This window comes from Eptatretus burgeri, chromosome 10 (genome assembly GCF_056783735.1).
Source record: "Eptatretus burgeri isolate ZD-2024b chromosome 10, Ebu_testis_v1, whole genome shotgun sequence".
NCBI lineage: Eukaryota > Metazoa > Chordata > Myxini > Myxiniformes > Myxinidae > Eptatretus > Eptatretus burgeri.
In genome coordinates this window covers 80847384-80906952 of record NC_140970.1, presented here as the reverse complement: position 1 = coordinate 80906952, position 59569 = coordinate 80847384, and the positions used below count along the sequence as shown (strand labels likewise).

Genomic DNA, 59569 nt, shown 5'->3' with positions numbered 1-59569 from the left:
TTGAGATACATCTCAATATAGGACTCATGTTGATGAGATTGAGATACATCTCAATATAGGACTCATATTGATGAGACTGAGATACATCTCAATACATGACTCATGTTGATGAGATTGAGATACATCTCAATATAGGACTCATGTTGATGAGATTGAGATACATCTCAATATCGGACTCATGTTGATGAGACTGAGATACATCTCAATGTAGGACTCATGTTGATGAGACTGAGATACATCTCAATACAGGACTCATGTTGATGAGACTGAGATACATCTCAATGCAGGACTCATGTTGATGAGACAGATACATCTCAATACAGGTCTCATGTTGATGAGATTGAGATGCATCTCAATACAGGACTCATGTTGATGAGACTGAGATACATCTCAATACAGGACTCTTGTTGATGAGACTGAGATACATCTCAATACAGGACTCATGTTGATGAGATTGAGATACATCTCAATATAGGACTCATGTTGATGAGATAGAGATACATCTCAATACAGGACTCATGTTGATGAGACTGAGATACATCTCAATACAGGACTCATTTGATGAGTTTGAGATACATCTCAATATAGGACTCATGTTGATGAGATTGAGATACATCTCAATATAGGACTCATGTTGATGAGATTGAGATACATCTCAACACAGGACTCATGTTAATGAGATTGAGATACATCTCAATATAGGACTCATGTTGATGAGATTGAGATACATCTCAATATAGGACTCATATTGATGAGACTGAGATACATCCCAATACATGACTCATGTTCATGAGACTGAGATACATCTCAATATAGGACTCATGTTGATGAGATTGAGATACATCTCAATATAGGACTCATGTTAATGAGATTGAGATACATCTCAATGTAGGACTCATGTTGATGAGACTGAGATACATCTCAATACAGGACTCATGTTGATGAGATTGAGATACATCTCAATATAGGACTCATGTTGATGAGATTGAGATACATCTCAATATAGGACTCATGTTGATGAGACTGAGATACATCTCAATGTAGGACTCATGTTGATGAGACTGAGATACATCTCAATACAGGACTCATGTTGATGAGACTGAGATACATCTCAATGCAGGACTCATGTTGATGAGACTGAGATACATCTCAATACAGGTCTCATGTTGATGAGATTGAGATGCATCTCAATACAGGACTCATGTTGATGAGACTGAGATACATCTCAATACAGGACTCATGTTGATGAGACTGAGATACATCTCAATATAGGACTCATGTTGATGAGACTGAGATACATCTCAATACAGGACTCATGTTGATGAGATTGAGATACATCTCAATACAGGACTCATGTTGATGAGATTGAGATACATCTCAATACAGGACTCATGTTGATGAGATTGAGATACATCTCAATGCAGGACTCATGTTGATGAGATTGAGATACATCTCAATATAGGACTCATGTTGATGAGATTGAGATACATCTCAATATCGGACTCATGTTGATGAGACTGAGATACATCTCAATGTAGGACTCATGTTGATGAGACTGAGATACATCTCAATACAGGACTCATGTTGATGAGACTGAGATACATCTCAATGCAGGACTCATGTTGATGAGACAGATACATCTCAATACAGGTCTCATGTTGATGAGATTGAGATGCATCTCAATACAGGACTCATGTTGATGAGACTGAGATACATCTCAATACAGGACTCATGTTGATGAGACTGAGATACATCTCAATACAGGACTCATGTTGATGAGATTGAGATACATCTCAATATAGGACTCATGTTGATGAGATAGAGATACATCTCAATATAGGACTCATGTTGATGAGACTGAGATACATCTCAATACAGGACTCATTTGATGAGTTTGAGATACATCTCAATATAGGACTCATGTTGATGAGATTGAGATACATCTCAATATAGGACTCATGTTGATGAGATTGAGATACATCTCAATACAGGACTCATGTTGATGAGACTGAGATACATCTCAATACAGGACTCATGTTGATGAGACTGAGATACATCTCAATGCAGGACTCATGTTGATGAGACTGAGATACATCTCAATACAGGACTCATGTTGATGAGACTGAGGTACATCTCAATAATGGACTCATGTTGATGAGACTGAGATACATCTCAATGCAGGATTCATGTTGATGAGATTGAGATACATCTCAATGCAGGACTCATGTTGATGAGATTGAGATACATCTCAATACAGGACTCATGTTGATGAGACTGAGATACATCTCAATACTGGACTCATGTTGATGAGAATGAGGTAGATCTCAATATTGGACTCATGTTAAGGAGATTGAGATACATCTCAATGTAGGACTCATGTTGATGAGATTGAGATACATCTCAATACAGGACTCATGTTAATGAGATTGAGATACATCTCAATATAGGACTCATGTTGATGAGATTGAGATACATCTCAATATAGGACTCATATTGATGAGACTGAGATACATCTCAATACATGACTCATGTTGATGAGATTGAGATACATCTCAATATAGGACTCATGTTGATGAGATTGAGGTACATCTCAATATAGGACTCATGTTGATGAGACTGAGATACATCTCAATGTCGGACTCATGTTGATGAGATTGAGATACATCTCAATATAGGACTCATGTTGATGAGACTGAGATACATCTCAATAGAGGAGTCATGTTGCTGAGACTCCATCTTCAGGATGTTATTTCCATGGGGGAAGGGTAAGGCCACGGGAAGGATGAGGGATAAAATCCCTTTTTGATTCCTCATGGTTCTTAAGGAAGGTGTTCTGATCTCGCTCCAAAAGAAACTCAGAGGGAGTAGATCATTCCCGAATCTTCACAGAAAAATGGGGGAAAGATTCAATCTCAGAACGGTGGGAGCGTTTTTCAGCTTCGACAAGAAGGTCGTGACTGCTCACCACTCGGATGAGTAACTCGACTGCACGTCTTATGTGTCCTAAACGCGGACGTCGGAGGAGACACTTCCTTTCGATCCCAACGTTGTGTTTTCTTTCCTTTTCCCGCTTTCTCACCTTCCCTCCATTCAGTGTATCACCGAGCCCGCGTGAGTTTCCCTCGTTGCGGACTTCCTCGTGCAATCTCCTCAAAGAAACATTTGAATTACTTTTCTTTATTTATCTTCCAACAACCTCAAAAGCTGTTAAAATCACAACTCAAATCAGCAATTTAATTCCTCGAAGGTATTCTCACCCCATTCCTTCCTCTCGATCAAACTACCTCCGTTTACAAATTAATGTAGGTTCGTCGTGTTTGTCGTTTAAAATGACGACACAGCTCAAATATCAGCATTTCGACGTTTGTGTGTTCTTATTTATTGAATTCGAGTCATCAATGAACGCAACTGAGCGAGGGGCGTGGCTTATCGGTTTCCAGGAAGCCCACGCGGCCTTGACGACAACCAGAGGGTGGGTCCAACTCCCAAAGCCAAAGCAGACACCAACGGCTTGCGAGTACGGAGACCATAACTTGGGAACCACTTGTCCGATTAATTTCAAACCTTGAAAACGCACATCCTCGGGTCCCAGCAATATACCTGGGAAGTTTCAAGTAGATCGGACCAGTGGTTGTCGAGAAACAGCGGTCGCAGACAAACATGCCACAGACAAACATGCACACAGACAAACATGCACACAGACAAACATGCACACAGAGATCTTACGTTCAATGAAAAAAGTGGGTGGGACAATCGATATGTTATCCCCCCCTTGATAAAAAGTTGGGGGGGGGGAGGACATGTCCCCCACTAATCGACGTCCATATGCCATTGTATTGAAAAGAAAAAAAAAGAAAGAGATGGAGGTTCCACTGGGGATCAAACCCAGGACCTTCTGCGTGTAAAGCAGATGTGATGACCACTACACTATAGAACCAACTGACAGTAGAGTTTCTGTGTTATCTATCTATAATTCCAGCAATGCGTGTGTGTGTGTGTGTGTGTGTGTGTGTGTGTGTGTGTGTGTGTGTGTGTGTGTGTGTGTCTGTGTGTGTGTGTGTGTGTGTGTGTGTGTCTTGTGTGTGTGTGTGTGTGTGTGTGTGTGTGTGTGTGTGTGTGTGTGTGTGTGTGTGTGTGTGTGTGTGTCTGTGTGTGTGTGTGTGTGTGTGTGCGCGCGACCGCCGTTTCCCGACAACCACTGGTCCGACGTAATTGAAACTTGCCAGGATTATTGCTGGGGACCCGAGGATGTGCCTTTTCAAGGTTTTATGTTAATCGGACAAGCGGTTCCCAAGTCACGGCCATTTATTTGCCAACCAATGACAGGACACGGTGCTATGACATCACGAATGACATCAAAAAAATTTTTTTTGCACGATTGACGTCACAATTCTTTTCTTCTTCGTTTGATATGATGTCACAATTGACACTGGGGACCTGACTGTGTGCCTTTTCAAGGTTTGGTATCGTTCTTCATCCGTTTCAGCTGTTTCTCAAGTGTTTCCCAAGGTTTGAATTAATTGTTCAACTTATTAATTAATCCCAAGGTTTGAATTTTTCCCAAGGGAAACAGCTGTTTCCCAAGGGTTTGAAAGCTGTTTTTTCCCAAGGTTTAAATTAATTGTTGTGCTTGGTAGACATTTGTGAATACATTTGCAGAGAGAAGGCGGAGAGAGGAGGGGAGAGAGAGGGGGGAAAGAGAGGGAGGGCATCACAATTCAAGAGAGGGGAGAGAGGAGTGGCGAGGGGGGCGAGAGGGGTGTGAGAGTGGGGGCGAGAGAGAGGGGCGAGAGAGGAGGGGGAGAGAGGGAGGTAAGATAGGGGGCGAGAGGGGGGGCGAGAGAGAGGGGGCGTCACAATTCTTCTTCTTCTTTGTTTGATATGACGTTACAATTGACGCTGGGGACCTGAGTATGTGCCTTTTCAAGGTTTGATATCGTTCTTCATCCATTTCAGCTGCTTCCCAAGTGTTTCCCAAGGTTTGAAGCTATTTTTTTCCCAACGTTTGAATTAGTTGTTCAAATTATTAATTGATCCCAAGGTTTGAATTTTCCCATGGGAAACAGCTGCTTCCCAAGGGTTTGAAAGCTGTTTTTTTCCAATGTTTGAATTAATTGTTCAAATTATTAATTAATCCCAAGGTTTAAATTTTCCCAAGGGAAAGAGCTGTTTGAATTTTTTTATTTTTTTTTCATTTTTGCATGTACGGCCACACATGAACGGGCACGCACGTACGGGTCTGTGGGTCTGTGTGTTTGTCTGCGACCGCTGTTTCTCGACAACCACTGGTCCGATCTACTTGAAACTTCCCAGGTATATTGCTGGGGCCCGAGGATGTGCGTTTTCAAGGTTTGAAATTAATCGGACAAGTGGTTCCCAAGTTATGGTCTCCGTACTCGCAATCCGTTCGTGTCTGCTTTGGCTTTGGGAGTTGGACCCACCCTCTGGTTGTCGTCAAGGCCGCGTGGGCTTCCTGGAAACCGATAAGCCACGCCCCTCGCTCAGTTGCGTTCATTGATGACTCGAATTCAATAAATTAGAACAACATACAAACGTCGAAATGCTGATATTTGAGCTGTGTCGTCATTTTAAACGACAAACACGACGAACCTACATTAATTTGTAAACGGAGGTAGTTTGATCGAGAGGAAGTAACGGGGTGAGAATACCTTCGAGGAATTAAATTGCTGATTTGAGTTGTGATTTTAACAGCTTTTGAGGTTGTTGGAAGATAAATAAAGAAAAGTAATTCAAATGTTTCTTTGAGGAGATTGCACGAGGAAGTCCGCAACGAGGGAAACTCACGCGGGCTCGGTGATACACTGAATGGAGGGAAGGTGAGAAAGCGGGAAAAGGAAAGAAAACACAACGTTGGGATCGAAAGGAAGTGTCTCCTCCGACGTCCGCGTTTAGGACACATAAGACGTGCAGTCGAGTTACTCGTCCGAGTGGTGAGCAGTCACGACCTTCTTGTCGAAGCTGTTAAAACGCTCCCACCGTTCTGAGATTGAACCTTTCCCCCATTTTTCTGTGAAGATTCGGGAATGATCTACTCCCTCTGAGTTTCTTTTGGAGCGAGATCAGAACACCTTCCTTAAGAACCATGAGGAATCAAAAAGGGATTTTATCCCTCATCCTTCCTGTGGCCTTATCCTTCCCCCATGGAAATAACATCCTGAAGATGGAGTCTCAGCAACATGAGTCCTGCATTGAGATGGATCTCAGTCTCATCAACATGAGTCCTGTATTGAGATGTATCTGAGTCTCATCAACATGAGTCCTATATTGAGATGTATCTCAATCTCATCAACATGAGTCCTGTATTGAGATGTAGCTCAATCTCATCAACATGAGTCCTGTATTGAGATGTATCTGAGTCTCATCAACATGAGTCCTATATTGAGATGTATCTCAATCTCATCAACATGAGTCCGATCTAATTGAAACTTGCCACGTATATTGTTGGGGCCCTGTGGATGTGCCTTTTCAAGGATTGATATTAATCGGCCAAGTGGTTCCCAAGTTACGGCCATTTATTTGCCAACTAATGACAGGACACGGTGCTATGACATCACTATTGACGTCACACTTAATGTTTTTTTGCACGTACGGGCACCCACCTATGGGCAAGTGGTTCCCAAGTTATGGCCATTTATTTACCAAACCAATGACAGGACACGGGGCTATGAAGAGAGAATTGACGTCACACTTGTTGTTTTTTTTATTATTATCATTTTTTTGCACGTACGGGCCCGGTTTCTAGTATTGGTGATGGTCACGTACTAGTATTGGTGTATTGGTCACGTACTAGTATTGGTGATGACTGGATGTTTGACATTTGAAACGATGCTGACAAGGCATTACAAAATGTCTTCATGATCTCACTGTTGTGGCCAATTAAAACAACTTTCTCTCCTTGGATCTAAATGTCTGTTTTTCTTGCGGAGAGAAAATGAAGTTATACACAAACCTTGTTCAGTTTTTCCAGCAACCTTAACTCTTCAAGACTCAGATTAATAAATCTCTTTTGTTCACCCTTACTCACCTGAAATTTTAGTCCACCTTATCAGGAGCTGAGGCCACTTCCATGACAATGAATTTGACCGCTCCACTGAAAATGAGGCAAAAAAACCCACCAAATTTATGGGACTCATGTTGATGAGACTGAGATCCATCTCAATACAGAACTCATGTTGATGAGACTCAGATACATCTCAATACAGGACTCATGTTGATGAGACTGAGATACATCTCAATACAGGACTCATGTTGGTGAGACTCAGATACATCTCAATACAGGATTAATGTTCATGAGACTGAGATACATCTCAATATAGAACTCATGTTGATGAGACTGAGATACATCTCAATACAGGACTCATGTTGATGAGACTGAGGTACATCTCAATACTGGACTCATGTTGATGAGACTGAGATACATCTCAATGCAGGATTCATGTTGATGAGATTGAGATACATCTCAATGCAGGACTCATGTTGACAAGATTGAGATACATCTCAATACAGGACTCATGTTGATGAGACTGAGATACATCTCAATACTGGACTCATGTTGATGAGAGTGAGGTACATCTGAATATTGGACTCATGTTGATGAGATTGAGATACATCTCAATGTAGGACTCATGTTGATGAGATTGAGATACATCTCAATGCAGGACTCATGTTGATGAGACTGAGATACATCTCAATACAGGACTCATGTTGATGAGACTGAGATACATCTCAATGTAGGACTCATGTTGATGAGATTGAGACACATCTCAATGCAGGACTCATGGTGATGAGATTGAGATACATCTCAATACAGGACTCATGTTGATGAGATTGAGATACATCTCAATACAGGACTCATGTTGATGAGATTGAGATGCATCTCAATACAGGACTCATGTTGATGAGACTGAGATACATCTCAATACAGGACTCATGTTGATGAGACTGAGATACATCTCAATACAGGACTCATGTTGATGAGATTGAGATACATCTCAATGCAGGACTCATGTTGATGAGATTGAGATACATCTCAATACAGGACTCATGTTGATGAGATTGAGATACATCTCAATACAGGACTCATGTTGATGAGATTGAGATACATCTCAATACAGGACTCATGTTGATGAGACTGAGATACATCTCAATACAGGACTCATGTTCATGAGACTGAGATACATCTCAATATAGGACTCATGTTGATGAGATTGAGATACATCTCAATATAGGACTCATGTTAATGAGATTGAGATACATCTCAATGTAGGACTCATGTTGATGAGACTGAGATACATCTCAATACAGGACTCATGTTGATGAGATTGAGATACATCTCAATATAGGACTCATGTTGATGAGATTGAGATACATCTCAATATAGGACTCATGTTGATGAGACTGAGATACATCTCAATGTAGGACTCATGTTGATGAGACTGAGATACATCTCAATACAGGACTCATGTTGATGAGACTGAGATACATCTCAATGCAGGACTCATGTTGATGAGACTGAGATACATCTCAATGCAGGTCTCATGTTGATGAGATTGAGATGCATCTCAATACAGGACTCATGTTGATGAGACTGAGATACATCTCAATACAGGACTCATGTTGATGAGACTGAGATACATCTCAATATAGGACTCATGTTGATGAGACTGAGATACATCTCAATACAGGACTCATGTTGATGAGATTGAGATACATCTCAATACAGGACTCATGTTGATGAGATTGAGATACATCTCAATACAGGACTCATGTTGATGAGATTGAGATACATCTCAATACAGGACTCATGTTGATGAGATTGAGATACATCTCAATATAGGACTCATGTTGATGAGATTGAGATACATCTCAATATCGGACTCATGTTGATGAGACTGAGATACATCTCAATGTAGGACTCATCTTGATGAGACTGAGATACATCTCAATACAGGACTCATGTTGATGAGACTGAGATACATCTCAATGCAGGACTCATGTTGATGAGACAGATACATCTCAATACAGGTCTCATGTTGATGAGATTGAGATGCATCTCAATACAGGACTCATGTTGATGAGACTGAGATACATCTCAATACAGGACTCTTGTTGATGAGACTGAGATACATCTCAATACAGGACTCATGTTGATGAGATTGAGATACATCTCAATATAGGACTCATGTTGATGAGATAGAGATACATCTCAATACAGGACTCATGTTGATGAGACTGAGATACATCTCAATACAGGACTCATTTGATGAGTTTGAGATACATCTCAATATAGGAATCATGTTGATGAGATTGAGATACATCTCAATATAGGACTCATGTTGATGAGATTGAGATGCATCTCAATACAGGACTCATGTTGATGAGACGGAGATACATCTCAATACAGGACTCATGTTGATGAGACTGAGATACATCTCAATATAGGACTCATGTTGATGAGACTGAGATACATCTCAATACAGGACTCATGTTGATGAGATTGAGATACATCTCAATACAGGACTCATGTTGATGAGATTGAGATACATCTCAATACAGGACTCATGTTGATGAGATTGAGATACATCTCAATGCAGGACTCATGTTGATGAGATTGAGATACATCTCAATATAGGACTCATGTTGATGAGATTGAGATACATCTCAATATCGGACTCATGTTGATGAGACTGAGATACATCTCAATGTAGGACTCATGTTGATGAGACTGAGATACATCTCAATACAGGACTCATGTTGATGAGACTGAGATACATCTCAATGCAGGACTCATGTTGATGAGACAGATACATCTCAATACAGGTCTCATGTTGATGAGATTGAGATGCATCTCAATACAGGACTCATGTTGATGAGACTGAGATACATCTCAATACAGGACTCATGTTGATGAGACTGAGATACATCTCAATACAGGACTCATGTTGATGAGATTGAGATACATCTCAATATAGGACTCATGTTGATGAGATAGAGATACATCTCAATATAGGACTCATGTTGATGAGACTGAGATACATCTCAATACAGGACTCATTTGATGAGTTTGAGATACATCTCAATATAGGACTCATGTTGATGAGATTGAGATACATCTCAATATAGGACTCATGTTGATGAGATTGAGATACATCTCAATACAGGACTCATGTTGATGAGACTGAGATACATCTCAATACAGGACTCATGTTGATGAGACTGAGATACATCTCAATGCAGGACTCATGTTGATGAGACTGAGATACATCTCAATACAGGACTCATGTTGATGAGACTGAGGTACATCTCAATAATGGACTCATGTTGATGAGACTGAGATACATCTCAATGCAGGATTCATGTTGATGAGATTGAGATACATCTCAATGCAGGACTCATGTTGATGAGATTGAGATACATCTCAACACAGGACTCATGTTGATGAGACTGAGATACATCTCAATACTGGACTCATGTTGATGAGAGTGAGGTAGATCTCAATATTGGACTCATGTTAATGAGATTGAGATACATCTCAATGTAGGACTCATGTTGATGAGATTGAGATACATCTCAATACAGGACTCATGTTAATGAGATTGAGATACATCTCAATATAGGACTCATGTTGATGAGATTGAGATACATCTCAATATAGGACTCATATTGATGAGACTGAGATACATCTCAATACATGACTCATGTTGATGAGATTGAGATACATCTCAATATAGGACTCATGTTGATGAGATTGAGGTACATCTCAATATAGGACTCATGTTGATGAGACTGAGATACATCTCAATGTAGGACTCATGTTGATGAGATTGAGATACATCTCAATATAGGACTCATGTTGATGAGACTGAGATACATCTCAATAGAGGAGTCATGTTGCTGAGACTCCATCTTCAGGATGTTATTTCCATGGGGGAAGGGTAAGGCCACGGGAAGGATGAGGGATAAAATCCCTTTTTGATTCCTCATGGTTCTTAAGGAAGGTGTTCTGATCTCGCTCCAAAAGAAACTCAGAGGGAGTAGATCATTCCCGAATCTTCACAGAAAAATGGGGGAAAGATTCAATCTCAGAACGGTGGGAGCGTTTTTCAGCTTCGACAAGAAGGTCGTGACTGCTCACCACTCGGATGAGTAACTCGACTGCACGTCTTATGTGTCCTAAACGCGGACGTCGGAGGAGACACTTCCTTTCGATCCCAACGTTGTGTTTTCTTTCCTTTTCCCGCTTTCTCACCTTCCCTCCATTCAGTGTCTCACCGAGCCCGCGTGAGTTTCCCTCGTTGCGGACTTCCTCGTGCAATCTCCTCAAAGAAACATTTGAATTACTTTTCTTTATTTATCTTCCAACAACCTCAAAAGTTGTTAAAATCACAACTCAAATCAGAAATTTAATTCCTTGAAGGTATTCTCACCCCATTCCTTCCTCTCGATCAAACTACCTCCGTTTACAAATTAATGTAGGTTCGTCGTGTTTGTCGTTTAAAATGACGACACAGCTCAAATATCAGCATTTCGACGTTTGTCTGTTGTTCTTATTTATTGAATTCGAGTCATCAATGAACGCAACTGAGCGAGGGGCGTGGCTTATCGGTTTCCAGGAAGCCCACTCGGCCTTGACGACAACCAGAGGGTGAGAGGGATTGACAAACGTAAGTGAGCGAGGGGCGTGGCTTACCGGTTTCCAGGAAGCCCACGCGGCCTTGACGACAACCAGAGGGTGGGTCCAACTCCCAAAGCCAAAGCAGACACCAACGGCTTGCGAGTACGGAGACCATAACTTGGGAACCACTTGTCCGATTAATTTCAAACCTTGAAAACGCACATCCTCGGGTCCCAGCAATATACCTGGGAAGTTTCAAGTAGATCGGACCAGTGGTTGTCGAGAAACAGCGGTCGCAGACAAACATGCCACAGACAAACATGCACACAGACAAACATGCCCACAGACAAACATGCACACAGACAAACATGCACACAGAGATCTTACGTTCAATGAAAAAAGTGGGTGGGACAATCGATATGTTATCCCCCCCCTTGATAAAAAGTTGGGGGGGGGGAGGACATGTCCCCCACCAATCGACGTCCATATTCCATTGTATTGAAAAGAAAAGAAAAGAAACAAAAGAGATGGTTCCACTGGGGATCGAACTCAGGACCTTCTGCGTGTAAAGCAGATGTGATAACCACTACACTATAGAACCAACTGACAGTGGAGTTTCTGTGTTATCTATCTATAATTCCAGTAATGTGTGTGTGTGTGTGTGTGTGTGTGTGTGTGTGTGTGTGTGTGTGTGTGTGTGTGTGTGTGTGTGTGTGTGTGTGTGTGTGTGTGTGTGTGTGTGTGTGTGTGCGCGCGCGACCGCCGTTTCCCGACAACCACTGGTCCGATGTAATTGAAACTTGCCAGGATTATTGCTGGGGACCCGAGGATGTGCCTTTTCAAGGTTTTATGTTAATCGGACAAGCGGTTCCCACGTCACGGCCATTTATTTGCCAACCAATGACAGGACACGGTGCTATGACATCACGAATGACGTCAAAAAATTTTTTTTTGCACGATTGACGTCACAATTCTTTTCTTCTTCGTTTGATATGATGTCACAATTGACACTGGGGACCTGACTGTGTGCCTTTTCAAGGTTTGATATCGTTCTTCATCCGTTTCAGCTGTTTCTCAAGTGTTTCCCAAGGTTTGAATTAATTGTTCAAATTATTAATTAATCCCAAGGTTTGAATTTTTCCCAAGGGAAACAGCTGTTTCCCAAGGGTTTGAAAGCTGTTTTTTCCCAAGGTTTGAATTAATTGTTGTGCTTGGTAGACATTTGTGAATACATTTGCAGAGAGAAGGGGGAGAGAGGAGGGGAGAGAGAGGGGGGCAAGAGAGGGAGGGCATCACAATTCAAGAGAGGGGGAGAGAGGAGTGGCGAGGAGGGGCGAGAGGGGGTGTGAGAGTGGGGGCGAGAGAGAGGGGCGAGTGAGGAGGCGGGAGAGAGGGAGGTAAGATAGGGGGCGAGAGGGGGGGCGAGAGAGAGGAGGCGTCACAATTCTTCTTCTTCTTTGTTTGATGACGTTACAATTGACGCTGGGGACCTGAGTATGTGCCTTTTCAAGGTTTGATATCGTTCTTCATCCATTTCAGCTGCTTCCCAAGTGTTTCCCAAGGTTTGAAGCTGTTTTTTTCCCAACGTTTGAATTAGTTGTTCAAATTATTAATTGATCCCAAGGTTTGAATTTTCCCATGGGAAACAGCTGCTTCCCAAGGGTTTGAAAGCTGTTTTTTTCCAATGTTTGAATTAATTGTTCAAGTTATGAATTAATCCCAAGGTTTAAATTTTCCCAAGGGAAACAGCTGTTTGAATTTTTTTTTATTTTCTTATTTTTGCATGTACGGCCACACATGAAAGGGCACGCACGTACGGGTCTGTGGGTCTGTGTGTTTGTCTGCGACCGCTGTTTCTCGACAACCACTGGTCCGATCTAATTGAAACTTGCCACGTATATTGCTGGGGCCCTGTGGATGTGCCTTTTCAAGGATTGATATTAATCGGCCAAGTGGTTCCCAAGTTACGGCCATTTATTTGCCAACTAATGACAGGACACGGTGCTATGAAGAGAGAATTGACGTCACACTTGTTGTTTTTTTATTATTATCATTTTTTTTGCACGTACGGGCCCGCACTAGTATTGGTGATGACTGGATGTTTGACATTTGAAACGATGCTGACAAGGCATTACAAAATGTCTTCATGATCTCACTGTTGTGGCCAATGAAAACAACTTTCTCTCCTTGGATCCAAATGTCTGTTTTTGTTGCGGAGAGAAAATGAAGTTATACACAAACCTTGTTCAGTTTTTCCAGCAACCTTAACTCTTCAAGACTCAGATTAATAAATCTCTTTTGTTCACCCTTACTCACCTGAAATTTTAGTCCACCTTATCAGGAGCTGAGGCCACTTCCATGACAATGAATTTGACCGCTCCACTGAAAATGAGGCAAAAAAAACCCACCAAATTTATGGGACTCATGTTGATGAGACTGAGATACATCTCAATACAGGACTCATGTTGATGAGACTGAGATACATCTCAATATAGGACTCATGTTGATGAGACTGAGATACATCTCAATACAGGACTCATGTTCATGAGACTGAGATACATCTCAATATCGGACTCATGTTGATGAGATTGAGATACATCTCAATATAGGACTCATGTTGATGAGATTGAGATACATCTCAATATAGGACTCATGTTGATGAGATTGAGATACATCTCAATATAGGACTCATGTTGATGAGATTGAGATACATCTCAATATAGGACTCATGTTGATGAGATAGAGATACATCTCAATATAGGACTCATGTTGATGAGACTGAGATACATCTCAATACAGGACTCATTTTGATGAGACTGAGATACATCTCAATACAGGACTCATGTTGATGAGACTGAGATACATCTCAATACAGGACTCATGTTGATGAGACTGAGGTACATCTCAATACTGGACTCATGTTGATGAGACTGAGATACATCTCAATACTGGACTCATGTTGATGAGATTGAGATACATCTCAATGCAGGACTCATGTTGATGAGATTGAGATACATCTCAATACTGGACTGATGTTGATGAGAGTGAGGTACATCTCAATATTGGACTCATGTTGATGAGACTGAGATACATCTCAATACTGGACTGATATTGATGAGAGTGAGGTACATCTCAATACAGGACTCATGTTGATGAGATTGAGATACATCTCAATACAGGACTCATGTTGATGAGATTGAGATACATCTCAATACAGGACTCATGATGATGAGACTGAGATACATCTCAATACAGGACTCATGTTGATGAGATTGAGATACATCTCAATACAGGACTCATGTTGATGAGATTGAGATACATCTCAATACAGGACTCATGTTGATGAGATTGAGATACATCTCAATACAGGACTCATGTTGATGAGACTGAGATACATCTCAATACAGGACTCATGTTGATGAGACTGAGATACATCTCAATATAGGACTCATGTTGATGACATTGAGATACATCTCAATATAGGACTCATGTTGATGAGATTGAGATACATCTCAATGTAGGACTCATGTTGATGAGATTGAGATACATCTCAACATAGGACTCATGTTGATGAGATTGAGATACATCTCAATACAGGACTCATGTTGATGAGACTGAGATACATCTCAATACAGGACTCATGTTGATGAGACTGAGATACATCTCAATACATGACTCATGTTGATGAGATTGAGATACATCTCAATATAGGACTCATGTTGATGAGACTGAGATACATCTCAATACAGGACTCATGTTGATGAGATTGAGATTCATCTCAATATAGGACTCATGTTCATGAGACTGAGATACATCTCAATACAGGACTCATGTTGATGAGACTGAGATACATCTCAATGCAGGACTCATGTTGATGAGATTGAGATACATCTCAATACAGGACTCATGTTGATGAGACTGAGATACATCTCAATACAGGACTCATGTTGATGAGACTGAGATACATCTCAATACAGGACTCATGTTGATGAGACTGAGATACATCTCAATACAGGACTCATGTTGATGAGACTGAGATACATCTCAATACATGACTCATGTTGATGAGATTGAGATACATCTCAATATAGGACTCATGTTGATGAGACTGAGATACATCTCAATACAGGACTCATGTTGATGAGATTGAGATTCATCTCAATATAGGACTCATGTTCATGAGACTGAGATACATCTCAATACAGGACTCATGTTGATGAGACTGAGATACATCTCAATGCAGGACTCATGTTGATGAGATTGAGATACATCTCAATACAGGACTCATGTTGATGAGACTGAGATACATCTCAATACAGGACTCATGTTGATGAGACTGAGATACATCTCAATACAGGACTCATGTTGATGAGACTGAGATACATCTCAATACAGGACTCATGTTGATGAGATTGAGATCCATCTCAATGCAGGACTCATGTTGATGAGACTGAGATACATCTCAATACAGGACTCATGTTGATGAGACTGAGATCCATCTCAATGCAGGACTCATGTTGCTGAGACTCCATCTTCAGGATGTTATTTCCATGGGGGAAGGGAAAGGCCACGGGAAGGATGAGGGATAAAATCCCTTTTTGATTCCTCATGTTTCTTAAGGAAGGTGTTCTGATCTCACTCCAAAAGAAACTCAGAGGGAGTAGATCATTCCTGAATCTTCACAGAAAAATGGGGGAAAGGTTCAATCTCAGAACGGTGGGAGCGTTTTAACAGCTTCGACAAGAAGGTCGTGACTGCTCACCACTCGGACGAGTAACTCGACTGCACGTCGTATGTGTCCTAAACGCGGACGTCGGAGGAGACACTTCCTTTCGATCCCAACGTTGTGTTTTCTTTCCTTTTCCCGCTTTCTCACCTTCCCTCCATTCAGTGTCTCACCGAGCCCGCGTGAGTTTCCCTCGTTGCGGACTTCCTCGTGCAATCTCCTCAAAGAAACATTTGAATTACTTTTCTTTCTTTATCTTCCAACAACCTCAAAAGCTGTTAAAATCACAACTCAAATCAGCAATTTAATTCCTCGAAGGTATTCTCACCCCATTCCTTCCTCTCGATCAAACTACCTCCGTTTACAAATTAATGTAGGTTCGTCGTGTTTGTCGTTTAAAATGACGACACAGCTCAAATATCAGCATTTCGACGTTTGTATGTTGTTATAATTTATTTGATTCGAGTCATCAATGAACGCAACTGAGCGAGGGGCGTGGCTTATCGGTTTCCAGGAAGCCCACGCGGCATTAACGACAACCAGAGGGTGGGTCCAACTCCCAAAGCCAAAGCAGACACGAACGGATTGCGAGTACGGAGACCATAACTTGGGAACCACTTGTCCGATTAATTTCAAACCTTGAAAACGCACATCCTCGGGTCCCAGCAATATACCTGGGAAGTTTCAAGTAGATCGGACCAGTGGTTGTCGAGAAACAGCGGTCGCAGACAAACATGCCACAGACAAACATGCACACAGACAAACATGCCCACAGACAAACATGCACACAGACAAACATGCACACAGAGATCTTACGTTCAATGAAAAAAGTGGGTGGGACAATCGATATGTTATCCCCCCCTTGATAAAAAGTTGGGGGGGGGGGAGGACATGTCCCCCACCAATCGACGTCCATATGCCATTGTATTGAAAAGAAAAGAAAAGAAACGAAAGAGATGGTTCCACTGGGGATCGAACCCAGGACCTTCTGCATGTAAAGCAGATGTGATAACCACTACACTATAGAACCAACTGACAGTAGAGTTTCTGTGTTATCTATCTATAATTCCAGTAATGTGTGTGTATGTGTGTGTGTGTGTGTGTGTGTGTGTGTGTGTGTGTGTGTGTGTGTGTGTGTGTGTGTGTGTGTGTGTGTGTGTGTGTGTGTGTGCGACCGCCGTTTCCCGACAACCACTGGTCCGATGTAATTGAAACTTGCCAGGATTATTGCTGGGGACCCGAGGATGTGCCTTTTCAAGGTTTTATGTTAATCGGACAAGCGGTTCCCAAGTCACGGCCATTTATTTGCCAACCAATGACAGGACACGGTGCTATGACATCACGAATGACGTCAAAAAATTTTTTTGCACGATTGACGTCACAATTCTTTTCTTCTTCGTTTGATATGATGTCACAATTGACACTGGGGACCTGACTGTGTGCCTTTTCAAGGTTTGATATCGTTCTTCATCCGTTTCAGCTGTTTCTCAAGTGTTTCCCAAGGTTTGAATTAATTGTTCAAATTATTAATTAATCCCAAGGTTTGAATTTTTCCCAAGGGAAACAGCTGTTTCCCAAGGGTTTGAAAGCTGTTTTTTCCCAAGGTTTGAATTAATTGTTGTGCTTGGTAGACATTTGTGAATACATTTGCAGAGAGAAGGGGGAGAGAGGAGGGGAGAGAGAGGGGGGCAAGAGAGGGAGGGCATCACAATTCAAGAGAGGGGGAGAGAGGAGTGGCGAGGAGGGGCGAGAGGGGTGTGAGAGTGGGGGCGAGAGAGAGGGGCGAGAGAGGAGGGGGGAGAGAGGGAGGTAAGATAGGGGGCGAGAGGGGGGGCGAGAGAGAGGAGGCGTCACAATTCTTCTTCTTCTTTGTTTGATATGACGTTACAATTGACGCTGGGGACCTGAGTATGTGCCTTTTCAAGGTTTGATATCGTTCTTCATCCATTTCAGCTGCTTCCCAAGTGTTTCCCAAGGTTTGAAGCTGTTTTTTTCCCAACGTTTGAATTAGTTGTTCAAATTATTAATTGATCCCAAGGTTTGAATTTTCCCATGGGAAACAGCTGCTTCCCAAGGGTTTGAAAGCTGTTTTTTTCCAATGTTTGAATTAATTGTTCAAGTTATGAATTAATCCCAAGGGTTAAATTTTCCCAAGGGAAACAGCTGTTTGAATTTTTTTTTATTTTCTTATTTTTGCATGTACGGCCACATATGAAAGGGCACGCACGTACGGGTCTGTGGGTCTGTGTGTTTGTCTGCGACCGCTGTTTCTCGACAACCACTGGTCCGATCTAATTGAAACTTGTCACGTATATTGCTGGGGCCCTGTGGAAGTGCCTTTTCAAGGATTGATATTAATCGGCCAAGTGGTTCCCAAGTTACGGCCATTTATTTGCCAACTAATGACAGGACACGGTGCTCTGAAGAGAGAATTGACGTCACACTTGTTGTTTTTTTATTATTATCATTTTTGTTGCACGTACGGGCCCGCACTAGTATTGGTGATGACTGGATGTTTGACATTTGAAACGATGCTGACAAGGCATTACAAAATGTCTTCATGATCTCACTGTTGTGGCCAATGAAAACAACTTTCTCTCTTTGGATCCAAATGTCTGTTTTTGTTGCGGAGAGAAAATGAAGTTATACACAAACCTTGTTCAATTTTTCCAGCAACCTTAACTCTTCAAGACTCAGATTAATAAATCTCTTTTGTTCACCCTTATTAACCTGAAATTTTAGTCCACCTTATCAGGAGCTGAGGCCACTTCCATGACAATGAATTTAACCGCTCCACTGAAAATGAGGCAAAAAAAACCCACCAAATTTATGGGACTCATGTTGATGAGACTGAGATACATCTCAATACAGGACTCATGTTGATGAGACTGAGATACATCTCAATATAGGACTCATGTTGATGAGACTGAGATACATCTCAATACAGGACTCATGTTCATGAGACTGAGATACATCTCAATATCGGACTCATGTTGATGAGATTGAGATACATCTCAATATCGGACTCATGTTGATGAGATTGAGATACATCTCAATATAGGACTCATGTTGATGAGATTGAGACACATCTCAATATAGGACTCATGTTGATGAGATTGAGATACATCTCAATGCAGGACTCATGTTGATGAGACAGATACATCTCAATACAGGTCTCATGTTGATGAGATTGAGATGCATCTCAATACAGGACTCATGTTGATGAGACTGAGATACATCTCAATACAGGACTCTTGTTGATGAGACTGAGATACATCTCAATACAGGACTCATGTTGATGAGATTGAGATACATCTCAATATAGGACTCATGTTGATGAGATAGAGATACATCTCAATACAGGACTCATGTTGATGAGACTGAGATACATCTCAATACAGGACTCATTTGATGAGTTTGAGATACATCTCAATATAGGACTCATGTTGATGAGATTGAGATACATCTCAACACAGGACTCATGTTAATGAGATTGAGATACATCTCAATATAGGACTCATGTTGATGAGATTGAGATACATCTCAATATAGGACTCATATTGATGAGACTGAGATACATCTCAATACATGACTCATGTTGATGAGACTGAGATACATCTCAATACAGGACTCATGTTCATGAGACTGAGATACATCTCAATATAGGACTCATGTTGATGAGACTGAGATACATCTCAATACAGGACTCATTTTGATGAGACTGAGATACATCTCAATACAGGACTCATGTTGATGAGACTGAGATACATCTCAATACAGGACTCATGTTGATGAGACTGAGGTACATCTCAATACTGGACTCATGTTGATGAGACTGAGATACATCTCAATACTGGACTCATGTTGATGAGATTGAGATACATCTCAATGCAGGACTCATGTTGATGAGATTGAGATACATCTCAATACTGGACTGATGTTGATGAGAGTGAGGTACATCTCAATATTGGACTCATGTTGATGAGACTGAGATACATCTCAATACTGGACTGATATTGATGAGAGTGAGGTACATCTCAATACAGGACTCATGTTGATGAGATTGAGATACATCTCAATACAGGACTCATGTTGATGAGATTGAGATACATCTCAATACAGGACTCATGTTGATGAGACTGAGATACATCTCAATACAGGACTCATGTTGATGAGATTGAGATACATCTCAATACAGGACTCATGTTGATGAGATTGAGATACATCTCAATACAGGACTCATGTTGATGAGATTGAGATACATCTCAATACAGGACTCATGTTGATGAGACTGAGATACATCTCAATACAGGACTCATGTTGATGAGACTGAGATACATCTCAATACATGACTCATGTTGATGAGATTGAGATACATCTCAATATAGGACTCATGTTGATGAGACTGAGATACATCTCAATACAGGACTCATGTTGATGAGATTGAGATTCATCTCAATATAGGACTCATGTTCATGAGACTGAGATACATCTCAATACAGGACTCATGTTGATGAGACTGAGATACATCTCAATGCAGGACTCATGTTGATGAGATTGAGATACATCTCAATACAGGACTCATGTTGATGAGACTGAGATACATCTCAATACAGGACTCATGTTGATGAGACTGAGATACATCTCAATACAGGACTCATATTGATGAGACTGAGATACATCTCAATACAGGACTCATGTTGATGAGACTGAGATACATCTCAATACAGGACTCATGTTGATGAGATTGAGATACATCTCAATACAGGACTCATGTTGATGAGATTGAGATACATCTCAATACAGGACTAATGTTGATGAGATTGAGATACATCTCAATGCAGGACTAATGTTGATGAGATTGAGATACATCTCAATACAGGACTCATGTTGATGAGATTGAGATACATCTCAATACAGGACTCATGTTGATGAAATTGAGATACATCTCAATACAGGACTCATGTTGATGAGATTGAGATACATCTCAATATAGGACTCATGTTAATGAGATTGAGATACATCTCAATGTAGGACTCATGTTGATGAGACTCAGATACATCTCAATACAGGACTCATGTTGATGAGATTGAGATACATCTCAATATAGGACTCATGTTGATGAGACTGAGATACATCTCAATGTGGGACTCATGTTGATGAGACTGAGATACATCTCAATGTGGGACTCATGTTGATGAGACTGAGATACATCTCAATGTAGGACTCATGTTGATGAGACTGAGATACATCTCAATACAGGACTCATGTTGATGAGACTGAGATACATCTCAATACAGGACTCATGTTGATGAGATTGAGATACATCTCAATATAGGACTCATTTTGATGAGACTGAGATACATCTCAATACTGGACTCATGTTGATGAGAGTGAGGTAGATCTCAATATTGGACTCATGTTAATGAGATTGAGATACATCTCAATGTTGGACTCATGTTGATGAGATTGAGATACATCTCAATACAGGACTCATGTTAATGAGATTGAGATACATCTCAATATAGGACTCATGTTGATGAGATTGAGATACATCTCAATATAGGACTCATATTGATGAGACTGAGATACATCTCAATACATGACTCATGTTGATGAGATTGAGATACATCTCAATACAGGACTCATGTTGATGAGATTGAGATACATCTCAATACAGGACTCATGTTGATGAGACTGAGATACATCTCAATACAGGACTCATGTTGATGAGACTGAGATACATCTCAATATAGGACTCATGTTGATGAGATTGAGATACATCTCAATACAGGACTCATGTTGATGAGATTGAGATACATCTCAATGTCGGACTCATGTTGATGAGATTGAGATACATCTCAACATAGGACTCATGTTGATGAGATTGAGATACATCTCAATACAGGACTCATGTTGATGAGACTGAGATACATCTCAATACAGGACTCATGTTGATGAGACTGAGATACATCTCAATACATGACTCATGTTGATGAGATTGAGATACATCTCAATATAGGACTCATGTTGATGAGACTGAGATACATCTCAATACAGGACTCATGTTGATGAGATTGAGATTCATCTCAATATAGGACTCATGTTCATGAGACTGAGATACATCTCAATACAGGACTCATGTTGATGAGACTGAGATACATCTCAATGCAGGACTCATGTTGATGAGATTGAGATACATCTCAATACAGGACTCATGTTGATGAGACTGAGATACATCTCAATACAGGACTCATGTTGATGAGACTGAGATACATCTCAATACAGGACTCATGTTGATGAGACTGAGATACATCTCAATACAGGACTCATGTTGATGAGACTGAGATACATCTCAATACAGGACTCATGTTGATGAGATTGAGATACATCTCAATACAGGACTCATGTTGATGAGATTGAGATACATCTCAATACAGGACTAATGTTGATGAGATTGAGATACATCTCAATGCAGGACTAATGTTGATGAGATTGAGATACATCTCAATACAGGACTCATGTTGATGAGATTGAGATACATCTCAATACAGAACTCATGTTGATGAAATTGAGATACATCTCAATACAGGACTCATGTTGATGAGATTGAGATACATCTCAATATAGGACTCATGTTAATGAGATTGAGATACATCTCAATGTAGGACTCATGTTGATGAGACTCAGATACATCTCAATACAGGACTCATGTTGATGAGATTGAGATACATCTCAATATAGGACTCATGTTGATGAGACTGAGATACATCTCAATGTGGGACTCATGTTGATGAGACTGAGATACATCTCAATGTGGGACTCATGTTGATGAGACTGAGATACATCTCAATGTAGGACTCATGTTGATGAGACTGAGATACATCTCAATACAGGACTCATGTTGATGAGACTGAGATACATCTCAATACAGGACTCATGTTGATGAGATTGAGATACATCTCAATATAGGACTCATTTTGATGAGACTGAGATACATCTCAATACAGGACTCATGTTGATGAGACTGAGATACATCTCAATACAGGACTCATGTTGATGAGATTGAGATCCATCTCAATGCAGGACTCATGTTGATGAGACTGAGATACATCTCAATACAGGACTCATGTTGATGAGACTGAGATCCATCTCAATGCAGGACTCATGTTGCTGAGACTCCATCTTCAGGATGTTATTTCCATGGGGGAAGGGTAAGGCCACGGGAAGGATGAGGGATAAAATCCCTTTTTGATTCCTCATGGTTCTTAAGGAAGGTGTTCTGATCTCGCTCCAAAAGAAACTCAGAGGGAGTAGATCATTCCCGAATCTTCACAGAAAAATGGGGGAAAGGTTCAATCTCAGAACGGTGGGAGCGTTTTAACAGCTTCGACAAGAAGGTCGTGACTGCTCACCACTCGGACGAGTAACTCGACTGCACGTCTTATGTGTCCTAAACGCGGACGTCGGAGGAGACACTTCCTTTCGATCCCAACGTTGTGTTTTCTTTCCTTTTCCCGCTTTCTCACCTTCCCTCCATTCAGTGTCTCACCGAGCCCGCGTGAGTTTCCCTCGTTGCGGACTTCCTCGTGCAATCTCCTCAAAGAAACATTTGAATTACTTTTCTTTCTTTATCTTCCAACAACCTCAAAAGCTGTTAAAATCACAACTCATATCAGAAATTTAATTCCTCGAAGGTATTCTCACCCCATTCCTTCCTCTCGATCAAACTACCTCCGTTTACAAATCAATGTAGGTTCGTCGTGTTTGTCGTTTAAAATGACGACACAGCTCAAATATCAGCATTTCGACGTTTGTATGTTGTTATAATTTATTGAGTTCGAGTCATCAATGAACGCAACTGAGCGAGGGGCGTGGCTTATCGGTTTCCAGGAAGCCCACGCGGCATTAACGACAACCAGAGGGTGGGTCCAACTCCCAAAGCCAAAGCAGACACGAACGGATTGCGAGTACGGAGACCATAACTTGGGAACCACTTGTCCGATTAATTTCAAACCTTGAAAACGCACATCCTCGGGTCCCAGCAATATACCTGGGAAGTTTCAAGTAGATCGGACCAGTGGTTGTCGAGAAACAGCGGTCGCAGACAAACATGCCACAGACAAACATGCACACAGACAAACATGCCCACAGACAAACATGCACACAGACAAACATGCACACAGAGATCTTACGTTCAATGAAAAAAGTGGGTGGGACAATCGATATGTTATCCCCCCCTTGATAAAAAGTTGGGGGGGGGGGGAGGACATGTCCCCTACCAATCGACGTCCATATGCCATTGTATTGAAAAGAAAAGAAAAGAAACGAAAGAGATGGTTCCACTGTGGATCGAACCCAGGACCTTCTGCGTGTAAAGCAGATGTGATAACCACTACACTATAGAACCAACTGACAGTAGAGTTTCTGTGTTATCTATCTATAATTCCAGTAATGTGTGTGTATGTGTGTGTGTGTGTGTGTGTGTGTGTGTGTGTGTGTGTGTGTGTGTGTGTGTGTGTGTGTGTGTGTGTGTGTGTGCGACCGCCGTTTCCCGACAACCACTGGTCCGATGTAATTGAAGCTTGCCAGGATTATTGCTGGGGACCCGAGGATGTGCCTTTTCAAGGTTTTATGTTAATCGGACAAGCGGTTCCCAAGTCACGGCCATTTATTTGCCAACCAATGACAGGACACGGTGCTATGACATCACGAATGACGTCAAAAATTTTTTTTGCACGATTGACGTCACAATTCTTTTCTTCTTCGTTTGATATGATGTCACAATTGACACTGGGGACCTGACTGTGTGCCTTTTCAAGGTTTGATATCGTTCTTCATCCGTTTCAGCTGTTTCTCAAGTGTTTCCCAAGGTTTGAATTAATTGTTCAAATTATTAATTAATCCCAAGGTTTGAATTTTTCCCAAGGGAAACAGCTGTTTCCCAAGGGTTTGAAAGCTGTTTTTTCCCAAGGTTTGAATTAATTGTTGTGCTTGGTAGACATTTGTGAATACATTTGCAGAGAGAAGGGGGAGAGAGGAGGGGAGAGAGAGGGGGCAAGAGAGGGAGGGCATCACAATTCAAGAGAGGGGGAGAGAGGAGTGGCGAGGAGGGGCGAGAGGGGTGTGAGAGTGGGGGCGAGAGAGAGGGGCGAGAGAGGAGGGGGGAGAGAGGGAGGTAAGATAGGGGGCGAGAGGGGGGGCGAGAGAGAGGAGGCGTCACAATTCTTCTTCTTCTTTGTTTGATATGACGTTACAATTGACGCTGGGGACCTGAGTATGTGCCTTTTCAAGGTTTGATATCGTTCTTCATCCATTTCAGCTGCTTCCCAAGTGTTTCCCAAGGTTTGAAGCTGTTTTTTTCCCAACGTTTGAATTAGTTGTTCAAATTATTAATTGATCCCAAGGTTTGAATTTTCCCATGGGAAACAGCTGCTTCCCAAGGGTTTGAAAGCTGTTTTTTTCCAATGTTTGAATTAATTGTTCAAGTTATGAATTAATCCCAAGGGTTAAATTTTCCCAAGGGAAACAGCTGTTTGAATTTTTTTTTATTTTCTTATTTTTGCATGTACGGCCACACATGAAAGGGCACGCACGTACGGGTCTGTGGGTCTGTGTGTTTGTCTGCGACCGCTGTTTCTCGACAACCACTGGTCCGATCTAATTGAAACTTGCCACGTATATTGCTGGGGCCCTGTGGAAGTGCCTTTTCAAGGATTGATATTAATCGGCCAAGTGGTTCCCAAGTTACGGCCATTTATTTGCCAACTAATGACAGGACACGGTGCTCTGAAGAGAGAATTGACGTCACACTTGTTGTTTTTTTATTATTATCATTTTTGTTGCACGTACGGGCCCGCACTAGTATTGGTGATGACTTGATGTTTGACATTTGAAACGATGCTGACAAGGCATTACAAAATGTCTTCATGATCTCACTGTTGTGGCCAATGAAAACAACTTTCTCTCCTTGGATCCAAATGTCTGTTTTTGTTGCGGAGAGAAAATGAAGTTATACACAAACCTTGTTCAGTTTTTCCAGCAACCTTAACTCTTCAAGACTCAGATTAATAAATCTCTTTTGTTCACCCTTACTCACCTGAAATTTTAGTCCACCTTATCAGGAGCTGAGGCCACTTCCATGACAATGAATTTGACCGCTCCACTGAAAATGAGGCAAAAAAAACCCACCAAATTTATGGGACTCATGTTGATGAGACTGAGATACATCTCAATACAGGACTCATGTTGATGAGACTGAGATACATCTCAATATAGGACTCATGTTGATGAGACTGAGATACATCTCAATACAGGACTCATGTTCATGAGACTGAGATACATCTCAATATCGGACTCATGTTGATGAGATTGAGATACATCTCAATATCGGACTCATGTTGATGAGATTGAGATACATCTCAATATAGGACTCATGTTGATGAGATTGAGACACATCTCAATATAGGACTCATGTTGATGAGATTGAGATACATCTCAATGCAGGACTCATGTTGATGAGACAGATACATCTCAATACAGGTCTCATTTTGATGAGATTGAGATGCATCTCAATACAGGACTCATGTTGATGAGACTGAGATACATCTCAATACAGGACTCTTGTTGATGAGACTGAGATACATCTCAATACAGGACTCATGTTGATGAGATTGAGATACATCTCAATATAGGACTCATGTTGATGAGATAGAGATACATCTCAATACAGGACTCATGTTGATGAGACTGAGATACATCTCAATACAGGACTCATTTGATGAGTTTGAGATACATCTCAATATAGGACTCATGTTGATGAGATTGAGATACATCTCAATATAGGACTCATGTTGATGAGATTGAGATACATCTCAACACAGGACTCATGTTAATGAGATTGAGATACATCTCAATATAGGACTCATGTTGATGAGATTGAGATACATCTCAATATAGGACTCATATTGATGAGACTGAGATACATCTCAATATAGGACTCATGTTGATGAGACTGAGATACATCTCAATACAGGACTCATGTTCATGAGACTGAGATACATCTCAATATCGGACTCATGTTGATGAGATTGAGATACATCTCAATATAGGACTCATGTTGATGAGATTGAGATACATCTCGATATAGGACTCATGTTGATGAGATTGAGATACATCTCAATATAGGACTCATGTTGATGAGATTGAGATACATCTCAATATAGGACTCATGTTGATGAGATAGAGATACATCTCAATATAGGACTCATGTTGATGAGACTGAGATACATCTCAATACAGGACTCATGTTGATGAGATTGAGATACATCTCAATATAGGACTCATGTTGATGAGATAGAGATACATCTCAATACAGGACTCATGTTGATGAGACTGAGATACATCTCAATACAGGACTCATTTGATGAGTTTGAGATACATCTCAATATAGGACTCATGTTGATGAGATTGAGATACATCTCAATATAGGACTCATGTTGATGAGATTGAGATACATCTCAACACAGGACTCATGTTAATGAGATTGAGATACATCTCAATATAGGACTCATGTTGATGAGATTGAGATACATCTCAATATAGGACTCATATTGATGAGACTGAGATACATCTCAATACATGACTCATGTTGATGAGACTGAGATACATCTCAATACAGGACTCATGTTCATGAGACTGAGATACATCTCAATATAGGACTCATGTTGATGAGATTGAGATACATCTCAATGCAGGACTCATGTTGATGAGACTGAGATACATCTCAATACAGGTCTCATGTTGATGAGATTGAGATGCATCTCAATACAGGACTCATGTTGATGAGACTGAGATACATCTCAATACAGGACTCATGTTGATGAGACTGAGATACATCTCAATATAGGACTCATGTTGATGAGACTGAGATACATCTCAATACAGGACTCATGTTGATGAGATTGAGATACATCTCAATACAGGACTCATGTTGATGAGATTGAGATACATCTCAATACAGGACTCATGTTGATGAGATTGAGATACATCTCAATACAGGACTCATGTTGATGAGATTGAGATACATCTCAATATAGGACTCATGTTGATGAGATTGAGATACATCTCAATATCGGACTCATGTTGATGAGACTGAGATACATCTCAATGTAGGACTCATGTTGATGAGACTGAGATACATCTCAATACAGGACTCATGTTGATGAGATTGAGATACATCTCAATACAGGACTCATGTTGATGAGACTGAGATACATCTCAATACAGGACTCATGTTGATGAGACTGAGATACATCTCAATGCAGGACTCATGTTGATGAGACTGAGATACATCTCAATACAGGACTCATGTTGATGAGACTGAGGTACATCTCAATAATGGACTCATGTTGATGAGACTGAGATACATCTCAATGCAGGATTCATGTTGATGAGATTGAGATACATCTCAATGCAGGACTCATGTTGATGAGACTGAGGTACATCTCAATACTGGACTCATGTTGATGAGACTGAGATACATCTCAATGCAGGACTCATGTTGATGAGATTGAGATACATCTCAATACAGGACTCATGTTGATGAGACTGAGATACATCTCAATACTGGACTCATGTTGATGAGAGTGAGGTAGATCTCAATATTGGACTCATGTTAATGAGATTGAGATACATCTCAATGTAGGACTCATGTTGATGAGATTGAGATACATCTCAATACAGGACTCATGTTAATGAGATTGAGATACATCTCAATATAGGACTCATGTTGATGAGATTGAGATACATCTCAATATAGGACTCATATTGATGAGACTGAGATACATCTCAATACATGACTCATGTTGATGAGATTGAGATACATCTCAATATAGGACTCATGTTGATGAGATTGAGGTACATCTCAATATAGGACTCATGTTGATGAGACTGAGATACATCTCAACGTAGGACTCATGTTGATGAGATTGAGATACATCTCAATATAGGACTCATGTTGATGAGACTGAGATACATCTCAATAGAGGAGTCATGTTGCTGAGACTCCATCTTCAGGATGTTATTTCCATGGGGGAAGGGTAAGGCCACGGGAAGGATGAGGGATAAAATCCCTTTTTGATTCCTCATGGTTCTTAAGGAAGGTGTTCTGATCTCGCTCCAAAAGAAACTCAGAGGGAGTCGATCATTCCCGAATCTTCACAGAAAAATGGGGGAAAGATTCAATCTCAGAACGGTGGGAGCGTTTTTACAGCTTCGACAAGAAGGTCGTGACTGCTCACCACTCGGATGAGTAACTCGACTGCACGTCTTGTGTGTCCTAAACGCGGACGTCGGAGGAGACACTTCCTTTCGATCCCAACGTTGTGTTTTCTTTCCTTTTCCCGCTTTCTCACCTTCCTTCCATTCAGTGTCTCACCGAGCCCGCGTGAGTTTCCCTCGTTGCGGACTTCCTCGTGCAATCTCCTCAAAGAAACATTTGAATTACTTTTCTTTATTTATCTTCCAACAACCTCAAAAGCTGTTAAAATCACAACTCAAATCAGCAACTTAATTCCTCGAAGGTATTCTCACCCCATTCCTTCCTCTCGATCAAACTACCTCCGTTTACAAATTAATGTAGGTTCGTCGTGTTTGTCGTTTAAAATGACGACACAGCTCAAATATCAGCATTTCGACGTTTGTGTGTTGTTCTTATTTATTGAATTCGAGTCATCAATGAACGCAACTGAGCGAGGGGCGTGGCTTATCGGTTTCCAGGAAGCCCACTCGGCCTTGACGACAACCAGAGGGTGAGAGGGATTGACAAACGTCACTGAGCGAGGGGCGTGGCTTACCGGTTTCCAGGAAGCCCACGCGGCCTTGACGACAACCAGAGGGTGGGTCCAACTCCCAAAGCCAAAGCAGACACCAACGGCTTGCGAGTACGGAGACCATAACTTGGGAACCACTTGTCCGATTAATTTCAAACCTTGAAAACGCACATCCTCGGGTCCCAGCAATATACCTGGGAAGTTTCAAGTAGATCGGACCAGTGGTTGTCGAGAAACAGCGGTCGCAGACAAACATGCCACAGACAAACATGCACACAGACAAACATGCCCACAGACAAACATGCACACAGACAAACATGCACACAGAGATCTTACGTTCAATGAAAAAAGTGGGTGGGACAATCGATATGTTATCCCCCCCTTGATAAAAAGTTGGGGGGGGGAGGACATGTCCCCCACTAATCGACGTCCATATTCCATTGTATTGAAAAGAAAAGAAACGAAAGAGATGGTTCCACTGGGGATCAAACCCAGGACCTTCTGCGTGTAAAGCAGATGTGATGACCACTACACGATAGAACCAACTGACAGTAGAGTTTCTGTGTTATCTATCTATAATTCCAGCAATGCGTGTGTGTGTGTGTGTGTGTGTGTGTGTGTGTGTGTGTGTGTGTGTGTGTGTGTGTGTGTGTGTGTCTGTGTGTGTGTGTGTGTGTGTGTGTGTGTGTGTGTGTGTGTGTGTGTGTGTGTGTGTGTGTGTGTGTGTGTGTGTGTGTGTGTGTGTGTGTGTGTGTGCGCGACCGCCGTTTCCCGACAACCACTGGTCCGACGTAATTGAAACTTGCCAGGATTATTGCTGGGGACCCGAGGATGTGCCTTTTCAAGGTTTTATGTTAATCGGACAAGCGGTTCCCAAGTCACGGCCATTTATTTGCCAACCAATGACAGGACACGGTGCTATGACATCACGAATGACATCAAAAAAATTTTTTTTGCACGATTGACGTCACAATTCTTTTCTTCTTCGTTTGATATGATGTCACAATTGACACTGGGGACCTGACTGTGTGCCTTTTCAAGGTTTGGTATCGTTCTTCATCCGTTTCAGCTGTTTCTCAAGTGTTTCCCAAGGTTTGAATTAATTGTTCAAATTATTAATTAATCCCAAGGTTTGAATTTTTCCCAAGGGAAACAGCTGTTTCCCAAGGGTTTGAAAGCTGTTTTTTCCCAAGGTTTAAATTAATTGTTGTGCTTGGTAGACATTTGTGAATACATTTGCAGAGAGAAGGGGGAGAGAGGAGGGGAGAGAGAGGGGGGAAAGAGAGGGAGGGCATCACAATTCAAGAGAGGGGAGAGAGGAGTGGCGAGGGGGGCGAGAGGGGTGTGAGAGTGGGGGCGAGAGAGAGGGGCGAGAGAGGAGGGGGGAGAGAGGGAGGTAAGATAGGGGGCGAGAGGGGGGGCGAGAGAGAGGGGGCGTCACAATTCTTCTTCTTCTTTGTTTGATATGACGTTACAATTGACGCTGGGGACCTGAGTATGTGCCTTTTCAAGGTTTGATATCGTTCTTCATCCATTTCAGCTGCTTCCCAAGCGTTTCCCAAGGTTTGAAGCTATTTTTTTCCCAACGTTTGAATTAGTTGTTCAAATTATTAATTGATCCCAAGGTTTGAATTTTCCCATGGGAAACAGCTGCTTCCCAAGGGTTTGAAAGCTGTTTTTTTCCAATGTTTGAATTAATTGTTCAAATTATTAATTAATCCCAAGGTTTAAATTTTCCCAAGGGAAAGAGCTGTTTGAATTTTTTTATTTTTTTTTCATTTTTGCATGTACGGCCACACATGAACGGGCACGCACGTACGGGTCTGTGGGTCTGTGTGTTTGTCTGCGACCGCTGTTTCTCGACAACCACTGGTCCGATCTACTTGAAACTTCCCAGGTATATTGCTGGGACCCGAGGATGTGCGTTTTCAAGGTTTGAAATTAATCGGACAAGTGGTTCCCAAGTTATGGTCTCCGTACTCGCAATCCGTTCGTGTCTGCTTTGGCTTTGGGAGTTGGACCCACCCTCTGGTTGTCGTCAAGGCCGCGTGGGCTTCCTGGAAACCGATAAGCCACGCCCCTCGCTCAGTTGCGTTCATTGATGACTCGAATTCAATAAATTAGAACAACATACAAACGTCGAAATGCTGATATTTGAGCTGTGTCGTCATTTTAAACGACAAACACGACGAACCTACATTAATTTGTAAACGGAGGTAGTTTGATCGAGAGGAAGGAATGGGGTGAGAATACCTTCGAGGAATTAAATTGCTGATTTGAGTTGTGATTTTAACAGCTTTTGAGGTTGTTGGAAGATAAATAAAGAAAAGTAATTCAAATGTTTCTTTTAGGAGATTGCACGAGGAAGTCCGCAACGAGGGAAACTCACGCGGGCTCGGTGATACACTGAATGGAGGGAAGGTGAGAAAGCGGGAAAAGGAAAGAAAACACAACGTTGGGATCGAAAGGAAGTGTCTCCTCCGACGTCCGCGTTTAGGACACATAAGACGTGCAGTCGAGTTACTCGTCCGAGTGGTGAGCAGTCACGACCTTCTTGTCGAAGCTGTTAAAACGCTCCCACCGTTCTGAGATTGAATCTTTCCCCCATTTTTCTGTGAAGATTCGGGAATGATCTACTCCCTCTGAGTTTCTTTTGGAGCGAGATCAGAACACCTTCCTTAAGAACCATGAGGAATCAAAAACGGGATTTTATCCCTCATCCTTCCTGTGGCCTTATCCTTCCCCCATGGAAATAACATCCTGAAGATGGAGTCTCAGCAACATGAGTCCTGCATTGAGATGTATCTGAGTCTCATCAACATGAGTCCTATATTGAGATGTATCTCAATCTCATCAACATGAGTCCGATCTAATTGAAACTTGCCACGTATATTGCTGGGGCCCTGTGGATGTGCCTTTTCAAGGATTGATATTAATCGGCCAAGTGGTTCCCAAGTTACGGCCATTTATTTGCCAACTAATGACAGGACACGGTGCCATGACATCACGAATGACGTCACACTTAATGTTTTTTTGCACGTACGGGCACCCACCTATGGGCAAGTGGTTCCCAAGTTATGGCCATTTATTTACCAAACCAATGACAGGACACGGGGCTATGAAGAGAGAATTGACGTCACACTTGTTGTTTTTTTTATTATTATCATTTTTTTTGCACGTACATGCCCGGTTTCTAGTATTGGTGATGGTCACGTACTAGTATTGGTGTATTGGTCACGTACTAGTATTGGTGATGACTGGATGTTTGACATTTGAAACGATGCTGACAAGGCATTACAAAATGTCTTCATGATCTCACTGTTGTGGCCAATTAAAACAACTTTCTCTCCTTGGATCTAAATGTCTGTTTTTCTTGCGGAGAGAAAATGAAGTTATACACAAACCTTGTTCAGTTTTTCCAGCAACCTTAACTCTTCAAGACTCAGATTAATAAATCTCTTTTGTTCACCCTTACTCACCTGAAATTTTAGTCCACCTTATCAGGAGCTGAGGCCACTTCCATGACAATGAATTTGACCGCTCCACTGAAAATGAGGCAAAAAAACCCACCAAATTTATGGGACTCATGTTGATGAGACTGAGATCCATCTCAATACAGAACTCATGTTGATGAGACTCAGATACATCTCAATACAGGACTCATGTTGATGAGACTGAGATACATCTCAATGCAGGACTCATGTTGATGAGATTGAGATACATCTCAATACAGGACTCATGTTGATGAGATTGAGATACATCTCAATACAGGACTAATGTTGATGAGATTGAGATACATCTCAATACAGGACTAATGTTGATGAGATTGAGATACATCTCAATACAGGACTCATGTTGATGAGATTGAGATACATCTCAATACAGGACTCATGTTGATGAGATTGAGATACATCTCAATACAGGACTCATGTTGATGAGATTGAGATACATCTCAATACAGGACTCATGTTGATGAGACTGAGATACATCTCAATACAGGACTCATGTTAATGAGATTGAGATACATCTCAATATAGGACTCATGTTGATGAGATTGAGATACATCTCAATACAGGACTCATGTTGATGAGACTGAGATACATCTCAATACAGGACTCATGTTGATGAGACTGAGATACATCTCAATACAGGACTCATGTTGATGAGACTGAGATACATCTCAATACAGGACTCATGTTCATGAGACTGAGATACATCTGAATATAGGACTCATGTTGATGAGATTGAGATACATCTCAATATAGGACTCATGTTAATGAGATTGAGATACATCTCAATGTAGGACTCATGTTGATGAGACTCAGATACATCTCAATACAGGACTCATGTTGATGAGATTGAGATACATCTCAATATAGGACTCATGTTGATGAGACTGAGATACATCTCAATGTGGGACTCATGTTGATGAGACTGAGATACATCTCAATGTGGGACTCATGTTGATGAGACTGAGATACATCTCAATGTAGGACTCATGTAGATGAGACTGAGATACATCTCAATACAGGACTCATGTTGATGAGACTGAGATACATCTCAATACAGGACTCATGTTGATGAGATTGAGATACATCTCAATATAGGACTCATTTTGATGAGACTGAGATACATCTCAATACAGGACTCATGTTGATGAGACTGAGATACATCTCAATACAGGACTCATGTTGATGAGATTGAGATCCATCTCAATGCAGGACTCATGTTGATGAGACTGAGATACATCTCAATACAGGACTCATGTTGATGAGACTGAGATCCATCTCAATGCAGGACTCATGTTGCTGAGACTCCATCTTCAGGATGTTATTTCCATGGGGGAAGGGTAAGGCCACGGGAAGGATGAGGGATAAAATCCCTTTTTGATTCCTCATGGTTCTTAAGGAAGGTGTTCTGATCTCGCTCCAAAAGAAACTTAGAGGGAGTAGATCATTCCCGAATCTTCACAGAAAAATGGGGGAAAGGTTCAATATCAGAACGGTGGGAGCGTTTTAACAGCTTCGACAAGAAGGTCGTGACTGCTCACCACTCGGACGAGTAACTCGACTGCACGTCTTATGTGTCCTAAACGCGGACGTCGGAGGAGACACTTCCTTTCGATCCCAACGTTGTGTTTTCTTTCCTTTTCCCGCTTTCTCACCTTCCCTCCATTCAGTGTCTCACCGAGCCCCGCGTGAGTTTCCCTCGTTGTGGACTTCCTCGTGCAATCTCCTCAAACGAACATTTGAATTACTTTTCTTTCTTTATCTTCCAACAACCTCAAAAGCTGTTAAAATCACAACTCAAATCAGGAATTTAATTCCTCGAAGGTATTCTCACCCCATTCCTTCCTCTCGATCAAACTACCTCCGTTTACAAATTAATGTAAGTTCGTCGTGTTTGTCGTTTAAAATGACGACACAGCTCAAATATCAGCATTTCGACGTTTGTATGTTGTTCTAATTTATTGAATTCGAGTCATCAATGAACGCAACTGAGCGAGGGGCGTGGCTTATCGGTTTCCAGGAAGCCCACTCGGCATTAACGACAACCAGAGGGTGGGTCCAACTCCCAAAGCCAAAGCAGACACGAACGGATTGCGAGTACGGAGACCATAACTTGGGAACCACTTGTCCGATTAATTTCAAACCTTGAAAACGCACATCCTCGGGTCCCAGCAATATACCTGGGAAGTTTCAAGTAGATCGGACCAGTGGTTGTCGAGAAACAGCGGTCGCAGACAAACATGCCACAGACAAACATGCACACAGACAAACATGCACACAGAGATCTTACGTTCAATGAAAAAAGTGGGTGGGACAATCGATATGTTATCCCCCCCTTGATAAAAAGTTGGGGGGGGGAGGACATGTCCCCCACCAATCGACGTCCATATGCCATTGTATTGAAAAGAAAAGAAAAGAAACGAAAGAGATGGTTCCACTGGGGATCGAACCCAGGACCTTCTGGGTGTAAAGCAGATGTGATAACCACTACACTATAGAACCAACTGACAGTAGAGTTTCTGTGTTATCTATCTATAATTCCAGTAATGTGTGTGTATGTGTGTGTGTGTGTGTGTGTGTGTGTGTGTGTGTGTGTGTGTGTGTGTCTGTGTGTGTGTGTGTGTGTGTGTGTGTGTGTGTGTGTGTGTGTGTGTGTGTGTGTGTGTGTGTGTGTGTGTGTGTGTGTGTGTGTGTGTGTGTGTGTGTGTGTGTGTGTGTGTGTGTGTGTGTGTGTGTGTGTGCGACCGCCGTTTCCCGACAACCACTGGTCCGATGTAATTGAAACTTGCCAGGATTATTGCTGGGGACCCGAGGATGTGCCTTTTCAAGGTTTTATGTTAATCGGACAAGCGGTTCCCAAGTCACGGCCATTTATTTGCCAACAAATGACAGGACACGGTGCTATGACATCACGAATGACGTCAAAAAATTTTTTTGCACGATTGACGTCACAATTCTTTTCTTCTTCGTTTGATATGATGTCACAATTGACACTGGGGACCTGACTGTGTGCCTTTTCAAGGTTTGATATCGTTCTTCATCCGTTTCAGCTGTTTCTCAAGTGTTTCCCAAGGTTTGAATTAATTGTTGAAATTATTAATTAATCCCAAGGTTTGAATTTTTCCCAAGGGAAACAGCTGTTTCCCAAGGGTTTGAAAGCTGTTTTTTCCCAAGGTTTGAATTAATTGTTGTGCTTGGTAGACATTTGTGAATACATTTGCAGAGAGAAGGGGGAGAGAGGAGGGGAGAGAGAGGGGGCAAGAGAGGGAGGGCATCACACTTCAAGAGAGGGGGAGAGAGGAGTGGCGAGGAGGGGCGAGAGGGGTGTGAGAGTGGGGGCGAGAGAGAGGGGCGAGAGAGGAGGGGGGAGAGAGGGAGGTAAGATAGGGGGCGAGAGGGGGGGCGAGAGAGAGGAGGCGTCACAATTCTTCTTCTTCTTTGTTTGATATGACGTTACAATTGACGCTGGGGACCTGAGTATGTGCCTTTTCAAGGTTTGATATCGTTCTTCATCCATTTCAGCTGCTTCCCAAGTGTTTCCCAAGGTTTGAAGCTGTTTTTTTTCCCAACGTTTGAATTAGTTGTTCAAATTATTAATTGATCCCAAGGTTTGAATTTTCCCATGGGAAACAGCTGCTTCCCAAGGGTTTGAAAGCTGTTTTTTTCCAATGTTTGAATTAATTGTTCAAGTTATGAATTAATCCCAAGGTTTAAATTTTCCCAAGGGAAACAGCTGTTTGAATTTTTTTTTATTTTCTTATTTTTGCATGTACGGCCACACATGAAAGGGCACGCACGTACGGGTCTGTGGGTCTGTGTGTTTGTCTGCGACCGCTGTTTCTCGACAACCACTGGTCCGATCTAATTGAAACTTGCCACGTATATTGCTGGGACCCTATGGAAGTGCCTTTTCAAGGATTGATATTTATCGGCCAAGTGGTTCCCAAGTTACGGCCATTTATTTGCCAACTAATGACAGGACACGGTGCTATGAAGAGAGAATTGACGTCACACTTTTTGTTTTTTTATTATTATCATTTTTGTTGCACGTACGGGCCCGCACTAGTATTGGTGATGACTGGATGTTTGACATTTGAAACGATGCTGACAAGGCATTACAAAATGTCTTCATGATCTCACTGTTGTGGCCAATGAAAACAACTTTCTCTCCTTGGATCCAAATGTCTGTTTTTGTTGCGGAGAGAAAATGAAGTTATACACAAACCTTGTTCAGTTTTTCCAGCAACCTGAACTCTTCAAGACTCAGATTAATAAATCTCTTTTGTTCACCCTGACTCACCTGAAATTTTAGTCCACCTTATCAGGAGCTGAGGCCACTTCCATGACAATGAATTTGACCGCTCCACTGAAAATGAGGCAAAAAAAACCCACCAAATTTATGGGACTCATGTTGATGAGACTGAGATACATCTCAATACAGGACTCATGTTGATGAGACTGAGATACATCTCAATACAGGACTCATGTTGATGAGACTGAGATACATCTCAATATAGGACTCATGTTGATGAGACTGAGATACATCTCAATACAGGACTCATGTTCATGAGACTGAGATACATCTCAATATCGGACTCATGTTGATGAGATTGAGATACATCTCAATATAGGACTCATGTTGATGAGATTGAGATGCATCTCAATATAGGACTCATGTTGATGAGATTGAGATACATCTCAATATAGGACTCATGTTGATGAGATTGAGCTACATCTCAATATAGGACTCATGTTGATGAGATTGAGATACATCTCAATATAGGACTCATGTTGATGAGAGAGAGATACATCTCAATATAGGACTCATGTTGATGAGACTGAGATACATCTCAATACAGGACTCATGTTGATGAGATTGAGATACATCTCAATATAGGACTCATGTTGATGAGATAGAGATACATCTCAATACAGGACTCATGTTGATGAGACTGAGATACATCTCAATACAGGACTCATTTGATGAGTTTGAGATACATCTCAATATAGGACTCATGTTGATGAGATTGAGATACATCTCAATATAGGACTCATGTTGATGAGATTGAGATACATCTCAACACAGGACTCATGTTAATGAGATTGAGATACATCTCAATATAGGACTCATGTTGATGAGATTGAGATACATCTCAATATAGGACTCATATTGATGAGACTGAGATACATCTCAATACATGACTCATGTTGATGAGACTGAGATACATCTCAATACAGGACTCATGTTCATGAGACTGAGATACATCTCAATATAGGACTCATGTTGATGAGATTGAGATACATCTCAATATAGGACTCATGTTAATGAGATTGAGATACATCTCAATGTAGGACTCATGTTGATGAGACTGAGATACATCTCAATACAGGACTCATGTTGATGAGATTGAGATACATCTCAATGCAGGACTCATGTTGATGAGACTGAGATACATCTCAATACAGGACTCATGTTGATGAGACTGAGATACATCTCAATGCAGGACTCATGTTGATGAGACTGAGATACATCTCAATACAGGTCTCATGTTGATGAGATTGAGATGCATCTCAATACAGGACTCATGTTGATGAGACTGAGATACATCTCAATATAGGACTCATGTTGATGAGACTGAGATACATCTCAATACAGGACTCATGTTGATGAGATTGAGATACATCTCAATACAGGACTCATGTTGATGAGATTGAGATACATCTCAATACAGGACTCATGTTGATGAGATTGAGATACATCTCAATACAGGACTCATGTTGATGAGATTGAGATACATCTCAATACAGGACTCATGTTGATGAGATTGAGATACATCTCAATATAGGACTCATGTTGATGAGATTGAGATACATCTCAATATCGGACTCATGTTGATGAGACTGAGATACATCTCAATGTAGGACTCATGTTGATGAGACTGAGATACATCTCAATACAGGACTCATGTTGATGAGACTGAGATACATCTCAATGCAGGACTCATGTTAATGAGACAGATACATCTCAATACAGGTCTCATGTTGATGAGATTGAGATGCATCTCAATACAGGACTCATGTTGATGAGACTGAGATACATCTCAATACAGGACTCATGTTGATGAGACTGAGATACATCTCAATACAGGACTCATGTTGATGAGATTGAGATACATCTCAATATAGGACTCATATTGATGAGATTGAGATACATCTCAATATAGGACTCATATTGATGAGACTGAGATACATCTCAAGACATGACTCATGTTGATGAGACTGAGATACATCTCAATACAGGACTCATGTTCATGAGACTGAGATACATCTCAATATAGGACTCATGTTGATGAGATTGAGATACATCTTAATATAGGACTCATGTTAATGAGATTGAGATACATCTCAATGTCGGACTCATGTTGATGAGACTGAGATACATCTCAATACAGGACTCATGTTGATGAGATTGAGATACATCTCAATATAGGACTCATGTTGATGAGATTGAGATACATCTCAATATAGGACTCATGTTGATGAGACTGAGATACATCTCAATGTAGGACTCATGTTGATGAGACTGAGATACATCTCAATACAGGACTCATGTTGATGAGACTGAGATACATCTCAATGCAGGACTCATGTTGATGAGACTGAGATACATCTCAATACAGGTCTCATGTTGATGAGATTGAGATGCATCTCAATACAGGACTCATGTTGATGAGACTGAGATACATCTCAATACAGGACTCATGTTGATGAGACTGAGATACATCTCAATATAGGACTCATGTTGATGAGACTGAGATACATCTCAATACAGGACTCATGTTGATGAGATTGAGATACATCTCAATATAGGACTCATGTTGATGAGATTGAGATACATCTCAATATAGGACTCATGTTGATGAGATTGAGATACATCTCAATATAGGACTCATATTGATGAGACTGAGATACATCTCAATACATGACTCATGTTGATGAGACTGAGATACATCTCAATACAGGACTCATGTTCATGAGACTGAGATACATCTCAATATAGGACTCATGTTGATGAGATTGAGATACATCTCAATATAGGACTCATGTTAATGAGATTGAGATACATCTCAATGTAGGACTCATGTTGATGAGACTGAGATACATCTCAATACAGGACTCATGTTGATGAGATTGAGATACATCTCAATATAGGACTCATGTTGATGAGATTGAGATACATCTCAATATAGGACTCATGTTGATGAGATTGAGATACATCTCAATACAGGACTCATGTTAATGAGATTGAGATACATCTCAATGTAGGACTCATATTGATGAGACTGAGATACATCTCAATACATGACTCATGTTGATGAGATTGAGATACATCTCAATATAGGACTCATGTTGATGAGATTGAGGTACATCTCAATATAGGACTCATGTTGATGAGATTGAGATACATCTCAACGTAGGACTCATGTTGATGAGATTGAGATACATCTCAATACAGGACTCATGTTGATGAGACTGAGATCCATCTCAATGCAGGACTCATGTTGATGAGACAGATACATCTCAATACAGGACTCATGTTGATGAGATTGAGATACATCTCAATATAGGACTCATATTGATGAGATTGAGATACATCTCAATATAGGACTCATATTGATGAGACTGAGATACATCTCAAGACATGACTCATGTTGATGAGACTGAGATACATCTCAATACAGGACTCATGTTCATGAGACTGAGATACATCTCAATATAGGACTCATGTTGATGAGATTGAGATACATCTTAATATAGGACTCATGTTAATGAGATTGAGATACATCTCAATGTCGGACTCATGTTGATGAGACTGAGATACATCTCAATACAGGACTCATGTTGATGAGATTGAGATACATCTCAATATAGGACTCATGTTGATGAGATTGAGATACATCTCAATATAGGACTCATGTTGATGAGACTGAGATACATCTCAATGTAGGACTCATGTTGATGAGACTGAGATACATCTCAATACAGGACTCATGTTGATGAGACTGAGATACATCTCAATGCAGGACTCATGTTGATGAGACTGAGATACATCTCAATACAGGTCTCATGTTGATGAGATTGAGATGCATCTCAATACAGGACTCATGTTGATGAGACTGAGATACATCTCAATACAGGACTCATGTTGATGAGACTGAGATACATCTCAATATAGGACTCATGTTGATGAGACTGAGATACATCTCAATACAGGACTCATGTTGATGAGATTGAGATACATCTCAATATAGGACTCATGTTGATGAGATTGAGATACATCTCAATATAGGACTCATGTTGATGAGATTGAGATACATCTCAATATAGGACTCATATTGATGAGACTGAGATACATCTCAATACATGACTCATGTTGATGAGACTGAGATACATCTCAATACAGGACTCATGTTCATGAGACTGAGATACATCTCAATATAGGACTCATGTTGATGAGATTGAGATACATCTCAATATAGGACTCATGTTAATGAGATTGAGATACATCTCAATGTAGGACTCATGTTGATGAGACTGAGATACATCTCAATACAGGACTCATGTTGATGAGATTGAGATACATCTCAATATAGGACTCATGTTGATGAGATTGAGATACATCTCAATATAGGACTCATGTTGATGAGATTGAGATACATCTCAATACAGGACTCATGTTGATGAGATTGAGATACATCTCAATATAGGACTCATGTTGATGAGATTGAGGTACATCTCAATATAGGACTCATGTTGATGAGATTGAGATACATCTCAACGTAGGACTCATGTTGATGAGATTGAGATACATCTCAATACAGGACTCATGTTGATGAGACTGAGATCCATCTCAATGCAGGAGTCATGTTGCTGAGACTCCATCTTCAGGATGTTATTTCCATGGGGGAAGGGTAAGGCCACGGGAAGGATGAGGGATAAAATCCCTTTTTGATTCCTCATGGTTCTTAAGGAAGGTGTTCTGATCTCGCTCCAAAAGAAACTCAGAGGGAGAAGATCATTCCCGAATCTTCACAGAAAAATGGGGGAAAGATTCAATCTCAGAACGGTGGGAGCGTTTTTACAGCTTCGACAAGAAGGTCGTGACTGCTCACCACTCGGATGAGTAACTCGACTGCACGTCTTATGTGTCCTAAACGCGGACGTCGGAGGAGACACTTCCTTTCGATCCCAACGTTGTGTTTTCTTTCCTTTTCCCGCTTTCTCACCTTCCCTCCATTCAGTGTCTCACCGAGCCCGCGTGAGTTTCCCTCGTTGCGGACTTCCTCGTGCAATCTCCTCAAAGAAACATTTGAATTACTTTTCTTTATTTATCTTCCAACAACCTCAAAAGCTGTTAAAATCACAACTCAAATCAGCAATTTAATTCCTTGAAGGTATTCTCACCCCATTCCTTCCTCTCGATCAAACTACCTCCGTTTACAAATTAATGTAGGTTCGTCGTGTTTGTCGTTTAAAATGACGACACAGCTCAAATATCAGCATTTCGACGTTTGTATGTTGTTCTTATTTATTGAATTCGAGTCATCAATGAACGCAACTGAGCGAGGGGCGTGGCTTATCGGTTTCCAGGAAGCCCACTCGGCCTTGACGACAACCAGAGGGTGAGAGGGATTGACAAACGTCAGTGAGCGAGGGGCGTGGCTTACCGGTTTCCAGGAAGCCCACGCGGCCTTGACGACAACCAGAGGGTGGGAGGGATTAGCAAACGTCACTGAGCGAGGGGCGTGGCTTACCGGTTTCCAGGAAGCCCACGTGGCCTTGACGACAACCACAGGGTGGGTACAACTTCCAAAGCCAAAGCAGACACCAACGGCTTGCGAGTACGGAGACCATAACTTGGGAACCACTTGTCCGATTAATTTCAAACCTTGAAAACGCACATCCTCGGGTCCCAGCAATATACCTGGGAAGTTTCAAGTAGATCGGACCAGTGGTTGTCGAGAAACAGCGGTCGCAGACAAACATGCCACAGACAAACATGCCCACAGACAAACATGCCCACAGACAAACATGCACACAGACAAACATGCACACAGAGATCTTACGTTCAATGAAAAAAGTGGGTGGGACAATCGATATGTTATCCCCCCCTTGATAAAAAGTTGGGGGAGGACATGTCTCCCACCAATCGACGTACATATGCCATTGTATTGAAAAGAAAAGAAAAGAAACGAAAGAGATGGTTCCACTGGGGATCGAACCCAGGACCTTCTGCGTGTAAAGCAGATGTGATAACCACTACACTATAGAACCAACTGACAGTAGAGTTTCTGTGTTATCTATCTATAATTCCAGTAATGTGTGTGTATGTGTGTGTGTGTGTCTGTGTGTGTGTGTGTGTGTGTGTGTGTGTGTGTGTGTGTGTGTGTGTGTGTGTGTGTGTGTGCGCGCGCGCGACCGCCGTTTCCCGACAACCACTGGTCCGATGTAATTGAAACTTGCCAGGATTATTGCTGGGGACCCGAGGATGTGCCTTTTCAAGGTTTTATGTTAATCGGACAAGCGGTTCCCAAGTCACGGCCATTTATTTGCCAACCAATGACAGGACACGGTGCTATGACATCACGAATGACGTCAAAAAAATTTTTTGCACGATTGACGTCACAATTCTTTTCTTCTTCGTTTGATATGATGTCACAATTGACACTGGGGACCTGACTGTGTGCCTTTTCAAGGTTTGATATCGTTCTTCATCCGTTTCAGCTGTTTCTCAAGTGTTTCCCAAGGTTTGAATTAATTGTTCAAATTATTAATTAATCCCAAGGTTTGAATTTTTCCCAAGGGAAACAGCTGTTTCCCAAGGGTTTGAAAGCTGTTTTTTCCCAAGGTTTGAATTAATTGTTGTGCTTGGTAGACATTTGTGAATACATTTGCAGAGAGAAGGGGGAGAGAGGAGGGGAGAGAGAGGGGGGCAAGAGAGGGAGGGCATCACAATTCAAGAGAGGGGGAGAGAGGAGTGGCGAGGAGGGGCGAGAGGGGGTGTGAGAGTGGGGGCGAGAGAGAGGGGCGAGAGAGGAGGGGGAGAGAGGGAGGTAAGATAGGCGGCGAGAGGGGGGGTGAGAAAGAGGGGGCGTCACAATTCTTCTTCTTCTTTGTTTGATATGACGTTACAATTGACGCTGGGGACCTGAGTATGTGCCTTTACAAGGTTTGATATCGTTCTTCATCCATTTCAGCTGCTTCCCAAGTGTTTCCCAAGGTTTGAAGCTGTTTTTTTCCCAACGTTTGAATTAGTTGTTCAAATTATTAATTGATCCCAAGGTTTGAATTTTCCCATGGGAAACAGCTGCTTCCCAAGGGTTTGAAAGCTGTTTTTTTCCAATGTTTGAATTAATTGTTCAAGTTATGAATTAATCCCAAGGTTTAAATTTTCCCAAGGGAAAGAGCTGTTTGAATTTTTTTATTTTTTTTTCATTTTTGCATGTACGGCCACACATGAACGGGCACGCACGTACGGGTCTGTGGGTCTGTGTGTTTGTCTGCGACCGCTGTTTCTCGACAACCACTGGTCCGATCTAATTGAAACTTGCCACGTATATTGCTGGGGCCCTGTGGAAGTGCCTTTTCAAGGATTGATATTAATCGGCCAAGTGGTTCCCAAGTTACGGCCATTTATTTGCCAACTAATGACAGGACACGGTGCTATGAAGAGAGAATTGACGTCACACTTGTTGTTTTTTTATTATTATCATTTTTTTTGCACGTTCGGGCCCGCACTAGTATTGGTGATGACTGGATGTTTGACATTTGAAACGATGCTGGCAAGGCATTACAAAATGTCTTCATGATCTCACTGTTGTGGCCAATGAAAACAACTTTCTCTCCTTGGATCCAAATGTCTGTTTTTGTTGCGGAGAGAAAATGAAGTTATACACAAACCTTGTTCAGTTTTTCCAGCAACCTTAACTCTTCAAGACTCAGATTAATAAATGTCTTTTGTTCACCCTGACTCACCTGAAATTTTAGTCCACCTTATCAGGAGCTGAGGCCACTTCCATGACAATGAATTTGACCGCTCCACTGAAAATGAGGCAAAAAAAACCCACCAAATTTATGGGACTCATGTTGATGAGACTGAGATACATCTCAATACAGGACTCATGTTGATGAGACTGAGATACATCTCAATACAGGACTCATGTTGATGAGACTGAGATACATCTCAATATAGGACTCATGTTGATGAGACTGAGATACATCTCAATACAGGACTCATGTTCATGAGACTGAGATACATCTCAATATCGGACTCATGTTGATGAGATTGAGATACATCTCAATATAGGACTCATGTTGATGAGATTGAGATACATCTCAATATAGGACTCATGTTGATGAGATTGAGATACATCTCAATATAGGACTCATGTTGATGAGATTGAGATGAGACTCATGTTGATGAGATTGAGATACATCTCAATATAGGACTCATGTTGATGAGATTGAGATACATCTCAATATAGGACTCATGTTGATGAGATAGAGATACATCTCAATATAGGACTCATGTTGATGAGATTGAGATACATCTCAATATAGGACTCATGTTGATGAGTTTGAGATACATCTCAATATAGGACTCATGTTGATGAGATTGTGATACATCTCAATATAGGACTCATGTTGATGAGATTGAGATACATCTCAATACAGGACTCATGTTGATGAGATTGAGATACATCTCAATATAGGACTCATGTTGATGAGATTGAGATACATCTCAATATAGGACTCATGTTAATGAGATTGAGATACATCTCAATGTAGGACTCATGTTGATGAGATTGAGATACATCTCAATACAGGACTCATGTTGATGAGATTGAGATACATCTCAATACAGGACTCATGTTGATGAGATTGAGATACATCTCAATATAGGACTCATGTTAATGAGATTGAGATACATCTCAATGTAGGACTCATGTTGATGAGATTGAGATACATCTCAATATAGGACTCATGTTAATGAGATTGAGATACATCTCAATGTAGGACTCATGTTAATGAGATTGAGATACATCTCAATGTAGGACTCATGTTGATGAGACTGAGATACATCTCAATACAGGACTCATGTTGATGAGACTGAGATACATCTCAATACAGGACTCATGTTGATGAGATTGAGATACATCTCAATGTAGGACTCATGTTGATGAGATTGAGATACATCTCAATACAGGACTCATGTTGATGAGATTGAGATTCATCTCAATATAGGACTCATGTTGATGAGACTGAGATACATCTCAATACAGGACTCATGTTGATGAGACTGAGATCCATCTCAATGCAGGACTCATGTTGCTGAGACTCCATCTTCAGGATGTTATTTCCATGGGGGAAGGGTAAGGCCACGGGAAGGATGAGGGATAAAATCCCTTTTTGATTTCTCATGGTTCTTAAGGAAGGTGTTCTGATCTCGCTCCAAAAGAAACTCAGAGGGAGTCGATCATTCCCGAATCTTCACAGAAAAATGGGGGAAAGGTTCAATCTCAGAACGGTGGGAGCATTTTAACAGCTTCGACAAGAAGGTCGTGACTGCTCACCACTCGGACGAGTTTCTCGACTGCACGTCTTATGTGTCCTAAACGCGGACGTCGGAGGAGACACTTCCTTTCGATCCCAACGTTGTGTTTTCTTTCCTTTTCCCGCTTTCTCACCTTCCCTCCATTCAGTGTCTCACCGAGCCCGCGTGAGCTTCCCTCGTTGCGGACTTCCTCGTGCAATCTCCTCAAAGAAACATTTGAATTACTTTTCTTTATTTTTCTTCCAACAACCTCAAAAGCTGTTAAAATCACAACTCAAATCAGCAATTTAATTCCTCGAAAGTATTCTCACCCCGTTCCTTCCTCTCGATCAAACTACCTCCGTTTACAAATTAATGTAGGTTCGTCGTGTTTGTCGTTTAAAATGACGACACAGCTCAAATTTCAGCATTTCGACGTTTGTATGTTGCTCTAATTTATTGAATTCGAGTCATCAATGAACGCAACTGAGCGAGGGGCGTGGCTTATCGGTTTCCAGGAAGCCCACGCGGTCTTGACGACAACCAGAGGGTGAGAGGGATTGACAAACGTAACTGAGCGAGGGGCGTGGCTTACCGGTTTCCAGGAAGCCCTCGCGGCCTTGACGACAACCAGAGGGTGGGAGGGATTAGCAAACGTCACTGAGCGAGGGGCGTGGCTTACCGGTTTCCAGGAAGCCCACGCGGCCTTGACGACAACCAGACACGTGAGAGGGTCACAGAGCGTTTCCGAATTTTTTATTTAAAAATTAATGTCGATTACGGTTTTCATCATCGCATCGACTTCATTCAAACGTGGAAAATTAAATGGTGTTGATGGAGACTGCAGAAAATATTCGATTCCTGTCCATTGTTACGGTTGACATGGAGATGCAACAACAAAGTCTGCACCTGTGCAGTCTCCATCATTTGGCTCCGTGATACTGACTGAACAGACGACGGAGGGTCGGCCCATTTACGTGAAAACATCCGTGAAGCCGCTGCACGGCCCTCTTGGAACTCGCAAAAGGACCGGACACGCACATTAACGCGCACACAAGCCTGAACTACATGTTGAACTGGAAGGATTATGCCTGTTCGCAAGCACCCACCATTGTGTCGTCACAATAGCGACATCTCTCCGCACACGACGCCATGTTGCTATGGATACGGGCACAGCGCAGCACCACATCGAAACGTGGGCGAGTCACGTGACTCCTCTTTACCACGCCCCGGTGCACCCATGTTTGCATACATCAGCATAAACTACTGGATACATCACGTCTCCCCTCCCCGACTCCACTTTTTTTTTTACAAATTAAGACGTGCAGGAGGCTTCCATACATGAGCTGATATTCTAAGGGTTGTCCTTGCTTGCAACTGCTGTGGGATTCTCAATAAGGGGTACAGGGTCAGGATGGAGTTCAGGTACATTGAGGGGTGAAAAGCTTTCATGAGGAAACACCTCAAGGTTCAAACACAGATGGTGTTGATACAGGAGTGGGTGACAAAGTCACTTGAGCCGGTTCAATGTCTGGCTCCCCGTGATGTTACCTGAGTTGGTGAACATGTTTACGCATCCATCCACCATCACACAACTTCACAAGAAACATCATTTCACCAATGATATTGATAATGATGCCGGATAACCACTTGGTTCCACATCCGGAGTTCACCACGTGTACAGGATCATTGATCTGGAAGTTGCGGTAAACAGACGTTTGGTCGTGATTACGTTTCTGTTGATACTTGATATTCTCCACCTGGACCGTTACATCCAGGTGGACTAATGATAACCGTGTTGTGAATCTATGCCCCATCAGAAGCTTGGCAGGTGAGCGACCGGTGGTTTGATGTGGTCTGGTGCGGTAGTTGAGCAACACACAAGCCAGACATTCAATGGAGCCTTCCTTGATGTGGCTTCGACCATTCTTGATGATCTGAACAACACGTTCGGCTTGACCATGACTGGCAGGTTTGTAGGGAGAAGATGTGTGATGCTTAATGCCATCCATTTCACAAAAGTTTTGAAACTCTGAACTTGTAAATGATGATCCATTATCTGATACAATGGAGTTTGGAATACCATGTTGTGCGAACATGGTACGGAGAGCTTCAATTGTTACAGCAGAGGATGAGGATGGCACCACGAGAGCTTCAATCCATTTGGAGTGGTCATCAACGACGACAAGAAAAAGCTTCCCTTGAAATGGACCAGCATGGTCGATGTGTAGTCTGGACCATGGTTTTGATGGCCACGACCACATGGCCAATGGAGACTGTGGCGGTGTCTTTGCATGGGCTTGACAAGTGCAACAATGGTGTGCACTGGACTCAATGTCACTATCCAAACCAGGTCACCAAACATGGGCTCGGGCAATAGTCTTCAGGGTGACAATGGCTGGATGAGCATTGTGGAGTTCATTGAGAACTTTCCCGCAGAGTTTCAGCGCATTTATCACTCAACTACCCCAAAGCAAGCAGTCTGTATCAATGGAGACCATCCTTCCAGATGTGGTATGGTTTCACCCCTTCTGGTGGTGATGCCCAATCACCTGACATAACCAGCATTTAATTTGTGACAAATCTGGATTGCTATTGGTAGCACAAGCAATCCATAGAGCGGTTATGGGCACCTCATCGTGAATGACGTTAGTCATGAGATGAATGATATCACCAGATTGTGGAGGTTCTGGGATGGGTGCGGGAAGTGGAAAGCGACTGAGCGTGCCAGCACAGTACATTTCCTTACCCGGGTGGTAAACCAATAAATAGTCATAACTGGCAAGGTTCAACGCCCAAAGTTGTACACGACCAAGCTGTAAGCATCGAGGGAACAATGATTGTAGCCAAATACAGGCGAATCCTTGAGGAGAACCTGCTTCAGAGTGCAAAAGAACATGTGACTGCGGTGAAGATTTACATTCCAACAGGACAATGACCCCAAGCATACAGCCAAAGCACCACTGGAATGGCTTCAGAACAAGAACGTGAAAGTCCTTCAGTGGTCCAGCAAAGCCCAGACCTGAATCCCATGGGGAATTGTGTTAATACTTGAAGATTGCTGTTCATCGATGCTCCCCATCCAACTTGACAGAGCTTGAGAAAATCTTCACGGAAGAATGGGAGAAAATCCCCAAATCCAGATGTGCAAAGCTGATACAGCCATACCCAAGAAGACTCGAAGCTGTATTCGCTGCCAAAGGTGCTTCCACAAAGTATTGACTCAAGGGGTTGAATACTTATTGACACAAGACATTTCAGATTTTCATTTTTTTTTGTAAAAATTTCGAAAAACATGTTTTCACTCATTACAGGGTATTTTGTGTTGATCAGTTATGACAAAAAATTTAAATTTAATCAATTTTGAATTCAGGCTGTTACAACAAAATGTGACAAAAGTTGAGGAGTGAGTACTTCCTCAAGGCACTGCAGAATCCCCTGTTTCTGCTGCCATGACAGACAAAGCATGCCACACTTTAACTATTCTGAGTGAAAGACCTTTACCTTGCAGCAGCCTGCAAAAGTATTCACTCCCTCACCATAATGCCACATTTTGATGAATTATGAATTATGTGGAGACAATTTTTCCAAATGAACTTTTTTATTCATAACTGAAAAGATCAAACTAAACACTGTTATAGTTGAAGGAGGTTACATCAGGAACACCTGCAAAAAGCATGTACGAATCAAAATTCACTGGTTGCAAAAGTATTCAGCCCTGAGGTCAGCAGTTGATTGAAGCACCTTTTACAGCAATGACTGCTACGAGTCATTTTGGGAAGGTCTCTTCCAGCTTTTCACAGTGAGATGGTGAAATCTTTGCCCATTCTTCATGTGACAATTGCTCTAATTCTGCCAAGTTTGATGGGGATCGTCGATGGACTGCAATCTACAAGTCTCACCATAAATGTTCAATTGGGTTCAAGTCAGGACTTTGACTGGGCCACTCAAGCACATTTATTTTCTTCTTATTCAGCCACTCCAGTGCGGCTTTCGCTTTGTGCTTTGGATCATTGTCCTGCTGAAATGTGAACTTCAAACCCAGTTTCAGATTCATAGCTGACTCAAGCAGGTTTAAATCAAGGATTCTCCTGTACTTTGCACAGTCCATTGTCACTGCAATACTGACCCCCATTTTGGAAATAGAGCCTTGCAGTTCTTTCAGTCATTATAAGATTTAGAGACATCCCAAACCAGTTTTCTGCTTGTCTGGCTGCTGAGCTTGAATGAGGGACCTGATCTGGGAAGAGTCTGGGTGGTATATGTCTTCCCCAACTTAATGATTGATTTCACCATACACAAAGGGATGAGTGACTGAAATCGTATAACCCTCTCATGAATGGTGCTTCTCCACCACTTTATGTCCGACTTCTTTTGAAAGCTCCTTGGTCTTCGAGTTTGCCTTGTGGTTGATGAAGTGAGTTTCCCCTTAAACTCCTAAGATAAGTGCAGGAGCATAATTTTTAAGTGAAGCCACTGATTTGATATAGGTGGTACCTATTCCACTTCTTTTGTAACCCTTCAAACAAATAATTTGCTCTTGAAGTGATTTATGGTAAAGTGGGGAAAGAGGTTGAATACCTGAGGTTGGCTACTTATGTAACTGAGAATCATCTGATTTTCTCTGTTAATCGAACTTATTCACATTTAATCTGAATTTTTTTTAGCTTTATACCTTTGGAGTAGTTTGTGAAGACTATATGTTAAGTTTGATTTGAAAGAATCATAAAATAAGCTCAAGTGGCATCAAAATGTGAAAAACTTTAGGGGGGGGTGGGGGTGAATACTTTTGCAGGCGACTGTACTACCATATTTTCTTCCTTATTCTCAGGCTGTGTTACCTGATCCTTTCACTGTCTATTCTGCTAAGGAACTCTTCTGCACTTGTTTTGTCCCTGTCCTTCATTATCTTGAACATATCAACCACGACTTGCTCTCTCTACCGCTTCAAACACTGCCTACACTCACTGCTCCATGTCCTTGCCATCCACTCACAACATATTCAAATGTTGAACAAACAGAGATGGAGCGCCGAAAACCACTTTTGCGTGGGGTGTCATTTCATCTCAGGCTGGCTGTGCCTGGTTATTCTCGTGAAAAGCTGTCTTGTTCAGCCGAAGTCGACTTTGAAATCACAGATCTATTTCGAAAGGAAAAAGCAAGCACATCATTTGAAACAAAGAAACCCTCCAAATGTGAACTTGCATGATACGAAGGAAGGCCAATTGAATTCAAACAAACAGTGATTGCCCGACCAAAACGAAACTAACAAAACGATCAATGGGGTGATGTTATAGCCACACAGGCACAAAAGTGTGTAAGATCTCATCACTCCAAAAGCCAAGTATCACTTGCAGTATGGTCTGGTTATTTTGTAAAACTGTCAATTTAGCAGGTGGGGCAGCTCGAAGATGCTGGCAAACAATCTTGTTTTGGTCACCTACACAGCAATGCCCAATGTCAATATTCCATTGCAGAGATAAAGTCAAAAATGGACGAAGATGGCAACTCAGGGTATGGCAAGCATCATCTGAAAAGGAAACTTCTGATGAAAACATAACAATAACATATTTACAAGGCAGGAACAGAGTCATGAGCTTTAGAGACACAGCCCACATCTTGCATGACAGTTGGTATATTCAAATCTCTGAAGACATGGGCAGAACGAAAGAGCATCACTTTTTTTTAGAGAGAGGATGCAAGAAAGATCTTGCATCTCTGATAGATATGTGTACCCAGCATGCAGTGCATTTGCCCAAATAATTGATGACATGTTTCCGAAAACTTTGAAATGTTTTGCTAATGGCGGTGATTCCCCGTAAAGAGAATGCCGACATTGCCAAGAGACAGGTTGCAGCGATACACCAAGCCATCATGGCTGCCCAGTTGTCCAAGATCATCCATTTCTCCAAATGTCCTCCATGTTGCAGTATATACATACATCATCTATATGGCTGCAAAGACCTCATTACTCTTCTTCATAATTTGGGATTTTCTGGGAGCTGTGCTGAAACAAGAATTCGCTCATGAGCTCGTGCCAATTTGAAGACACCCGATCTGCGGACACTCCAGTGGATTTATGCAATTTGTGGATGACAATGTGGACTTGAACATCAACATCGTGGATGGTTACAACACGTTTTACAGCAGAGGAGAGATTAAATGCATCAATCCAGCAAGCTTTGAGGACAACAGTGCACCAGTGCCACCAGTAAAGGCTCACTCTCTTGTTGAGACTTGTAGGGTTTCACTGGCTGATGTCCCAAATGGGGTAGTTGGACATATGACAGGGAGTGGACACAAAGAGCCTTGGAGTACTGTGTATACACAAGTCAGTTTCCCATATGACTACTTGTCATATCTACTCATGGGCTTTATGGGCACTCTTCCTTACTCAGGAAGCACTTGTGACTCACCTCATCAAATAATCAAACTACCTTGACGATGGATGCAAACAAAATGTGTGTCAGCTGTATCAGTACTTGTTGGCTGGAGCAGACATCGATAGCGTTCAGATCAAAACGTTGAACAGTCTACACTTCTGCACAGAATGTGGGACCAGACATCCAGAAGCAATCAAACAGCCAAACTGTGGATTCAGTACTTTGAGCAGGTGACCACCATAAGGCTATTTGTACGAGCTGAACAGTCATTTGGTATTTTCATCTACATGCTAATCAAGCAAATGCTGCCCTCCCTCCGTGCAGCTGGACACCTCGAATCTGCCAAATCGGGTCAACTGTACATTGAGCAAACGGAAAATCTTTCAATGGAAAACGAAGACCACAAGAACTTCATGTGGAAGAGGTTTTTTTACACCATGTGCAGAACCAAAAATTTGAGTGGTGTCTGGTCAGACATGACCATGGAACAGGTGCTGATGAGGGCCATCAAGACATCCGGCAGACTAACCTGACGACAAGGCATCACAGAAAGTAGTGGGCATGTGGATCCAGGCACTTCCTTTGATTGTTCCCTTGTACAATTCCCTGCAAGTCTTTACAGATGTTCAACATGACACAACCGAACAACACAAGGAGCCGAAACAAACATGACAGTCAAAGAACAGTAACGTCGAGCACTTCATTGAATGGCTGAGTACACACTCACCATTTGAATCCAGACAATGAAATGTACTCGTCTGTCTCAGGGATGATCACGGATGAATATTGTTACGTCTGAGGGGGGGGGTATGCATTCAAAGGGTAATTAGGATGTTTAATTAGGTATGCCATACTGTTCGAGTTTACCAGGATCTCGATGTAATAAGTAGAAATTCAGTGGTGATAAGTTGTCTAGTAAATGTCCATTTCTTTAAGGGGGAAATGATAATTGTCACGTAATTAGATAGGGAGACGGGTTAGGGTAAGTGTGTCTGCGTAAACCCCTTTTAGTATTCCCTGTAGGCTTGCCGTGGCGTAACAGGACAGGGCTGCGGATGGCTTCCCCCCCGTGATCACGATTGGCGGAAGGCGACGGCGGAGGGCCAATAAAACGGCTCGATTGGAAGTGACGAGGACTCGAGTATAAAAAGGTTCTGTTTGGGAAAAGAAGAGTCATAAAAAGAAAGCGTCTGGTCGAGGCTGTTGGTCTCGGAGCGTGCTCTCTTGTTGCGCTGGTTCGTTCCTGGATTCGTCGTGTCTCGTGGCCTTGCTGTGCCTCGTGCCTCACCTCGGTTGGCTCTGGAGTTCTGCTGGCTCGGAGTACGGGACCGAACGGCAGGCGGACCTGACTCCCTCTCCTGCTCGCATCTTGGCGCCAGCACTGGCTCCCTGGCGGCTGTGAGCGGTCTTGGGCCTACACCAGGAGGTCGACACCACCAGGAACAGCACCACGGTGTCTCCTGCCCCTGACGAGCGCAACGCCAACTCGTCCGGCGCCAATCCAGGGACTGTTGCGTCGACACCACGGGCCAGTCTGACCACCAGGACCAGCTACGTTGTGTGTGTGTGTGTGTGTGTGTGTGTGTGTGTGTGTGTGTGTGTGTGTGTGTGTGTGTGTGTGTGTGTGTGTGTGTGTGTGTGTGTGTGTGTGTGTACCTGGCGCCTTAGAGGGTTTGAGATTTGTATATCCATTGGAATTGCTTGTGTTTTCCCCACGCCCGAACACACACCACCATCCCGTCGAATCGCCCCGGATCCCTCCTCTTGCCGAGTCTTATTATTATTTCTGGTGAGAGAAATAAACATTATTAACTCAGTGAAAAGCGACTCGTGCCACCTTCCTCGTCCCGTTTGCTGTAGAGCGATTAAAACCGCCATCTTTGGGTTATAAAAAATAAACCTCCTCCATCGTTTCGGCTCATTCTACGTTGGCGGGACTGTTCAAGTCCCGTGGACGTCACAATATGTAAACTGTGACGATGCAATGAACACGGCTATTAAAAGCCAGAGAGAAATGATGAGGCAAACATTTGCAGACTAGTGGGGCAACTTAGCTTAATATAGCATAAAAATTGTGCATTTTGGGAGGAAAGCACCAAATTTGGCACACTCGTAGCCTATCATATTATGAACAGATTTGGATATTGGGCCATCTCAAATTCAGCCGCTGATGGCTGTGGCAGCCATTTCCCACTGCCATCAAAAATTTTGAGATGGCCCAATATCCAAATCTGTTCATAATATGATAGGCTACTAATGTGCCAAATTTGGTGCTTTCCTCACAAAATGCACAATTGTTATGCTAAGTTGCCCACCTACACGTGAAACTGAGTTTTCATTGATGCATTTTTGTGCTTCAATCAAAATACATGGTAAGGAGGTTGTGGTAAACCCACAACAAATGCTCAATCATATCCTGTCAGTCTTAGATTCTACCTCCAGCTCGGCATCATCGCAAAAATACAGTGTGCACTTTCATGCCAGCCTCCAGCCATCTTTGATGAAGTTTCCATTAGCTGGCCGACAAAGGCTGCAGTGATGTCCTTATTAATCTCCCTAGTCTCTGATGAAATGGCCTCACCTCAGGGATGTCACCTACATCTTGGACAGAGCTCATCTCCTCCATGCTGTTGTCTTGCCTCATCAAGAAAACTATGCACAAGTTTGTGATTACTATGTGAAATGTGTGCAGACTCCCGATGGACCGAACGAACCCATGTGGTGTTTCATAGTTATTCTGGACCACCACCAACCCAATAAAACCAATAATGATGTTTGGTCGGTGATGGTCCAGAATCCAAGAAGCAATAGGTGACCTAATAGATGCCTTCCTCATCATTCATGCTGTCACTGCCTGTGACATGTCAGCTTCCATACCGACAAGGGAAGGAGGAGGAAAAAAACAAAATTATAATTGGCAGTTTTGAAGGGGAATGAGCACTGAAATCAAGTGGTCTCATCTTCAATGACCAACACAATACATGAAGACATTGCTCAAGCTGGAGAAGACTTCATGTTAGCACAGCAAATGTGAAATGTTTGAATGAGTAGAAGTACAATGCATTCAAAAAAGAAAATATCAATAAAAACACAAACCAACTTCTTCAGTTGGTGACCTTACCGCCTACAAGCGGCACAGCTTATCAACATTCATTTCAGGTATACTTAAAAGTGCAACTTCTTCTTCTTGCATATGGCAGCTTGGCTGCCGGGTTGCTATCATTTTGTTGGGGCATGACTATGCCACTGATATTGTGCCCCCATACAGTACATTGTTACTCATTTTGCCAACCTCAGAAGGATGACAGGCTGAGTCAACCCCACCTGGTGTTAATTCAGTGACCAATGGGGCTTGAACTCAGGACCTTAAGATTCCAAGCTAACCACGAAGCCATTACCTGGCTTAAAAGTGCAACAATGGCTCAGGATCGAAATGGGTCCCACTGCATGCTACCAATAGCTGCTGAGTTGCCATCAGGGCCAGAAAAACTGAGGAACATCATGTCCCCGATGAAATGGTCAAATGGAACATCATTTCTTGCAATTGTAAAGCTGGATGTATCCATGGATGTGGGTGCCAGAGCAGGAATTCCTTATTCACCATTATATAGTTGTTTTGGACTTGCATGTGGCAATGCACTTACCTTGCCAGAATTTTAACAAAACATTGAAGATGACTGAGGATCTGTGAAGCATCCACACTCAACATGAAAACCTATGGCACAAAGAATAAAGAAAGGAAACTTTGTGGTGACATTTTTCTTTGAAAACACACATGGGATTTATTGGGACTTTCCATATGCTGCTCCCAGGTCATTTGCTCTGACCAGAAATTCTGTATCATTTTTGACACATCCTTACCTTAAAAGTGGTGAAGCATTGGGCCTCATTTGATTACTCAGAGTTTAGCCATGTTCCATGCAAGTTCAGCAAACACTGCTTTTAAACCCAAGTGCTTTGACTGGCAAGATGATAGGGGAGATCCGCAGTACAGCAACGTGACCGTTTGTAAGACTTCATTTGAAACTCCACATGTAAAAATGTTAAAACATTTTATTTCACTTTTTCCAACAAAAGGGAGTAAAGGGAGTCAAAAATACACAATAATATAAAGAATGATATATTAGGGGATTTCTTTTCTTTTTACAATCGAAATAAATATGCACAAAACTTTACAACCAAAGAAAAGATAAACATTTGCGGCACAGTTTACAAAATTTAAACATTGCACAAAAAAAAAAATTGAGAAATCCATAGGTTTAACATCAATCGCTGTAAAGAAAACATGTTATTTCACACAACAAATGAAAAAAAAAAAATCATCCAATGCTCTGAACAAATTTGGTTTGAAATTGCTCAACACAATATAAAAATGAGGACAGGCTCTAGAGATGCCTGAGGATTCAGTCCATATTTATGGAAACAGATCAGCATTGGGGTTCGGGTTTGAGTAGCCAGTTGCCACTCCCGCAACAAAATTCATCACAACAGTCGCTTATCTCTCATCGGAGGTGAAAACGTTTGATGAATCCAAGGTCGTAAAGGCCTTTCGGTCACTTCATGAACGCATCAAGGCGAGGTTGCTTGTGAAGAGTGTTACGAACAGTCATTGGATTTTTGCTTTTCCTTTTTGTCTTCCATGACAGAGGTCTCAGTTCTGCCTGGGATGTCTTATAAAGTGTGTTATGGACACAGTAGGCCACAGGTGTACAACAGAGATGGCAAAGTGTGATTGCTCAAAACAGGAGGATGTTGCACCACAAGCACCATTCCTTGCTTCATACACTTTTTTAATGGGTATGCTTACAGGGTCCAAAGGCCTATGGAGGGCGCACACGCACACGCACACGCACACACGCACACACGCACACACGCACACGCACACACACACACCTTGGGAGAAGTGACGTCACTTCGCAGAGCACTGGATAACAGCGACGCTTTTCTCTCCATGCTTAGCGGGGCAATTAAGGAGGAATTTCCTCCTCCCTATGGGGTTGGTCCATACTCTTCTTTCATTGCTGAGCATCTAACGAGCAATTAGCACATCATTTAAAACTCATCCATGGTCAGAATCAAACCATCAACCTACCATATTTACAACAGACACTCCAACCATTATACCACCAAATCTGGCTTCCATAGCAAGTTGAATGCTTTCACATCAAACGGAGATATTCCGACCAACACATGACATAATGCAATACTGGAGGTTAAAAACGCAAAATGTTTTTTTTTTTTTTTAACTGTCAGAATGAGTCAGTATGTTTTGTCAAATACAGTACTTGTAAAGCTGTTTTTTAAAAAGTGTAATTCCTCTTGATGTTTGTGTTGTAAAGTTTAGACCTTGTGAAACTTTTGTTTGTCATGTGACAGGTAAGACTTTTGTTGTTGATTGTGAATGTTTGTTGGGATGTAAAGCAAAGTACATTATTTATCTTCTCACTTATGGAGCATGTGGATTGCTATATGTTGGTAAAACTTCTCAATGTTTACATCAACGTTTGAATGGACATGGGTCTGCTGTATCATCTGGCATCAAGACATATTTATAAAATAATTTCATTGAAGTTGGACATGCTTTTCGCAGTAGTTCAATTCTAATTATAGACTCAGTTGATGTCAATGATTTTGATGTGTAATGTTGAGCTTGGACACAAAGAGGACTTTTGCATCAGAGCACTTTGTGCAATCTATCCTTTGGGCCTTAATAACAGGGTACAAGGTACTGGGTCAGTTTCTTAAGGTAATGTTTTTGGTAACGAGTATTTTGCTAATCCAATCAGAAGGAAACCCAGAGGTCATGGGTGTTGTAAGACTCCAAAAATTGAAATTTCAGAGATAATTGATGAACTTAAAAGGTTTTTATGAAGGAAAGGTATTTCATGAT

The 59569-nt window shown here is 41.8% G+C and overlaps 1 protein-coding gene and 7 non-coding genes across 8 annotated transcripts in view; all 8 read right to left on the bottom strand.

Moving 5' to 3' along the window:
* Positions 1 to 3864: 3864 nt before the first annotated feature.
* On the bottom strand, positions 3865 to 3937 carry TRNAV-UAC (transfer RNA valine (anticodon UAC)). Its single transcript has one exon. It is a non-coding gene; the product is annotated as a tRNA-Val (tRNA).
* An 8226-nt stretch (positions 3938 to 12163) lies between these two features.
* TRNAV-UAC (transfer RNA valine (anticodon UAC)) lies at positions 12164 to 12236 on the bottom strand. Its single transcript has one exon. It is a non-coding gene; the product is annotated as a tRNA-Val (tRNA).
* A 5082-nt stretch (positions 12237 to 17318) lies between these two features.
* Positions 17319 to 17391, bottom strand: TRNAV-UAC (transfer RNA valine (anticodon UAC)). Its single transcript has one exon. It is a non-coding gene; the product is annotated as a tRNA-Val (tRNA).
* Positions 17392 to 24698: 7307 nt separating this feature from the next.
* TRNAV-UAC (transfer RNA valine (anticodon UAC)) lies at positions 24699 to 24771 on the bottom strand. The gene has a single exon. It is a non-coding gene; the product is annotated as a tRNA-Val (tRNA).
* A 5892-nt stretch (positions 24772 to 30663) lies between these two features.
* TRNAV-UAC (transfer RNA valine (anticodon UAC)) lies at positions 30664 to 30736 on the bottom strand. Its single transcript has one exon. It is a non-coding gene; the product is annotated as a tRNA-Val (tRNA).
* Positions 30737 to 36131: 5395 nt separating this feature from the next.
* Positions 36132 to 36204, bottom strand: TRNAV-UAC (transfer RNA valine (anticodon UAC)). The gene has a single exon. It is a non-coding gene; the product is annotated as a tRNA-Val (tRNA).
* A 7760-nt stretch (positions 36205 to 43964) lies between these two features.
* Positions 43965 to 44037, bottom strand: TRNAV-UAC (transfer RNA valine (anticodon UAC)). The gene has a single exon. It is a non-coding gene; the product is annotated as a tRNA-Val (tRNA).
* Positions 44038 to 57714: 13677 nt separating this feature from the next.
* Positions 57715 to 59569, bottom strand: part of TRAIP (TRAF interacting protein) — a 67806-nt gene continuing 65951 nt past the window's right edge. Inside the window, exon 16 of the mRNA XM_085899076.1 lies at positions 57715 to 58349. Coding sequence (XP_085755202.1) covers positions 58233 to 58349 — 117 coding nt within the window. The 3' untranslated portion in view covers positions 57715 to 58232. The remainder of the gene's footprint in view (positions 58350 to 59569) is intronic.